Source organism: Humulus lupulus, chromosome 2, assembly GCF_963169125.1.
Source record: "Humulus lupulus chromosome 2, drHumLupu1.1, whole genome shotgun sequence".
NCBI lineage: Eukaryota > Viridiplantae > Streptophyta > Magnoliopsida > Rosales > Cannabaceae > Humulus > Humulus lupulus.
Window position 1 is genome coordinate 98,197,964 of NC_084794.1, and position 72,089 is coordinate 98,270,052.

Below are 72,089 nucleotides of genomic sequence, written 5' to 3' on the forward strand. Positions count from 1 at the left end.
TGAAATTGAAGATGAAACAAAAACCTTTGATTGCAATTACTTTATTGCGTGTACGTCTAGATCCAACAACTAATTCCTTCACGGAAATAATGAATGTCCTAGCACGCAAAAATTATTATAGTTTTAATTTAAACAATTAAGTTCCTACAATGTCTAGCTAAAAGAAAATTAAAGGTGCTTTTCAATGTAGTTTTAAATTCAGCCTAAAAAAATCTTGTTTCTTTTAGTTCCTTAATTACATAATAAATGATTACTTTGGAGCTAGCATCGAATATTATAAATAATACCTTAATCTTATAACGACTTGGCCTTTATTTCCAAAATTTTGGACAATTGTAATATTTATTTTTCATAAATAATATATATTTTTCTTCTATATAAAAAATTTGTAGATAACAGAAATTTTTTATTTTGACGGTTTGTTTTGTTAACATTAATGGGATATTCTAAATATTTAATCGAATATACATTTAAAAATAATTAAAAATAGATATCTATATTATACCCAGATTTCGAGCCATGAGAATTGTGATCTCGAAAGCTGGAGTCATAATGAATGAACTCGTAAAGTCTGGAATATGTGTGAAATCTAAACATCGAGCCTGCGAAACAGAGACGACTTCGAAGATGGTAGCCTCTAAATCCTCACAAGCTCGAAAGGTAGATCCCGAGGTGCATCTGTTCTCGAGGATGACCTCGGATCAGGGGCTCCGAGACTGATGCGCGTACGAGCTCGAAGTCATGTGGCCTCGGGATATGTTATAGCTCGAAAGTCAGTAAGAAACCTGGGAGAATATGGCCTTGGTGATATAGGATAATAACTTTGAATATCCTAATGAGTCATCTGTAAGAGACGCGGTTTACATTTATTACTGTAAATCCCCTACAATCAAGGGATATTATTTTATTAGTTATACGCCCCCTGGTCTTCAGGGGACGTTTCCTTTTATATCGGATTGCAGACATTTAATGCCATTTAATTTATTTGCAAATATAGAGTAACTACCCGAAATATGTGGGATAGTATTCTGAAATCTTCTCTATAAATAGAGAGGTCATGCACTATTGTAAATGACCGAATTTTTGTGATCTTGAGAGAAAACTCTGAAGAATTCATCCTTGAAGAATTTTCAGAGATCATCTTGAATTTAATAACAAAGACTCGTGGACTAGGCAGATTTTAACTGCTGAACCACGTAAAAAATCGTGTTTGTATTATCATATTTTTATTGGCCATTACTGATTATTGTTTACGTGCTCTTCTTTCACTGTTGACGAAAAACGACGTCAACAGATTGGTGCTTTCATTGAGAGCCTTAAGCATTCATTCCTGAAAAAGTCATGGCCACTAATAATCAGAATACGCCTGAAGAGAATTACCCAAGACGTCCTGGGAAACAGCCGATGGAAAACCCAGATGTCGAAGAAAGGAGTGGATCCTCTGATTCTAGGGGACCACCTCCTCCACCAAGAGATGAGGATATGTACTACAATCCTGAGCGATATGTTCCTATTGTGGAACTCGAGAACCGGCAACTGAAACAACAGTTGGCAGAGGCCAACAAGCAGAAGGAGGAGCTAGCTAGGATAGCCGCGGAGGCGCAGGTGGCTCAGCCCCCGCCTCCGCGTGAAAACCAAGCTCCTCCTCCTAGGGATGTGCATGTTCCTCCCCGTAGGCCCCGTGGGTGTCCACGGAAAAATGCTGCCCCAAGAAATGCTCGGGCTAGGGCCCCGGCACAACCGCCGGCACCAGCAGAGCCATCCGCTCCTCCTAGGCCCCAGAGAAGTACTCGGGCTAGGGGTCCTGTTAATCAACCTGTGGAAGCACCTGGGGGAATTTTGAAAACAACCGAGCCCCTGCAGAGGCTCGGACTCAAGCCCTTGGGAATGCACCACACGCTACCAACCCATCTCGGGCAAACTCCGGACCGTCTAGGCCGCGAAATGGGTGGCAGCCACCGTCGGCCATACGGTTCCCTCCATCACCAATAAGATATCCTTCGCCCCCTCGTAGGAATGCTCAACCAGTTCGAGATCAGGGAGAAATGCGTGCGGGAGAGAGACAAGGAAACGGGGAAGCTTTCGAGGAACGGAGAGGCGCCCCATCAGAAAGAAGTCAAACATCCCGGTCTCGCACGGCGGAGACGAGGCGGCATGGAAGAAATCCATCTCGAAATAACTATGCGACGAGTTTTACCAGCGACGATTCTGGAGACACCATGTCGGTCAGCAAGCATGACTGAGGTCGTAAGAATACTGGAAGCCGAAGAAATCGCCCCGACCTGCGAGAACACCTGAATCAGAGTCAGGGTAATGTTGACCCGATAAATTCGGACCTGAGGGATCGCTTGAATAGGCGTAAAGATCCTTTACGGAGACGCGAGCCTGGAATTGTGATCGACGACAACCAATTCCAAACTTTGCCTCTCGCAGACCCAGTCCAAGAGAGAATCGATCAGCTGGAAAAGGCATTCAGGCTTTTGAAAAATGAGCAAGATCATGATCGATATGAAGATTCTGATGAGGAGCTTGAACCGTTTGCTCCCCATATTTCCAACACTCTGTTTCCACAAGGGTTTCGGATCCCTCACGTCCCGACGTTCGAGGGAAAGACCGACCCATATAGTCATCTGAGTACGTTCAACACCATAATGAGAGCCAATAACGTGGGTTACGAGCTCAGATGCATGTTATTTCCAGTATCATTGACAGGACCAGCTAAAAGCTGGTTCGAAAAATATAAGAGACATTCAATAACTTCTTGGGAGCAGCTGTCTAAAGACTTCAAAAAGCAGTTCAAAGCCATGATGGGGGTTCGACCTGAGGCGTCAACCCTAACTAATGTTCGGCAACAACCAGGCGAAACATTAAAAAGTTACCTTACAAGGTTTAACTTGGAAGTTGCCCGAGCTCAGAATGTGGACGACAGTGGACACTTAATGGCTATCCAGGTCGGAGTAATGCCAGGAAGCGCCCTCTGGGACGATATGCAAAGAAAACTGGTGAGGTCCCTAGCCGAGTTTAATAGACGAGCGCAGAGGTTTGTCAATGTAGAGGAAGCGAGGTCGACACTTAATGTGACTTCCCAGCCCGAGACTACAACGATTAACGTAAACTCTGCCTTAACCTCGGCGGACCCAGTAGCTTCAAAGCCTGCTGTGGAAAACCCTTCCAAGAGAAAAAAGAACGAAGGAAGTAACCCTAAGGCCGAAGGAGGAAAGAAAAAGAAGGGGGGGAGATATTTCTCCGTGTATAGAGTGTACACCGAGCTCAACGAGTCTTAGGAGAACATATACCTGGCTAATGAAAACCAGGTCCCCTTTAGGCGTCTGGACCCGATGAGAAATCAAAAGTCCAAGAGGGATTCAAGCAAGTATTGCCGATTTCACAGAGACACCGGGCATACTACCGATGAATGTCGACAGCTGAAAGACGAGATCGAAGGATTGATCTCGAGAGGTTACTTTAGACAATATGTCAAGAACCAGAGTACTAATCAGGCGACCGCGAACCAAAGAGTTGCCGCATCGTAGCCCGCACCAAACAATAATTCCCGAACTCGGGAAGAGGATAGGCCCCCGCCGATTGATGGAGAGGATGTGATAACCATCTCGGGAGGGCCTCACCCCGCAGGAACGGGGAGAAATGTCCAAAAGAGATATGTTAATGAGCTGAAGATCGGGGACGAGTCTCCCTACGAACCCGAACCTAGAGCTCCAAAAAGTCAGAGGATTGAATCCCAACCAATTACTTTTACTGAGGAAGACGCGTCCCATGTTCAGTTTCCTCACCATGATCCGCTGGTCATCACTCTCCAGCTGGCAAATAAGAGGGTCCACCGAGTTCTTATAGACAATGGGAGCTCAGTTAACATCCTCTATAAAGCAACCCTCGAGAAGATGGGACTCTCCCTTCGTGACCTGAAAGCATGTGCAACTACTTTATACGGCTTTTCAGGAGAAGGAACTGCCTGCATGGGCTCCACCGAGCTCCCCGTAACCTTAGGAGACTATCCAGTCTCGACAACTAAGATGATGGAATTCATGGTAGTGGATCTACCTTCAGCCTACAATGTTCTGCTCGGGAGACCCGCCCTGGTTGGGCTGGGGGCAGTCTCATCAGTAAGGCATCTGGCCCTTAAGTTCCCGACCCCAAGCGGCGTTGGAACATTGAAGGGAGATCAATTGGATGGGAGGGAATGCTACAGCATTTCCTTGAGAGGAAAGAAACAGACGAGCGCACAAACACTCGTCATTATTCAAAATAAAGAAGGGACAGTCTTAGAAATTGATGAAGAGATCGATCCAAGGGTTGAGGAGAAAGCTGACCTCGAACCCTTAGAAGAGCTCGAAGAAATTCAGCTTGAGGAAACCGATCCCTCGAAAAAGGTGAAGGTTGGAAAATACCTCCAAGATGAGACAAAATAGCAACTAATTTGCTTTTTGAAGAAGAACCAGGATGTCTTCGCGTGGTCACACTCGGACATGGTGGGAATAAGTCCGAATATAGCTAGCCACGTGCTGAATATAGACAAAAGCTTCCCTCCGAAGCAACAAAAGCGAAGACAGCTAGACGAAGATAGAAAGAAGGCACTAAAGGAGGAGGTTGATAGGTTAAAGGCAAAGTGATTCATTAGGGATGCCTTTTACCCTGACTGGGTAGCCAATCCGGTGTTGGTCCCAAAACCCAATGGGACGTGGCGGACCTGTATTGACTATTCAGACCTCAACAAAGCTTGCCTGAAAGACTGCTTCCCATTACCAAGGATTGACCAGCTCGTGGATGCCACGGCGGTGCATGGCCTGATGTCCTTCATGGATGCCTATTCTGGATATAACCAGATACCCATGCATGCCCCCGACCAAGAACATACGAGCTTCATAACGGATAAGGGGCTATACTGTTACAATGTCATGCCATTCGGGCTCAAAAATGCTGGGGCCACATACTAGCGGCTCATGAACATGATGTTTTCAGATCAGATAGGCAACAACATGGAGGTTTATGTTGATGACATGCTTGTCAAATCTCAACTTAAAGATAACCATGTTGATGACCTCGAAGAGTGCTTTGGCGTGCTCCGAAAGTATAACATGAAACTGAATCCTCAAAAGTGCACTTTCGGGGTATCATCAGGAAAATTCTTGGGCTTTATCGTAAACGCTCGTGGAATAGAAGCTAACCCTGACAAGATCAAGGCCCTGATTGACATGCCCTCACCTCGAAGACACAAGGATGTCCAAAGTTTGACCGGCAGGATGGCAGCCCTAAGTAGGTTTATTTCGAAATCTACAGACAGTTGTCTCCCGTTTTTTAACCTTTTGAGAGGTGGAAAGAAATTTGAATGGATAGAGGAGTGCGAGCTGGCATTCCAGGAACTTAAAAAAGCACCTCGTCGAACCCCCTATCTTATCAAAACCTGAAACGGGAGAAATACTGTACCTATACCTTTCCACCACCGAATACGCAATAAGCGCAGTACTCGTTCGAGAAGAAGATAAGGTACAAAGACCCGTTTACTGCATCAGTAAAAGATTACTGGGGGCAGAGTCGAGATACCCCCTGATGGAGAAGCTAGCGCTTAGTCTAATTCATTCATCTCGTAAACTTCGCCCTTACTTCCAAGCACATCCCATCCACGTGTTGACTGATCAACCACTTAGGCAAGTCTTGTCTAAACCAGAAGCTTCAGGTCGACTTCTTAAATGGGCTGTTGAGCTCGGACAGTTCGAGATCACCTACCACCCGAGGACGACCATTAAGGCGCAGGCGTTGGCGGACTTTATAGGGGAATGTACTGGTATGACCAACGACGAAGTCATAACCCCGGCCCACGAGCTGTGGAAACTATACGTCGATGGCTCATCCAATGAAAATGGATCGGGGGCAGGAATCATTTTGATTACCCCCGCAGGAAGCAGATTTCATTCTGCCTTGAGATTCAACTTCAAGGCATCGAATAATGAAGCCGAATACGAGGCTTTGCTGGCGGTGCTTCGTATAGCTAAGGAGCTCAAAGCTAAAGCAATACATTTCCATAGAGATTCCCAGCTCATTGTTAACCAAATCCTAGGAGAATACCAGGCTCGTGGCACGAGAATGGCGGCTTATTTGGAGAAGGAAAAATCCGCATTGGAGTGTTTCGAATTTTATACAATCGAATAGGTTCCCCGAGAACGGAACTCAAATGCAGATGCTTTAGCTCGGCTCGCTACCTCCGCTGAGAATGATGAACTGAACGTTGTCCCCATAGAACACCTCTCGGCACCTAGCATTAACGAGCCGGAGGAGGAAGACGTATGTATGATTGAGTCCGAGCCAACATGGATGACCCCGATAGCAGAATATCTCGAGACCGGCGACCTTCCAAAAGACCGGAACCAGGCTCGAAAGTTAATGTATCAGCTTCCCCGATACACCATGATGGACGGAAAGCTATATAGAAAGGGGTATTCCATGCCATTACTACGGTGCGTAACCCCACCCGAATCCAAGAGGATCATCGAAGAAATTCATGAAGGGTTCTGTGGAGACCATGAAGGGTACGTAATAGTGAAGTAAGACATGAATATACATATTTTTATTTTTCATTTAATTTTTTAATGAGAAATTTTTCATTTTAATTGCTCTAACAATCAATTAAATAATATATATTTATATATAATTTTTTGTTGGATTTAAATTTTTTAAATTTAAATAATAAAAGTTGATCAAATAAACTTCTTAAATTCATAGTTTTAATTAAGAATTTTACAATATTTTATTATATTGAAATTCGTAGATATTTTTTCTAAAATAAATTAGAAAAAAAAGTATTTATTTTTAAAACTAGAATGCATCATATGTTTATATATAAAAAGTATGTATATAATTTGATTTAATTGGTATCAGAGTCATACTCAATCCTATCCTATCGGTGAATCTTTACTTCTGATCATGGCAAACGAAACCTCATCTACAAGTTCTACAAGCTCTAGTGCTCTTATAATATCGCCATTGTCACTTACTCCTTCTCCATATTTTCAAAAGTCCACAGCCAACAAACTTGATTTTTTTTATGAACTATCATATGTTCCTGAAGAAAATAAGATTACCAATAACAACCTTCCTCTCATTAACCCATACTAGATTTTCCCAAATTACTCCTTTTACCCAGTCCATTAAAGCACTCATCAAACCTTCCTAGAATGCCCCAAAAGAATATATCCAAGCTTCTAAATTTAGTGAGTGTCATTTGAGACCTACTCCTGAGGTCCAAATCGTTACTTTACAAATCCCTCCTGAATTTATTCCCCAGTGGATTGTGCAAGGATTCACCCATATTCATTTTGGTGCCATACGCTTAGCTATTTCCCTTCATGGCAAAAAGAGCCTTCTGATTGGCTGCCGAATGGGTTTCCTAGACACCCGAATGCGAAAATACTAGCATACAAGCATTGCAACCATAGAGACTACATTAAATGCAGGAACAATAATAACTACACTGTGTCCCTAACTTTAATATGTCTTTCAAAGATAATCGCTTGACTGATGCTTTCAAAGTTGAAGTCCAATTGGCTGGAATCGACGAAGATCTTACTTCCATTGGAGCTACTCTTCACTACCAGATGGCATACAAACTCCAAAATCACACTCTGGATCTTTCTTTGCCAACAGCTAAAGAAGCATTATTGGTCTCGATAGACTCTACCCAAGTTCCAACATGCACTCATATTCCAAGGCAAATCTCTACAAATGATGTTATGAAGATTTTGCCTAGTTCATGGATAACAAATTATGAGATGCTCCACCAACCTCAAAAAGTTGTCCATTCTCTTATTGAAACATCTTATCACAAGAAAGAAGATTTCTATGTCGAAATAGTCTTTGACAGAACTCAAACAAAGACTCCCAGTTGTTTTACCACCCAGTACATGATGACTTCTTCCACACTAACTGATGTTGAAATCTAATCCTTTGAAAGGCAACCCTATTTATGCTTTTGAATCTTCGGATGAGCATAAGTATTGGGATGTTTGCAACAACAAAAGCTACCTAAAAACAGAATAAGACCTCCCAAAGCGATGTCCTAGCTCAGGAAAACGGCTTAAGCAATAGCTAGATTAAGAGGGAAAAGGAATAGGGTTGCTAGGCCAACCCTCTGAAAAGTTTGACTACATTGTCAAATATTCTGCTACCAAAGACTTACTGACTATACTCCAGAACCTACTTGATGGGACATTGAGCTTCCTCCAACAAACTCCCGGGAGCCTCCACTTCCAGCTCCTCAACAGAACATTTTGCCATGCTACAAAAAAGCAAAAGAAAATGGATGCGACATCACGGAGAAGCCTTTCCTACTCAAAATTCGTTCCAACAAATTCCACATGTATGATGACTTCTACTGATTATGAGTCAGATTTTTCTCCTCTAAAAAAATTTGATAGGCAGGACGGCCAAGGTACAATTTCTCACCAACCAAAGGTTCAAAACCCCACAACTAGGAACACAGATGAGTCTCTTAAAAAAGTGTCTCCATTCGAAGAAGTTCTCAACTGGCAATTAGAAAATGTGATTGCCCAAAACAAGGTCTTAAAGCAAGTCAAGTTACAAAATACCTGAATAGAGACAGCAGTAAAACAATCTCGGACTAATGTCATCGATAAACTCACTGCAAAAATCAAACAGACTCATGAAGAACTTCTAATCATCATTAAAGCAAACTCAGTCCCAATGCTAGTATTCATAGCAAAAGAAGCCGAGATGAAGAGCCTAAAAACTCAATATGAATCCCTCAAGAACCAGTTTTTCCCACAAGAATCGACAAAGCCTCCTTTAACTAGCCATTTGGGAACTTCGTCCCCATTCGGGATAACTACGACGCCGGTTCCTTAGTAGTTTACTACAATACCAAATACCTCCCAGCCTTTTCCTATAACTGGATTTGTGCAAGAGGACTATGTTATATGACTAAGATGCATGCTTGATGAAATTCAACAAAAAAAGACAAAAAAGGGGAAGAAGAAATAATCACCAAGCCAACCGACAGATTAACTTAAGTAACTTATGGTTCACCTAGCCACAAATCCTCTATCACAAATGATTTGACATACAAGCACTCTCCACATCGAAGAAAAAGAAATGGACTCAGACGCTCAAAGCTCTTCAGCTAGTTCAAACAATTCTTCAGATGTCTGGTCTGAAGAAATGAGTTCAACTTCTAATGATACTATACCTAGTGATCTCGAAAGCTTATCCATCGATGATGATGGAGCATTTCCACACTTGATGGTTCAACCTACTGAATCAAACTCACAGAACGAACCATTATCACAAGTGAAGATGAAAGTGGAAATGAATCAACAACACCACATGTTCCCCAAAGACGAAAGAGTAAAAGTTCAAACGTTCAAACTTTTACTTTAGATGACCTCCCTCCATCAAAATGTCGTGAAAGGTTCCAAGAGTTTTAGGCTTGGATCAGCCTGGAATCACAAAGACCAGAAGCACAAACATGAACAGTTCTCCTCAAATTTTTCTCTCGATTTATAGGTACCCTACAAGATTGGTGGACGAGTCTGGACGATTATAGACAGATGACGTTTTTACAACTTCCATCTGTCACCAATGCAAACGAAAGCATCTTCTGTACAGAGCTCATCAGTAAACCAATTAAATTATAGTTCTTCCCAGGATGCTTTATCATTCATAGAGTAATTGGCTCAAACTTACCAGGGAAATATCTAATTATCGGTTTTGATGTCTACACCAAGAAAAAGGGTTTATGAATCCTTCCTGGTGGGCTTGGCTACAAACAACATTTTGCTCCATGGGAATCCATGCCAAACTATTTCCTAATGCTTCTTGATCCATTCTCCAAGGTCAAACAAAGGTTCATAGAAAATTCCTATGCCACAAGTCATGCTGTGTTCCTCCAAAAATGTGAACGTCCTTGTAATGACCCACTAATCTAGACTCTTGGACCATTATCGAACTATACATACAAAGTCTTACTAAAACATACATTTGCGAAAATACCATAATTTATGATAAACTTGTAGAAACAAAGGTTACTTTCATAAAATTTAGTAGGATATGGGTACCCATTGTCTTTAAAACAAAAATAACTTAAGTGAAAAGAGTTACATAGAAAATGCGGAAAATACATTTAAAACCATAAAAACATAAACAAGACTACATCCTCGAATCGAATAACGCTCGGCTCCTTGACTCCATTCACCATCGATACACATCCTCTAAGCGTCACGAATCTTTCCGCCTCTAAAGCTTATTTCCTGCACATAAACAGAAAGGAATGAGCCTAATGCCCAACAAGGAAAAATCTAACACATAGTCATACACATCAATTTCATAATAACGTAAAGACATATCATAACACATAATACACTTATTATAATGGCCATTATTACTTGGGGTCCCATAGACTAAACAAGCTTATGCCCATGAGATTAGTGAGGTCCTACCAGCTATATAGGCATATGCCCACAATCTTTTTGGGGTCTTGTTAGTCAAAAAGGGCATAAGCCCAAGCCTACAAACATACACATTCATAACATATTCATAACATAACATAACATAACACATAAGATAACATAAACATAAACATATAGATTCTAGCCTATTTTCCTTACCAAAGTTACCGGGATATGATGGACTGAGTTGGGACTTTTGGAACACTCCACAACTTATGTGCTTAAGAACTTGGATTCCCTCAAAGTTTTGCAAGACCAATCTAACCACAACCGAAATACTAAAGAACCTCACTTCCCAAAGTGTTTGATAAGCTTATGATGTTTAAGCTTATGATTTCCCAAACCCAGGTGTTTAACTCTCACACTCTCCTAACACTTGCAGCTTCTGAACTTAGAGTAAAAGGTGAATAATGGCTGGGTACTAGGTCCTATTTATAGAGTTTGTGAATGAAAGTATCTTGATTTTACTTGAATAAAAATAATGGCTTTTTAGGTGAAAATCATTTGAATAATCGTTCAGCAGAGGCTGAAGACTCGTTCAAAAGATGCTGGACTGTTGAAGGAGTTTGAATGACTGTAAGGAAATGAATTCAAAAACGTTTGAAAACATACTGGAGGAGGCGATATATCGCCTGGGCCAGTATGCCCGAGGCGACCGTGCATCGTCTCGTGTTTTCCGTATCTACGTGCTGCGATATATCGCCCCCTATAGCTGCGATATATCGGCACACGCTGAATATTTAAACACGAAATTACACATTTTTAGCTAAGTTTGAATGGAGTAAACAGCCTTGACTAAGCCTTCAACGTATTCAAAGCTGCTGACTGACCCTATAACATTCAAACTTTACCCTTATTTAATTTAATCCTAAAAAATACTTAATCCTTAATCACCATTCATAACATGTGCTTAAAATCCTATTGGTTGATGTCTAAACCTTATGATATAATAAATATAATCCTTAATATCAGTCACATTAATCAAACCTTAGGTTATACTTAATATTCTTAAACTATAGATTAAACTTAGAAAATCTATAAGTACTACTATGAGTGTCCAAATAATTCCCGGTCTGAACCAAAAATCCATAGTTACAAAGATAATGCTATAAATACTATCATACTATTATCTATCTTAGCTAAGTAAAGTTCTTGGACTCTACAGTCCTCTATGGAAAAATAAACAATTTTTCATCAGTTTACCATTCAAGCTCAATGAAGAAATTAACCCTACCAAGGAAAGTCACCCAAGCATGAACCCAGAGCATCAACAAAAGGCAACAGAAGAATGCAAAGAACTAAAACAAGAAGGATTGATTGGACCAACCACCTCTTCATGGGCATGCCATGCTCTCTACATCAATAAGAGATTAGAACAAGCTTGGGGTAAACAAAGATTGGTCATTAATTACAAGCCCTTAAACGAATTTTTGGCAGATTATAAATTCCCCCTGCCAAACAAGAATTCCTTATTTCCAAGCTTGTCAAAGGCTCAAATATTTTCGAAATTCCATCTAAAGATGGGATTTTGACAATTGGGTATCAAACAAGAAGATAGGCCCAAAATGACCTTCTGCATTCCAAATCACCACTATCAGTGGGTTGTCCTTCCTTTTTGTCTCAAAACAACCCCATCATTATTCCAAAATGCCATGACCAAAATATACGACCCCATTCTAGATAAGTCCATGATCTACATTGATGATATATTGCTCTTCTCACAAGATGAACAGACCCATCACAATCTTCTAGCCCAATTCATCTCTCTCACAGAAGCCCACGGGTCATCTTATTTGAAAAGAAGATGCTCATTAGACCAGCCCAAATTGAGTTTTTGGGAATGAAGTTTTTTAAAGGCCAATATGAGGCCAAACCTCACATAACCCAAGAATTACTGAAGTTTCCAGAAAAGGACCTCACAAAGGTCCAAATCCAACAACTCTTAGGAATTGTAAATTATTTATGGGATTTTGTCCCTCAGCTATCGAAGATGACAAGACCACTACGTGACATGATTAAAAAGCAAACTCCACCATGGTCACAAGAGAAAACTGTAGCAGTCAAAAAACTAAAGGAGATGATGCAGACATTACCACCTTTACTGATTCCTTCTAATGGAAAAAGAATCTTGCAGACAGACGCTAGTGATCGGTATGGGGGAGCTGTCCTACTTAAACAGGACAATACAGGGAAAAGAAAAATATGTGGATACAAGAGTGGCCACTTCAAAGATTCTCAGCTCCACTATCATTCTACCCTAAAAGAATTATTGGCGATAAAGATGGATATTACAAAATTCGAATCCTATCTGATAGAGCATCATTTCTTGGTAGAAATGGACTTTGACGTGTCAAAAGGAATGATCGATCTGAAGATATTTTTTCAAAAACAACATATGATATTTGTTTTAAAAATTTATAATTGGTTAATTTTTTTAAAAATATCACGTGTTTTAAACCAACAATAAAATATTTTTAATAAATGAGATTTAAATTAACTGTGGTTAAATGTTGATAAATCCTATTTAAATTAAATTAATATTTTTGAAAATGACCTAAACCAAGTCAATTGTTGATAAATGAAATTTAAATTAAATTTTGTTAATTGTTGATAAATTTCATTTAAATTGACTTATTTATTTTTGAAAAAATTTAACTAATTCAAATTTTGGATAGATTCTAGAAAATTAATTGTGTTATTTTTGCAAATGAAATATATTGTGTTATTTTTGCATAGATTCATAGACTTGCTCATTTATGGGATTTTGTCCCTCAGCTATCGAAGATGACAAGACCAATACGTGACATGATTAAAAAGCAAACTCCACCATGGTCACAAGAGAAAACTGTAGCAGTCAAAAAACTAAAGGAGATGATGCAGACATTATCATCTTTACTGATTCCTTCTGATGGAAAAAGAATCTTGCAGACAGACGCTAGTGATCGGTATGGGGGAGTTGTCCTACTTGAACAGGACAATACAGGAAAAAGAAAAATATGTGGATACAAGAGTTGCCACTTCAAAGATTCTCAGCTCCACTATCATTCTACCCTAAAAGAATTATTGGCGATAAAGATGGACATTACAAAATTCGAATTCCATCTGATAGAGCATCATTTCTTGGTAGAAATGGACTTTGACGTGTCAAAAGGAATGATCGATCTGAAGATATTTTTTCAAAAACAACAGATGATATTTGTTTTAAAAATTTATAATTGGTTAATTTTTTTAAAATATCACGTGTTTTAAACCAACAATAAAATATTTTTAATAAATGAGATTTAAATTAACTGTGGTTAAATGTTGATAAATCCTATTTAAATTAAATTAATATTTTTGAAAATGACCTAAACCAAGTCAATTGTTGATAAATTAAATTTAAATTAAATTTTGTTAATTGTTGATAAATTTCATTTAAATTGACTTATTTATTTTTGAAAAAATTTAACTAATTCAAATTTTGGATAGATTCTAGAAAATTAATTGTGTTATTTTTGCAAATGAAATAAATTGTGTTATTTTTGCATAGATTCATAGACTTGCTCATATAGTAACATGATTAGGTCCATCCAATTATAACATGTATGTTTGGACTATATGTGGTATTTTTGCAATCGGGCTTAGATACGTATAGTAAAACATTCATAAAATGATAGGTTTTATTTGGGCCCATTAGAAAATGTAAAGTTTAAATTCCTCTCTTGTGGGTGGTTCCACTTGTGAAGGCCCATTTGCATTGCATGACTATAGTGTGCCTAATCAATGAATAAAACGAAGGTTTAAATTTCTGTGTTTTGGACCTTGTATGGAAGTATGATGGTCTTAGTACTGAGAACGACATAGTGGACCCATCCCTCCTCCATACAAGCTCAATTGTTAAGGCTCATTTGCCTGAGTTTGACTTAATTGTATAGGTTCATTATAATAATTAAACCTACATATTGATTAGCAACAAATTAATTCTAATTTAATTGAATTTGTTTCAATGTGACTTTAGAATTAATAAAAAATTATAAGACTTTGATTTTAAAATTTTAATTTTTTGGAGAACCATAGTCATTAATTTTTGAAAAATAAATAATAAAAATATTATTTTTAACTTAATAATGAGCTTATTTTAAAAATTATATTTGATCTCCACCTCGAGACGCTTTGATTCGCCCCCCTATGGAAGATGTTCATTAGTTATTTTGACAATGTTAGATTTCGAAAGATATATAATTATATGTCAAATTCTACTAGACTCACCCCTACGGTGACTACCAGGACTAAATCTATTGATTATCGAAACCGTGAGTCTAGCTCATAAAATAAGAGATTTTGTTTTCTTATTTTGATCGAATAGTTGGTTGTTAATAATGATGTCAATTATTAAATGAGTTTACAACTCTATTTAACTAATGATATTGTTTTGACTCTCGCCAACCGAGACAACAATATCATAAAATAGTTAAAAACCTAGAGAAATAGAGATATGCTTATTTTGGTATTTTTTTTTCATATCTTACATATTTATGGTATATGTTGTGCTATTTCTTGAAATAAGAGTGAATAGAAGTTTTATTGAGCAAATGTGATTGATTTATATTTTATTGATAGTATGTAGTTTTAAGTATGGTTGTGTCTACTCCCATCCTTTCTCAACTTTCGATGGAGAAATTCACTAGAGAAAACTTCCTTAAGTGGAAGCAAAATATCAATATAGTGTTAATTTGTGACAACTCCAAGTTCGTCATGACTGAGGAATCCCCATAAGTTCTAGCTGAAGGAGCTACCAAGTCTGTAAGAGACAAATATGAGCGTTGGTAGGTGGCTAATAACAATGCTCAATACTACATGTTGGCTAGTATGGTCGACACTCTCAAGACAAAGATGGAGAATGTCGAGATGACGTATGAAATCATGGATCAGTTCCAAGACATGTTCGGTGCAAAGTCTGTGCATACTCATTTTGAGGCCACCAAGAAATATGCCAATGCTCGGATGGCACCGTCTCAGCACGTTTGTGATCATCTGATCAAGATGACCAACTACTTTTAGGAAGATGAACTGAATGGAGCAATTATAGATGAGGAGACTCAAGTCATCTTAATCCTCAACAGTCTCTCTCCAGCTTACCTGTCGTTCACCACAAACTATGTGATGAAAACACTCAACAATGGTTTGACGCACCTCATGAACGAGCTTCAAACTTTTGAGTCTATCATGGGTGGACGTAGTAAGGGAGGAGAAAGGAAGACTATTGATGTTGTTGATCCAGATAAGGCTGAAGCTAACCAAGCTTCGTCTTCGACAGCTGGAAACAAGAAGAAAGATGGACAAAACAACAACCCCAGGCTTGCTAAGGCTGCAAAGACGAGTGCATAGACGCCTAAGGGGAAGAAAAAGAAAAACATGAAAGGTAAAAGTAAATGCTTTCATTGTAAAGAGAAGGGGCATTGGAAACAGGATTGCCCAAGTTTCTAGCAGCGAAAAACGAAGGTAATGGTTATAGTTCATATATCTTAGAAACATGTGTTTTTAGAGAATGATAAATTCGTTTGGATTATTGATTATGGATTTACTAACCGTCTTTGTAACTCTTTATAGCTTCTTGAATCGTGGGAGGAAGTGGATGAAGACAACTTAAAACTTAGAGTTGGGAATGGAGCGTCTGTTACGGTCCAAGATAGAGAAAGAGCTCGCCTGCAGTTCCGAAATAAATATTTAATTTTGAAAGATGTATTTTTTATTCTGGATTTTAATAGAAATTTAATTTTAGTTTCCATGTTGCAATTAGAACAATTTGTTATGACTTTCACAAGTTCTAATATATCTATTTCTTTCAATGGATCACAATTGTGTATTGCATGTTTGGAAAATAGGCTTTATATTCTGCGACCTAATGAACCCCTCGCTCTTAAGAATGATCTATTCAAAGTAGCTAAACCTAGGACCAATAAACATCAAAAGACCAATAACGATAACATGACATATTTATGGCATTTGAGACTAGGTCACATTGGCCATGATAGAATTCAAAGACTTAGAAAGGTGGGCCTTTGAGGGAACTCACCTTAGGTGAATTACCTGTCTGTGAATCTTGACTAGAAGGCGAACTGAGCAAGCGTCCATTCTCTGTAAAGGGTGATAGGGCCAAGGAACCACTCCGACTTGTTCATTCAGATGTTTGTGGACCTTTGAATGTACAAGACATGGGTGGTTTTGAGTATTTCGTTACTTTCATTGTCGATTACTCTAGATACTCATGTCTTTACCTAATGCATAGGAAATCATAAACATTTTCAAAGCTTCAGGAATTCCTAGCTATTGCTCAGAACCAATTAGGTAAAACGTTAAAGATCTTGCGATCTGATAGGGGTGGAGAATATTTGGATATGCAGTTCCAAGATCATTTAACTGAGCTTGGGATTTTATCACAACTTACTGCCCCGACTACTCCGCAACAAAATGGTGTAGTGGAATTCTGGAACAGAACTTTATTAAAAATGGTTAAATGCATGCTTAGTTACTCAACTCTGCCAACTTCATTTTGGGGACATGCAATTGAAATTGCGAACGACATTCTAAATTTTGTACCGTCGAAATCAATCCCCACAACACCTTTAGAATGCTAGGTGAACCTAGCTTACGTCATTTTAGAATCTGGGGGTGTCCCGCCAACTTCCTGAGGAAAAATGAAGGAAAGCTAGAACCGCAAACTGAAGTTTGCTTGTTTGGTTGCTATCCTAAAGGCACTTGGGGTAGAATTTTCTAAAGACATTCAGAAAAGAAAGTGTTTACTTCTACGAATGCTACTTTTCTGGAAAATTACTATGGCCAAGATTTCAAACTGCGCAACAAAGTAGTTTTAGAGGAGATGGTTAAAGAATAGACTACAACCAAGGTTCCATCATCATCAACGCAAGTTGATGATGAAATTACCACTCTTCATGTCCAACCGACGCTATTCGATTTAAATGATGAAAGTACCACTGTTCCTAAGCAAATAATCACGGAGCCTCGTCGTTCTGGGAGGGTTTCTAGGAACCCAGTTCGCTATGGTTTGGATGGTGAAACCAATATGGTTGTTGGTGACACTGGTGATGATGATCCGTTGTATTTCAAATAGGCAATGACTAGCCTTGAAAATGAACTATGGCTCAAAGCCATGAAACAGGAAATGGAGTCCATGTACTCAAATTCTGTTTGGGATCTTGTGAAAGCACCTAGTGACTTTAGGGCTATTGGGTGCAAGTGGATCTACAAGAAGAAACGAGAAGCTTGATTAGTGGCAAAGGGTTATACCCAAATAGAAGGAGTGGACTATGAGGAAACTTTTAGTCTGGTAGCCATGCTCATGTCCATTCGCATCCTCCTATCCATAGCAACCGCTCTCGACTATGAGATCTGGAAAATGCACGTCAAGACAACTTTTCTTAATGGGAAGCTGGACGAAGTAATTTATATGGATCAACCAAAAGGATTTAAAGTAGCTAGACAAGAAGAAAAAGTTTGCAAGTTGAATAGGTCCATTTATGGACTTAAGCAAGCTTCTCATTCCTGGAATCTTAGGTTTGATGAAATAATAATAACTTATGGCTTTGAAAAAAATATTGATGAGCCTTGTGTTTACCAACTGAAGGCAGATAAGATAGTGGTATTCCTGGTTTTTTATGTAGATGATATCTTACTCATTGGAAACAATATTAAGAAATTGTTAGATGTGAAGTATTGGTTGAACACTCAATTCTAGATGAAGGATTTGAGTGAAGCAAGTTATGTTCTAGGTATTCAGATCATTAGGGATAAAAAGAACAAACTCTTAGCTCTATCTCAAGCATCTTACAACGATAAAGTGCTTGAACGTTTCTCAATGAAAAATTCCAAGAAAGGATGTCTACCACCTCACCATGGAATTCATCTTTCAATGAAGCAGTTTCCCCAGACTCCTGAAGAGGAAGATGCAATGAGAAAAGTGTCTTACGCATCTGCAGGTGGAAGTCTGATGTATGCTATGTTATGTACCAGACCATATAACTGTTATGCAGTGGGAGTAGTGAGAAAGTATCAGTTATACCAAGGACCAGAACATTGGATAACAGTTAAGGATATTCTGAAGTATTTAAGGCAGATTAGGGAGTATATGTTAGTCTACAAGGGTGGTGTTTTGAACCTTGTAGGCTACACTGATTAAGATTTTCAGACTGATGTCGATGACAGGAAGTCTATTTCTGGAATCGTGTTTACTCTTGGGATGGAGCTGTGATATGGAGAAGCGTAAATCAGTCTGCGATCTTAGATTCCACCATGGAGGCTGAGTACATATTTGCATCTGAAGCAGCTAAGGAAATAGTCTGGCTAAAGAAGTTCTATTCAGATCTTGGTGTTATTCCAGATATGGATAAACCGCTTGTGTTGTTTTGTGACAATATAGGAGTGATAGCCAACTCAAAATAACCTCGAAGTCACAAGAGGAGTAAGCATATAGAAATGACGTATCACATAATTTGATAATATGTTGCCAGGGGAGATGTGAAGGTCATGATGATTGCATCTAAAGACAGTCTTGCAGATCCGTTTACAAAGACACTACCAAAAGCTACATTTGATAAGCATATCAAGGAAATTGGATTAGTAGAATTAAGGCATTAGTTTCAATTAGTGCAAGTGGAAGTTTGTTGGGGTTTTATGCCCTAATTAAAACCCAATTTCTTTGTAATCTCATTTATTATCAATAAAAGAATAAAAATCAATTTTTTACTTGGTCAATCACTTTGCTCACATGTTTTATTTTCATGATTATTTGTTTAATATAAACTTCTATTAAATCCCGAGGATATAGCTAATCGTATTTATAGTAACGTAATCACAGTGGAATATAAATATGATTATATGTTCAAACATAAGTTAGTTCTAAGATTAGTCAGCGCACAAGAATTACACTGACTTCCCAATCGAAGATATGATCTACTTACACATTGTAGTGTTATGTTCTTTCCAGAACATTAGCAAAGTAGATAAGATCGGATGTATTTGTTACATCGAACTGGACCGATATTGACAGTAGATAGGATAAGTAAACATACCGTTATTATCTATTGTAGTCATATCATATAGTTGACCATAGGTCAATTCAATCTCAATTCTGAGTGGTTAGTATTCTAACTAATTGTATTATTTGAGTTCATTGACTTGTTCGTTACCAACTTACCCTACGGACTAGCTCATACTTACATCTTGGGAACTCGGTAGTATAATTGAGTGGGAGTGTTAATCATAGATATGAACATTTATAGCTTCTAATGAAGAAGTAAAACGATGGTTTCCTTTTAGTTTGGTTCAAGGTGCTAAATGATAGAAATCTCATTTCAGTAATTAATCTTAGTTTACTGAAATATCATTTACAAGGAACTAAGTGTTTTAAGGATAAAATACAATGAGGGGTAAAAATGTGTTTTAGTCCCATCTCATTGTAGAGCGTCTATAGAGGATTGAGTGACAATTATAGTTGTAACAATGGATAATTTATAATGTATCTATATTTGTTATAGAACATTCTATGAATTCAAGGCACAATTCTGAGTCTTTAGTGGAGTCACGAGGAATTAATATGATAGTAAATTTATAATAATTTATTGGAGCTTGATTTTATAGGCCCATGGTCCTCACTGTACCTTGGATAAAATCATCTAGAAAGTCCCAATTATTTGATTTAATCATCAATTAGAATTATCAAAGTTGATCAGGTCAATTTTGGATAGTATCACAGAGTTATACAATTTAGAGAAGAAAAGAGATTTTAGGGAAGATTTATTAATTAAGACAAATTAGTGTCTAAATTAATAAATGAGTTTAAATCAAGGTTCAAATTATAAATAATTAATTTGATAAAGTACTTAAATAATTATTTAATTAATTAAATCAATAGAAAATAGTTCAGGCCTTGATTTTAAGTCCAATGGGCTTGTAATTAAATGAGAAATTTCACGAGCCTAAAGCCGGTGGCAATTTCGACCATTTGGATGATATTATCTATTATTTTATTGATTTTTAAATTATAATAAATGACTTAATTGAGCCTATAAAAGGAATGCTAAGTGAGAGTTGAAATAAGATTTTTGAACCACATGATTGAGAAGATTAGAAGATCTATTCTTGATGCTCTAGGTTTTATATTCTCTCTACAGCATACGTCATTTTCTAAGCCTCAATATTCTATTCTATTCTTCTTCTCTTTGTATCTTTCTCATATGTTGAGAATTGACCACTCTAGTCTAGGTGATTATAAGGGTACTTTGGAAGACTGTGAAGAAATTTGAAGATCGGTTCAGTTTCTTGGTGATACCTTGCGACAGAAAGGATACAAAGGTTAGAGAAACTGAAGGAAGGACTTATTCATTCTGCTGCGTATAATGTAAGTGTTCTTATCATTATCTATTTTTAAATTCAATTGTAGAAACATGTTCTAGGTTGTCTTATATTAATGTGTTTAATATATGATTTACATGAAAATAATTAAGATCATGTATAAGTTTTCCCAACAAACACATCCAAGGCAAAGACAATACTGTGGCTGATTTCTTATCAAAATCACCCCTTACTATAAACCTAGCCTCGGGATACTCACCAATAACCATCCCAATTGTCTTCCAAATATCATCACATACCATCCCATTCATATTCATGATGGTTTCTTCCTCTTCTGTCAAACACAATCATTCTTTTCCCTGGGATGCAAAAAATATCCTTTCAAAGAAATCCCCCAAATCATCCAAAGAAAGAGAAACTCACAGAGTAATCTTTCTTCAGGATTTTATGATTTCCAAACTCAGACCTTCTATACAAAATGTCTTTGGAATCCATCCAAAGTATCCATTTGCTGAAATTCTACCTCTTCGAGACGTTATCTTCACACCAAAACCAGTAGCTCACTTTTTCTGGTAGTTGGGCAGTGTTTTTACAATAGCGATTGATGTACAAACTATGGCCTTACACACATCCATAAAATTATTCCTAGACCGAGAATGGTTCAAACTGGCTTACCAAGTCCAAATGGACATCCTGTTCTAATTCGCTCCATTGGGAGAATGGAAAAAGATCTTATTGGCTTAATGGAAAAAAGTCCATAATGACAGGCCCACTTTTATGTACCCACCAGGCCCAAATGTTGTCAACCTAATGAACTGTTATACTGTTCTCTTTCTTGGTATTAATGCCAAACTTGATGCAAAATAGAATATAGTTATCAATCCAAAATTCAAAGTCTGCAGGTCAAAAGAAGAGCCACTATGTGGTCTTGTGGGCAAAAAATACATGGACATCTAAAACAGTCTGTTTGAGAAAAATCAGACTATACCTCCTGAGTTATGGCCCAAGCTAGAAGAAGAAGCTCCTTGGGAAAAGTATCCTTTTGACTATACTTGAAAGATAACAAGGGCCCTTGAAGCCTTTTACATTGCAGAAAATTAAACAAATCAGGCAACTAAACTCAAAGAAACTTTAGAGCAAAAATATCCATCACTATACAAATTGACTAACACTGAATGGGTAATTTTGAGAAAAAACTAATTTCTTTGAAGATTCTCAAGACTCACATGCCGACACTCAAGATATGCTAAATCCTTATCTCTTCCAGTACACAGGAAAAGAATGGGATATGACATATACAGACTACGACGCCTATCCTCCAGCTGCTAGTGATCAGGATGAAGAAGAACCGACATGATGGAACCCACTTCACGATGATCCAACATATGATTCTAACTACGAGGCCCGCCATGAAACAATTTTTAATAAATATTAAGTCTTTTAGCTTCTTTTTAGTCAAGGAATCTTTATCCCTTATCTTGTATGCTTTACTTTATTCTTTTGTCGTTTAGCCTTTTGCTTTGGTGAGGGAATCTTATCCCTTATCTTGTCTACTTTACTTTATGCTTTGGTCAGGGAATATTATCCCTTATCTTATCATTTATCTGGTCCCAACTATGGTTGGTTTTGACTATGGTGGGTTAAGTTTGTATGCTTGAGTGCATGGCTATATAAGGCCTTCATCTCTCTTTGTGTAAGACAGAGAATTACGAAGCAATAAAATATCAGAGTGTTTATTATCAAAAATGTTCTTCTAAATAATTCCTTTAGAAATTTTTGAAGTAGAGATAGTATGCATTATGGATTGTATTTGAAGGCAACTACTTCGAGTTAATTGATCTGACAATCTATTCTTTATGATCGTAAGTCACACAATTTGGAGTGTAAGTCGTGCTGATTCGTGTGAGAAATTGCTGGGTTTATGAATTCGTTAGTTTTTCTAACTAACTTATAGTAGGAACACCTAATTGTTTAATATGTTTATATATTCTTTTATAATATGCACTATTATTTATTTATTTCAAATTTATACGACAACGAAAGAAACATAATAAAAATAAATTAATAATTTTTTTAAATGAAACTAAGCAAACGTGTCTTACACGTTGCTTGTATCTAGTATATATATATATATTTTTTATTTATAGAATTTATTAATTATTTTTATTAAATTTGTATCATTGTTATATAAATTTCAAATAAATAAATAATATTATATATAAAAGAATGACATAAACATATTAAATGAAAAATTAAACCAAAACATTGTTTATGATTTTATATATATATATATAGGGGAATTCTCCTATAGGGGCTTTACTTTAAGTCCTACTGGTGGGGATCTCAGTGTTCTCAACCAGTGAACAATTTTTGGCGCAATTTTTTTTTATGACCGTGTATATTGTAGCTATTTAGAGCATCCTACAAATTTTCAGAAAATTCAAAATAGTTTATAGTACCGAAAACTAAGTTCAAACATGTTGTTGCATGCGTGACTGATTATTTTATGCTAGTGGAAAGCAACATGTTTGAACCTAGTTTTCGGTACTGTAAACTATTCGAAATTTTATGAAAATTTGCAGGATACTCTAAATAGCTACAATATACACGATCATAAAAAAATCGCGCCAAAAACTGTTCACGAGTCGAGAACACTGAAAGCCCCACCGGTAGGGCTTAAAGTGAAGCTCCTATAGAAGAATTGTCATATATATATAATATGATAACTTTTTAAAATATAAATGATTATTTTTTTAATAAAAATTAAGATTATGTATTATATATTATTATTATAATAATATTTTATAATATTTAAATTTATATTAATATAAGTATTAATATCTAGTATTATATTAAATATTATTCTAATAGGAGTTTATACATTTTTAGACCCTGTGTTTTGCCTCATTACCTGTTTGGACCCTGGGTTTTGACAAATTACTTTTTGAACCTTATGTTTTGTAAAATGGTTCAAATAGGCCCCTAAACCTGATTTTGATGAACAAAAAAGTGAATATAATAACACAGTTATTAGGCAGAATAACTGTATTTTTGTTTTGAGTTGTTAGTTTGATGAGTTATTTGTGATTTTAGTTAAAAAAAAACTTTGATCGAAATCGAGTTTAGGGGTCTATTTAAACTATTTTAGAAAACATAGAGTCCAAAAAGTAATTTGTTAAAACACAGGGTCCAAACAGATAATGAGGCAAAACACAAAATCTAAAAAGGCCTAAACCCTTCTAATAATAAAATATTATAATATTTGAATTTATATTAATATAATTAGTAAAAAAATTAAGATTATATATTAATATTATAATAATATTTTATAACATAAAAATTTATATTAATATAATTATTAAATATGTAGTTTTGTAGTATATATTATTATAATAAATATATCTAAATTTAAATTTGAATTTAAATTTATATTAATATAATTTTTATATATATAGTTTTATATTAAATATTATTATGATAATAATATTTTATAATATTTGAATTTATATTAATATAATTAATAAATATCTATTTTTAATAAATTTTAAAAATATATTTTATTAAATATTTAGAATATTACATTAAAGTTCAAAACTAAAAAATTTCATTATTTATATATATATATATATATTTTGTTTTATATAAATGAGATATCCAATTTTGATATATGACTAGTTTGACTTTGTTATTGCTTGTAAAAATGGACACGAATACGTAAGCAATACGTAGGATGTAGCATTGAGTAGATTCCGTGATTGATAATAATTAGCATGTAATTTTTTTTTTGTCGGAACATGTGTAAAATAAAAAAATGAGAATAAATGTATGTTTATCCACATTAAATGTTAGAATCCAATTATAATTGATTTACAAATTTAAGTGGAGGAAGGCTTTTGTTAACTTTGTTATATAATTAACGCAAGTAAAAATAAAGACACAAGGAAATGTTTTGAGTACTTGAGTCTTTTCTTTTGAAGAAGGTTTATATCCATTAATTTGTATTTGCATTCTTTGTTGGATTTTCGTTCAAATAACTCACGTTTATCACCTTTTAAGATTTTTTTTGGATAAATTGTAGGTGTCGTGATGGGAATTATTCAGTGTTGGAACGCCTGAAGTTGTTCTTTAAGATTTTTTTTTATCAGATCTTAAGTGTTGTGATGCTAGTCTATTAGCGTCTTGACGCCAAGGCATATTTCAAGAAAAGGGGGCCATGTTAAGTGAAGTCGGTTAGAAATTGGGGTTTGTAAGTGCCAAGTTATAGCTAATGTAACGCCCTGGATAACCAAGACCGTTACACTATGTGTTTGAAATAGTGCAAGACTTGCTAATCAAGTTATTTAAATAAAAATGTGAATCTAGAGACATAAACATGTTAGGTTTAACAGATTTTGGCTATAAACGAATAATTTTCAATAAAATAAATATTTGGTACATGGGATCCCAAATCAGGGTTTAAATAACATGATTACAGAATTTTCAAATCTTATAGGTAATCAAGCCACCCTAATGACAAAATACACGTTTTAGGTTTCTGTCCCTGTACAAACCCTCGACCGTGGCAGCCGAGCAGCTGACAATGTACCCCTCGCCCCTAGAGCTCTCCAACCCATGGTCGATTCATCTTACCCTTGCCTTTACCTACACCACGCAGCACCCGTGAGCTGAGGCCTAGCAAGAAAACATAATATCATCGCACAATCAATATCAATAACCAAGTAGTTCACAGAGCATAGCCAAATGATTTACAAGACAATAATCAATAACCCAGCAAGCCATAGCATTCATTCAATCTTGGACATCAGTCAATAGCCAATGATCTAGTTTCTAGATATTCAACATATCATATACATCAAATTAACAACAGTATACATGTTAAGCAACAACTAGGGTTGACACTCGTAGGCCACACCCTCTATTTAATCCACTGTCTTTGGCTCACGTAGGCCAAGCCCAGTGTTCAACCCACTCACTCCAGTTCGCTTAAACCGAGCTCAATGATTATTAAGCTGTCCTCAGCTACCAATGGCTGAGCTGCGCCCTGTGTGCAAGTATTGATTTCGGCACCCTTAGGTCGTTTATCACATGTCCCCATGGCATAATACCACCTCATGACATTCATACAGTTATAGGGAGCTCTTAGTCCCAATATACCCACATGGTTTATCACAATCATATAACAATGCATACAAATATAGGGAACACTTAGTCCCATCCTATCCACATAAACGGGTGCAGTTTTCTTACCTTTAATTCCAAGTGCTCTGATTAAGAAAGAGGACCCCCGAGCACGATCCTCCCCGAGCTCAAGCGTACACCTAGTCACAACCATACATAGAACTCTCATTACTAACCAATTCATAATCATCTCTCGGAACCAATCCTGTGCTCTCGGGACCTCCCGTTTCCCCACGCAAGGTAGCAGAAGCGTCCCCCGAGCCTCCTGAGCCAAACCCTAAAACTAAATTTTCCCCTTTCCTGAAATTAGCCTAGCGCCGCGGCACAACCCTATACGATCGCGATGCCCATAATGGTTCCCTCCTTCTGATTCAACCTAGCGCCGCGGCATGGAAGAACAGGGCCGCGAGGCTCATACACGAACCCAGAAAACTGGGTTTTTCCCAGCATTTTTCCCGAGCCAAAACTCTTCCAAATCAATACCAAGGTACACCCAAGTCCCAATTTAACCTAAAACCCCAAAAAAACACTATGGAAACTCAGAAATAACAACAACAAGCCCAAACATACAATCAAACCCAAGAGTCACCTAGTGGCTCAAAAATCACAAAACTTAAAACCACCCTTCAAAATATTTAAACCACACCAGAAAATAAGCATCAGAGGTATATGAAATTCTTACCTCAAATAGGGACTCGACCTTGAGCCACCTCCAAATTAAATTCCAAGCTCAATTCCCTTGATTCCCAAGCTGAACCTCACAATCACCAAGCCACACATCCAATTTTCAACACACAACCCAAGTTCTCTAAAACATGCAAAGAGACTCAAAGAGAAGATGAAGCCTTACCTCTGAATTATTCTTGGCCTATGCTTGACTCTAGCTGCCCCCAATCTTAGCCCTGAAGTCCATCCTTGATCTCAAGGATAACTAGCTCCTCCTCTCCTTCTAGCTTCTTGGTTCTCTAAACTTCCAGCAAAACTTGAATAAGCCTAAGTGTAGGAAAAAAAACGTAAATGACTTCCTCTCAACCAAGGTTATCCTCTCCTAAAGCCAAATTACATATTTGCCCTTTCCCTTAATAAAACCCTTATACAACCTCAAGGGAAATTCCGTCATTTCACCCAAATCCCGCTAAGTCCTCAAGTATTCTTATAAATCCACATTTAATCCCGACATACCAAATTATTAACAAGCTACAAACCATTACTCAATAATTCCCGAACACATTATAATATTCCCAAAATACCCCTAAGCTCCTCCCGAGCCGGGTATTTGACCCTGTTGTGATTTTCTAGCTAAACGGCTCCCTAAGACCGTCTCGGGTCGTATGATGCGAATATAAATATATCCAAAAAATGATGTGGTCTCAACAGTTTATCACATTTATGCCCTAACGGGCCAAAATTACAATTATGCCCTTACAGACTAGACAGGACCCGCATGCTTATCCAATACTCATAAACATGCATTTCACATATCCATATAATCATAGGATCATGCATACCACATAATCATGCATTCTCACCATTAATTCACATAACTTCCAATTATGCCCTCCCGACACACTAATCAAGGCCCTTAAGCCTTATTAGTAATTTTGGTTTATTACAACCATCACCTCCTTATAACAATTTCGTCCTCAAAATTTACTCAAACACATCAGATAGTAAACCTCGTACCTCTGACTATAATTCCCAAGGTCCAACGCCTTTACTTTTACTCCTCAATAACACTCTTACGAGAGTAACAATCTTGTTCCACAAGATCTTGTCTGATAACTATACTTTCGTTAACTTCCGCTTGCACCACAAACCTGCTGAACCTTCAGGGTCTATTTAGTTCACAACGATCGCTTCATTACCTTATCATCGATACCAGAAATATCTATGAGTCATCACCCCTACCAGGGTGAGATCAAGTTATAGGCCCCCGGCCTAACCCTTGGTACAACCTTAGAATTCATATCGAATCAGGAGCCAGAACTTCCCTTTCTTTTCCAGAATTTCGTACTTTCCTTGTCTGCCCTTACTTGGAGAGATACAAATCTCTCATCCTGGAACTTTGTATCCAAAGTTAACAATTTACAAGCTCTTATGTCCTTTCAAATAGGCAAACACTCCTGCCTTAAGAATTCCAACAACCTCTTTGGTTTTCCCTTAAACCCATACTGAACTGTGGTATTCACTACCTTTCACTTATTTACTTAGCATAGTACTCCTTGTTTTTTATCTTATCAAGTCCTGTGCCGTGTCACCTTAGTTGTACTATAGCATCCATCGCTGTGACTATTCCATCAAAGGATTATACTTTCCTGGATATCTCGAATATCCGCACATTCCATGCACACTCTCTTAATTAACCGTTAAGTCTTTAGATTGCCATTCCATCTGCAATTAACCACTAACTCCAGGTTTCCACTCTATTCTCTTTGTTCTCTAGTTTCTTTCCAAAACTTGGAAAACTATAGGGTTTCAACTTAGCATTACCAATGCTCTATCCCATTACTAGTTCACCTGAATCAAGTTACATTAACTCATTCAGCTGAGTTATAACTTTCCTTGTCCAATCATCTTACTTATAGTATAATGTGGTCCATTCCTATGATCCACCACCATATCACTTTATTTTCCAATATTCGAGCAAACTAAATTTTGTCACCCGCTTAAACCTCCCGATACAACATACCCTAGTAGGTGGAACGACACCCAGTTAGAATTCTCATCACCACGCCAAAATCCCATCAGACCACTCATCTGATCCTTGTACCTTAACTCACATTGCACCAATAGGGTCCTTCCCCGTCTCCACAAGATCATCACTCTGGATTCCATTGTCCAAAGGAATATATATATGTTCATCACCACTCACTGATGCTATACAAATCTCAGTCGTTTCCTTGTCCATTCCATTGTATGTCGTGGCGTTCCGTTTAACTGATACACACCTCCCACGTAAGAGATCCGCCTCCAATTAAATCCCCTCCTCGTGCAATCGAGGATTTCTAACATCAACCATCCATCTATTACGTTTCACTAAATCTTGGTCTTAAGGTTATCTTTCTTACAAATGACCAAACAATCAAATACCTTACGCTATGCATACACAACCAACTTAACATTCCATATATGTTGGCCACGTTCCCATTCTTTCACCTCCCACGAGGCTCGAACCATTCTCTCGCCAGTCTGTGCCTGGCGCGTCTCAGCCTGTGATGTACCACTCACAGTTTCACATCCTATCAAAATTGAGTCCCTCTTGTCATCCCTCTGTATTCCTCCATAACACGCATATTCCTACATCACCAAGTGCTAATCAATTCTCACTCTATCTTCTGAATTTCTAATATGATACTATCGATTCAGTCTAACTTCAAGTTTTACTGTTCTTCTAATCTCTGGTGTAGCTGCATGCGAAGATACTTACGTAGTAGATGACGCGGTTACCGGCCCCATTGTGCTCCCTGTCCTTCAGACGTTCTTCAGTAGTTTCTCTAAGGCTTCAGATCAAATCTCTTCATACATGTCCCCTTCTCTTCTTGTATCATTGTCTTGAACACCCCTGACATGATCAACTGACACTTCATGGAGCTTTACCTGTGTTGCTGAAGCATGAATCAATTAAGAATCTTTGTTACCAATTCATCACACCCTACTTGGTACAAGTAGTAATTCCTGAAATGTCTCTTTCCTTGATCCTCAACTGGTAATAACCAGATCGTGGATCAATTCCTGAAGACATTGTCCTATCTTGTAACCGAGCATTTAAACTCTTCATCCCTAACAGACGATGCCAACAATTCCCACAATATGATGCTCTGTCTGATCCACCTCGAGGTCAAACTTCTTCAACTGCTTCAGCAATTCTTTCTGTCAAACCATTACCATCTTCCATAATGTCCCTGATACCAAACCTACTTGTAGCCTGATCCTGAAGCGTACCCAATCTTTCATTGTATACCCATCTGAATTCCTACTGATTAGCTTAATTTCCATTCATTCCAGTTAACATTCCCAAGTGATATCCCCTACAATCCATGGTTATCTTTTAACAAATTGACTCTCACTTTGACTCATATTAAGGTTCCCATATGACGAGCTCTATTGTTCTCACTACGAACCTCTTTATTACTTGTATTCCAATTCCTCTTCCAGAAGTTTTTAATTCCTCCTCAACAAATACTAATACCCTCAACTCCTCACACAGTACCCTTGAGGCATCTTCTCTTTGTCTGAATCTTTCTTGAGACATTCTCAACACTGAACTCTTCCAGCTCATTATATAACCAAAAACGTAAACTATCCAGTCAACTGGTCGTCTCCGAGGAACTAGCCTCGGGTTTCGAACATAACAAGGCATTCCAGTCTTCCATTCCCTGATCATGGGAAATCCATCTTAACATATCAAATCATTCCATGTACAAGTCATGCCCTCACCCGACATCTTCCCAGGTGGCATCCCCTGCCTCTGATGCATACTAAATAACCTTACTAGTTCCCATCACTGTCCTGACGACTATCTTACAAATCAGACCCCCTTCTTGTCAAAACCAGGAGCCATAGCACTGTCCGAGTTCTTCTACTTCAATTACCGAGAATCTGTCCTTACTAAATTCCACCAATGAAAATACTGTCATTTACATCCCTTGCCCTACAACATTCACACCCTATACTTCATTCCATATATCTCAAATAACATGGTCCTCTCTGCTACCTAAATACAGATGAAGATCTCATACATTGGGGCAGCCCTGACGCCCTAGACCATTCCAGAGTTTAAGCCTTAAATGGATCATCATTTCCAGCTACATCCGCCTGTATCAATTTCCCAAAATGAATTACCCAACTCACAAAACTCATTGACATGCACTGTTGTTACCTTATCATTCCAAATCAAGCTTATAAGCCTATTAGTCTCCGCAGCTCAAACTATGTCTTTATAACCTCTTTTATCAAATCACCATCTGAGTTCTTTCGAACTCATCATGCCAATATCTCAGTCTGAGTACCATTTCCATGCATTCTTCTGCCACAAATACCTAGCACAACCCCTTAGTCTTTACCTCTCATCTTCATATAACCAAGGATGGAATTAGTTTTGCCTATCCACTGACCAATTTTTAGGCAAACCCGAACTTCCCTCAAAACCAGAGGATAACGCCTTTTAGGCCTTCCTTATAGTACTCTCATCTGTCTGTATCCTCATATTAAACCAACATTGGTAATCTCACTGTCAAAGTATACAAAGCAGCTCCTTCCCCAGAAGAGTTTGCTATCCTTCCATCTAGTCTCAGCTATTAAACCCCACAACTTACTCACATACTAGCAAACACCTGCTGCGACTTTTAGGGGCAGATGGAGGTTTCCAACCCCGACTATCATCTACAACCCCATGTAATACAATGCCAAGTCCACTTAACTATTCCAGACACAAACAATTTGAATTCATCCGCCACTGCTGACTAAACTCCTCAGCCCTTAGGTTCACACTCCGAACCAATCCACAAACATGTCCAAATAACCACAATAATCATGCACATATAAAGCATAATAAACACTAATATACAATACTATGCATTTAGCTACCAAATTTTATTACAACCAAGTATACTCACACTCTATCATGCTTCTTACAAGCCAATAAACAGGTACAACATATAAATTCAATTCAGGCAGTTAACCACATACAATCAATATGCAAACCATTATCCAAATATTCATCCCACAAGCAATAACAATGCTAATCAACACGCCTCAATCTCATCACCCAATAGTCAAGGGCTAGGCCCTATCAGTTTCTCATGCTCCCTATAGTCATACAACATAATACATTCATATTTCAATCAAGAACTAATCTCATATATTCAATTACAGAACCCTGAGTCAAGCTTGTCTTTAGGGGCGAGTGTACATGTCCAGCCAATCTTGAGGAACCCTTAAACCTAGGACGCTCTGATACTATGTTGTAACGCCCTGGAATACCAAGACCGTTACATTGTGTGTTTGAAATAGTGCAAGACTGCTAATCAAGTTATTTAAATAAAAATGTGAATCTAGAGACATAAAGAGGTTAGGATTAACAGATTTTGGCTATAAATGAATAATTTTCAATAAAATAAATGTTTGGTACATGGGATCCCAAATCAGGGTTTAAATAACATGATTATAGAATTTTCAAATCTTATAGGCAATTGTTTACCCAAAATTGATTCCTGATGACGTGGTAAGAATTTATTACATGTGGTTGGCATGTGGCAGCGTTAAAGCGAAGGGATGTTGTTCGCCTATCGACAAGATGTCTATTGCCTCATCAAATCTCGCGATTAGATGCGACCAGCCTGGTCGCATGCTTCAGTTTATTTCCTTTAAAGATATGTAATTTTGTAATAACAACATTTATGATCTTTTTTCTTTATTGCCTTGATACGCTGATATTAAGGATAATTAAGGCCCATTGGCCCATGTAAACCCCTTGAGCCTATAAATATGCATGAGAGGGCTCAAGGAAGGGACCTTTTGACTTTTGAACCTTGAACCTGAATACTTAGAGAGAGAACATAGTGTGATTATCCACCAAAAAGTTGTAATTCTCCTAAGGCTGGTGAAACTCAAGAACCCTAGTTCTTTGATCACGACATTAGGATTCAACATCAATAAGAACACTAAGTGGACATAGGTTATTACCACACAGTTGGGGCCGAACCACTATAAATTTTTTGTGTCACCTTCTTCCCGTTTGATTTATTTCTTAATTTCTTTCTTGTTTCTTTGTCGTTATTTTGACTTCGTGTCGTTGGCCAAATCGAGGGTCAACATTCTGGTGCTTTCATTGAGAGATTAGTCAAGAAGCTTAAAAAAAACAAATGGCGAAGACATCCAAGAAAGTTGGACAGGTTGCTGGCACTGCATCGTCTTAACCTCCTCTTCCAAATGTGGCTAAAAATGAACCATGCTTGGATTTTGAAGAGGAGGAAATGGATTTCGAGACGCTGAGGGTAACACTAGGCGTGTTGCAGAATGAGTTGACCAGTTTGAGGGCCAATCAGGAAAATGTGGCAGAGACCTAGCCACGGCAACAAAGGGATATCGAGCGTCAATGCCAGGAGTTAAATGAGCGGTAGGCGGAAATGGAACATCGGCATAGAGATGCCACAGCCACTCTTGAAGCAGCCATTCAATTGGCTAGAGGGCATGTTGCATCAGCCTCTCAACCGGATCAGCCACCAAGTGTGCCACCACAACGAGCCCCAAATTTGAGTCCTCCGATCTAGCCAGCAATCCCACAAAGGCCAGAGCAACCACCTATTGCTTAGGATGATGTCCCAATTCAGGATCCTGAGCAACTACCACCTTCTCAGACTAGTCGTGGCAATCCCCAGTGCCAGAGGCAGAATAGGGCCGGGCAGCCGCCTCGTAGCCCTAGACACCCAGAGGACAATGAGCCAAATCCACTGAGCAGGGGTCAACGTCCTTCTACCAACAAAAGGCATAACGAGTCAAGCTCTACGGCCGGGGCTCCCACGGCATAATAATGCACGGGGACCCAACGACCAGTGCAGGCCTCCCCCTGACGCTCGGGAGATCCCAGCCAGAGGGGGAAACAGCGTGACCAGTCAGTCGCGCCATAGTCGGCCACAGTTTAGAGATGGCCATGACTACAATGAGGCCGAGTCCGGCAGGGGGAATGCTGGTCGAAGGCATGAGGAAAGAGGTGGAGATAGGAATTCCCCACCAAGAGATAATAGGCTTGTAAGCCATAACGTTGGGGGGCAAACTAGAAAGCATAACGTCTTTGATCAGCTAGGAGTTAGCGAGCAAAGGCGCAGGGATGATGACTTGAGGGACATACTTAACGACAGACACGAGAGGCACGATGAATATGCTCCTCCAGCACCAGTCGCCCCAGCAATCCCAGATGCGGTTCAGGCTTAAATTGACGCTCTGAACCAGGCAGTAAAGCAGCTGGTCGGGAGCCGGACATCCCACATAGAGTACGACCAAAGGAGAGACACTCTATTTGTGCAGAGGATTGCGGTATCAGAAACCCCCAGCAAGTTCAAAATGACAGTACTGCCGAACTTTGATGGGTACGGGGACCCAGTATCTCATGTCAACAAATTATAGATACAAATGGATATTCAGAAGGTGTCGGACGACATGCGTTGTAAGATCTTCCCTGCCACCTTATCTGACACCGCCCAAGAGTGGTTCTTTAAATTCCCTCCTACTAGTATAGTATCCTGGGAAATGTTCGTGAAAGAATTTTACGGACAATTCTATGCGGGTCGCGTACACCCCACTGAGGCCAACCAGCTGGTCGAGATATGCCAAAAGGAGGGAGAACCCTTAAAGGAGTATGTCCAGCGCTTTATGAGAGCAGCGGCTGGAGTCAAAATAGTGGGCGACGAGGGAAAGATGATGGCCCTAACTGTCGGGGTTAGACGCCATTCCCCCCTCTGGAGCAGCCTGAGAAAGAATAGGGTATTAAATACCCAAGAATTCTTGGATCGAGCTGATCAATACATCAAGCTCGAAGATGCGATTACCAATGAGGGGAAGTCGCCTACAAAAGACAAGGGACCAAAGGAAGATCCCGCCAAAGCCGCCAACGAGTCAGATAAACCCAATGGCAACGGGAATGGGAACGTCATAAATGGTGGAAAAAGGGCGGGCAACGAGTCGTCAACATCTGAAAATAAACGCCCCAAAGGCAATAGATATGAGCCTAGATTCACCTACTATACGACCCTTGTCGAGAGTAGAGCGGAGCCCTATCAAGCGACTAGCTATAATGTCCCTTATAAGCGACCAGTGCCAATAAGGAAGGATATCTCCAAGAGAGATACGACAAATTTCTGTCGTTTTCACAACGACTACGTACATGACACCAATGAGTGTAACCAGTTGAAGGATGAGATTGAATTCCTGATCAGGCAGGGACACCTAAGGAGATACGTACGAGCCAGAGGAGGATCTCAGCGAGAGGCTCCGGATGGCAACGAGGAGGCACCTGCACACTAACGCTCGCCACCTTTACAACCAGCTCCTGTGGCAGGAACATTACTCACCATCTGTGGCAGCCCATACACTGCAGGGGATAGTTGGAAAGCAAGGGAGCAATACGCTCGGACTTTACGCCACGACCAGGACATCGAGATGATGAGTGTGGAGGATCGAGCACCAAAGAAAGCTCGAATAGAGGAGGAGTTGATAACCTTCTTTGAAGACGATGCTCAACACGTCTGATTCCCACACTCCAATCCGCTGGTTGTTGACGTCCAAATTGCCAACGTGATAGTTAAAAGGGTGTTGGTTGATACAGGAAGCTCAGTTAACATCTTGTACAAGTCCTCACTAGAAAGGATGAAGTTGTCCATCAAGGACCTGAAGCCGTGCAACCAAACCATATACGGTTTTTCTGGCGAAGGGCTCGCCCCGACAGGGTCGATTAGACTCCCGGTTACAGCAAGAACCATGCCTGCAAACAGGACATTACTCACCACTTTCATAGTATTTGATTGTCCTTCAGCGTATAATGCTATAATTGGAAGGCCAATATTGGTCGACCTACGAGCTGTTACCTCGATATGGCACCTTGCCGTGAAATTCCCAACCGACGCAGGGATAGGATGTGTATTGGGAAACCAATGAGAAGTGAGGGAGTGCTATAATGCCTCAATATCAAAAGCGAGAAAATGCGCGTCGAGGGAAGCTGCCAGAAAGGAGTTGCAAACGACCAGTGATGTACAAGCCCAATCAGGTGATTGTGTCTCTAAATAGGGTGTTGCCCAAAGTGAGGATAGGGATTTGGATCCTCACTTTGGAGATTTTGATGAAGAGATAGGACCCATCGAGGACCTTGAAGAGGTCAAACTCGATGATGCAGATCCGACCAGGGTTGTGAAAGTCGGTAAAAACTTAGAGACAACAACGAAACAAGAACTAGTGAAATTTTTAAGGAAAAACCAGGAAGTCTTTGCCTAGTCACATAAAGACATGGTTGGAATAGACCCTGCAATTATTAGCCATGTCCTGAACATAGACAAGAGTTTTCCACCAGTACAACAGAAGATGAGGCTGCTCGACAAAGATAGATCAAAGGCTCTAAAGGGAGAGGTCGAGAAGCTAAAAGAGAATTAATTCATCAGGGTAGTGTTTTATCCATCATGGGTATCTAATCCCGTGCTTGTTCCCAAGTCGAATGGAAAGTGGCGAACGTGCATGGATTTCACAGACCTTAATAAAGCCTGCTCTAAAGATTGTTTCCCACTCCCTAGAATCGACCAGCTGGTCGATGCCACTGTAGGGCACGAGATTCTCTCATTCATGGATGCATACTCTGGATACAATCGGATTAGTATGCATCCCCTTAACGAGGATCACACTAGCTTTCAGACCGATACAGGGCTCTACTATTACAAGGTAATGCCTTTCGATTTGAAAAACGTTGGTGCGACTTACCAGCGACTAGTCAATCACATGTTCAAGGAGATGATCCGAAGAAACATGGAAGTATACGTCGACGACATGCTGGTTAAGTTGAAGAAGGCAGAAGGACACATAGGGGACTTGCAAGAGTACTTCAACGTCTTGAACAAATACCAGATGAAGCTGAATCCCCTCAAGTGTTCCTTCAGAGTTGGATCAGTGAAATTACTGGGATTTATAGTAAACTCACGAGGAATTGAAGCCGATCCCGAGAAGATCATAGCCCTGGTCGATATGAAATTTCCAACAAAAATCAAAGATGTTCAAAGCTTGACCGGAAGAATTGCTGCTCTCAGTAGATTTATTTCCAAATCGACAGACAAATGCACCCCATTTTTTAATCTACTCAGAGGCAACAAGAAATTCGAATGGACGGAGGAGTGCAAACAGGCTTTTCAAGCCTTAAAGACTCACATGTCGCAGCCACCTATTCTATCAAAGCCGGTTGATAAAAAAACTTTGTTCATCTACTTGGCGATCATATAATACACTGCTAGTGCTGTCCTAATAAGAGAGGAGGAAGGCATGCAAAAGGTTGTTTATTATGTAAGAAAAAGGCTAATAGGAGTGGAGATGCGATATCCACCTATTGAAAAATTAGCCTATTGCCTGATCTTAGCTTCTAGAAAATTGCGGCCATACTTCCAAGCTCACCAAATTACAATTCTGACCGACCAACCTTTACGACAAGTTCTGCAGAAACTAGAAGCCGCAGGCCGATTATTGAAGTGGGCGGTCGAACTTGGACAGTTTGATATCTCTTACTTGCCACGAGCTGCGATAAAAGGACAGGCTCTAGCCGATTTCGTCGTAGAACTCTCTGGGCTTCCAGACAACGAATAGCCAACAGGGCCTGAAGAGCCTGAGTCTCAAAGCCAAACTCCTTCTTGGAAGTTGTTTACAGATGGTTCTTCTAATGAGCACCACGCAGGAGCAGGAGTGATTTTGATAACGATTGAGGGGCATCGATTTCACTGCGCAGTCAGATTTGACTTCACTACTTCTAACAACGAAGTTGAGTATGAAGCACTGCTCGTAGGATTACGGTTAGCTAGAAGCATGCACATAAAGCCCCTTGATATCTACACTGACTCTCAGTTAGTGGTCAATCAAATCATTGGAGAATACCAGGCCCGAGGTTTAAAAATGGTCACTTACTTGAATAAAGCGAATGATCTATTGGCGCAGTTTGATAAGTACACTCTCCAGTAAGTACCTCGCAACCAAAATTCAAATGCTGAGGCTTTGGCCAAATTGGCAAGTGCCAAGGATGCTGACACCCTAAACATAGTGCAAGTTGAACGACTATCTACACCAAGCATCCAAATAGAAGGGGCCTCTCTGATAATTCAAGCGGTGGATACATGGATGACACCTTACATAAAGTACCTAACGAAGGGTGTGTTGCCAACGGATAGGAACAAAGCCAGAACCCTTCAGCGGCAGGCTACGAGGTATATCCTGATCGATGGAATCTTGTACCGAATGGGATACTCAATGCCACTCCTCAGGTGTATTTCAAAGGAGAAGGCCAAAGAATTGATGAGGGAGGTCCACGAAGGCTTTTGTGGGGATCATGTTGGGAGGCAGAGTTTATCAAAAAAGATCCTAAGGCAAGGATAGTTTTGGCCAACAATGAATGAAGACTCGATGGAATTTGTGCGGAGGTGTGAAAAATGCCAGAGGTTCTCCAAAATTCCACGAGTAGCCCCTAATGAGCTAAAACAGATGCAAAGTCCGTGGCCGTTCGTAGTCTGGGATATAGATCTAATCGGATCTCTGCCCACAGGAAAGGGTGGCGTCAAATACGCCATAGTGGTAGTCGATTACTTCACTAAATGGGCTGAAGCTGAACCACGTGCAACCATAACGACCAAGAAAGTGCTGGATTTCATAGTAAAAAACATCGTGTGTCGCTATGGATTGCCAAGAAAAATTGTCTCAGACAATGGCACCCAGTTTGATAGTGATCTGTTCACAGATTTTTGCGAACGACATGGAATTATCAAGAGCTTTTCTTCAGTTGCTCACCCTCAAGCAAATGGACAAGTCGAAGCAGTCAATAAAACGCTAAAGGATACTCTAAAGAAAAGGCTTGAAGAAGCGAATGGGGCATGACCAGAGCAATTGCCTGAAGTCCTTTGGTCATACAGAACTTCCCATCGAACAGCAACAGGCCATACTCCATTTTCCTTGGCTTATGGATATGAGGCTATGTTGCCTGTTGAGTTAGATCTGCCATTGCATCGAAGAATAACGTACGATCAAGGCTCTAATAGCCAGCTATTGATGGAATCTCTAGATTTGGTCGATGAAAAGCGAGAGCAAGCCCAACTCCGAGTAGCAGCTTACCAGCAAAAGGTCGCCCGGTATTTCAATTCTAAAGTGCGCGAAAGGAAGTACAATGTCAAAGATCTAGTACTTCGAAGGGTTTTCCTCAACACCCGTGACTAGGCTGCTGGAGTACTCGAGCCTAATTGGGAAGGACCGTACCAAATTGAAGAAGCCCTCCATCCAGGCACTTACAAACTTGCTCGCTTAAATGGAGATCTCATTCCTCGCTATTGGAATGGAGAACACCTGCACAAGTACTATCAATAAACAATTCTTCTTAAAGAATTGGCTTGTATTAATTTTACTCCTTACAAGTTATGAAAAAGGGTTGGTCATTTTATGTGACTGGTCGCATATAAGTGTAAGATCATTTTGTTGATCACTCGTACAGACATGTTTTGTCCATTTATTATGAGAAATAAAAGAGACTATGCGCAGCCAGTCATTCTTGCCACCTATTGAATTTATTACAAGTATTTGCTCATTACGTGTGTTATTTTGTTGTCTTATCATTTTTACAAGTCTTTATTACGAGCAGAAATGTTCGAACAGGTTTCGTTCAAGGCAAGTGACCGAGGACCTAAAGCTCCTTCCTCACTTGGGGGCATATACGGTACCTAGTAAGCAAAGCATATCAACAAGTATGAAAACACACGAGCAAAATAAGTGAAAGCATGCTATGGTACTTAGAGTATTTTTCAAAATTTTGTATTTTGTTAAATCAAACCAAAGTACTATGCTAAGTTTGGTCATGCGAACAGATGTTATAATAAAATTCAAGTATTATAATATCAAAAAGGAAACCTTTTACACCACGAGCAGTTACTGCTCGGATGTAACTGTCTGTTAAAAGTTAAAGCTGCCCATGCAGCAATAAATATAATTGTCTTGAAATACAAATAATAAAAAAACAAATATATATATATATAATCATGGGGCAGGAGGGTCTTGTGGATTTTCTTGGTCGACTACAGCTTCGGCTTCGTTCTCTACGCCTTCAACGCCAGTGGCTAAGGAGATCTCGGGCGAGGCTGGGGTTTTCTCTTTCTCTTCTTCTTCCAAGCGAGCAATGCACTAGGTTATTTCTATTTGCCTCATGCACTCAGTGTGATAGCTAAAATTGGCCCCTTGGTTGTGCTTCCAGAAATCATAGAAGCACTTGGACGTGGTGCCCTTGTACCTCTCCAGATTACTAGCGTTGGCTTTTTCGAGATCCTTGATGCAAGCCTCCAACTTATTAGCCTCTTGCCTGCTCTCGATCAGGTTCGCCTCGAGTCTTTTGGCTTCGCAAAAATTGATGAGGTGGGACTCTTTTTACTTCTCCTTTGTCTCAAGGGCTTTGTTCAGAGTAGCCTGCTTTTGCTCCATCTCCTCAACCAGTTTATTTTTCTCCTCGAGCAATGCTGCATTTGCCTTCTGAGTCGCCTCAAGCTGCTCTTTATATTTCGCTTCAACGGCCTTAATCTCCTCAGCGTGTCATTGCTCGGACGCCTTGGATTGCTCAGTAATGACCCCCGAGTGGAGCTGGCTGGCAATCACGGTCTGCATTGCCTGCGATCAGAACAAAAGTTAAAATGATTATAATAGATAAAAAGTTTGATTCTCAACAGGAAGAGACAACTTACACTAGCAAGCTCATTTAGTGCACGGTTCAAGATCTGGTCGACATCCATCGACTCTGTCCCAGCCATGGCTTCTCGGCTGCGCTCGTGCCTCAAATCCTTGTCATCCTGTCCTTGGATGACCTTAAAGAGTGGGTCAATAAGTCATCCCTTGTTTGAGCAGGGGCAGCTAGCTGTGTCTGATCGACATGAGCCGGTGGAGGAGGGGTCGACCCGACCGGTGCAGGCGGAGATTGCTACTTGAGGGGAGATGGAGGTGGTGTTGTATCTTTCGAAGGACCAGCTACTGGAGGGTCCTCAGTGCGGGTTTTCTTGTCCAGAGGCTCTTTGCTGCACTCCCTGCGATGCCACCTGCTCGCCTTTTTCTTGCTCGCTGGAGCATTAGGCGCACTGTAGAGATCGAACATGTCTTTAGATGGCATGTCTGCAAGAAGGCAAGTTCATGAATAGTTAGATAGTATAAATATACGAGTGTGCTATGTCGAAAAAGGAAACAAAGGAAATTATAAGTAAAATACCTGAGCTAAAATTACTGGTCGCTACATTATATACTTTACTAGTGTTACACTCACTCTTTGGCATGAAGAAGTCTGAATCTAAAGTGGGAGTGGACTTAAAGTTGTCGTCCCGTCAAATAAGTGACAGGGAATATGCAAACTATCTAAAAGCGAGTGATCAGTACCATTTTCATTTGAAGACTCGTCGATGGGTACAGAGGGTTTGGAAGCCTTCTTCTTGCCCTTCCCTAAAGGGGCCTGAGGAGCATCTGCTCGCGGGGTGCTGGAGGGTTCCCTGATTGTCACTCCAGTTGTCCTCCTTGGTGGTTGGGACACATCTGGGTGTTGCTCGAAAACTCCTTCATTAGTGGCACTCCCCGCAGTGGTTTCTCTCACATTCTGGTGAGGTGCCAAAAGCCGGACCAGTCTTAAGTTGGCTTCAGTGACCAGCTGTTTGACGGTTTTTTCCACGTCAGTCATGCTGGGCAGTAGTGCTGCTCGAAGCTCCATATCTGAAGTAGGAGCTAGTCACAGCCATGGACCTGAAGAGAGCTAATTTTCTAAGGAAAACGTAGATAAAATAAAAGAAAATAAACGACCATGAGAACAAAGAGGTTACCTCCTTGGGTGAAGGCTACATTGTTGGCAACCAGGTCAGTGGTTAAAAAGTACTCCTGGTGGTACTTTCCTACATTAGACTTGTAGGTAGTCTCACACAGGAAGGTGCGGTTCATTTCCTGGTGGTAGAGATGAAAGAACCCCGTGTTGTCCTGGTTGGGGTTAGATTTGAGATCGAACAGGTAGTTGATCTCGTGAGGAGAAGGGACATACAATTTTTTATGGCTGTAAAGGATATAGAGTGCGGGAAGCATTCTATACCCGTTTGGAGTTATCTAGAAGGGAGAGACCCCGAAATAATTGGCCACTCCCTGGAAGTAAGGATGAAGAGGTAGGATCGCTCCTGCCTCAATGTGGTACCTCGACCAGGCGCTGAAGGCACCGCCAGGCAGGTTTGCCCGTTGGTCGATGGTAGGAAGTAATAAAGTAACCCCAGAAAGTCCATACTTTCTTAGGAAATTACTTATCATCCTAGCAGTGATCGTGCTAGGGGGAGCAAGGTACCATTCGACGTCTGGTCGAATGGCATTGTAGAGACGGGCCTGTGTTTGGATTTCGGGATCAGTGGTTTTGGCTCTACCACTAGTCGAAGGAATCTCAGCCCGAAAAGCAGGCCGATTTTCAAAAGGTTTTGGTGTTTTCTTTTTCTAGGCAGCGGATTTTACTTTACCCATTTTGGATGGACTAGAAAGAGGTATGTTTGTGGGAATTCGAGCAAAAGGGATTTCTGGAACTAGCAGCGATGGTTGCTCTTTGTCCTTGAGCAGTTGAGCTAGCAGATCGTTGTCGATTGGCCTCTCACTTCCCCACAGATCTTGCATGAAAATCTGTGAACAGAAAATGGGAGATGAGAATCTAATGGCCAAAGGGATCAAGGTGTTTAAAAGTTGGAATAACGTTGCTCGTGTATAGAAGTTAAACTTTTATATGACCAGCAACATTCTGACAAAAAACACTACATCTTAAGCGAACAGTTTTGGAAAATGGATTAAAAAGCAGAAGTGATAAGTTTTTTCTTCGACTCTGAAAGGGCGGGAAAAACCCAGTTTTTTCTACAAGCTTAGAAATCTAATTTTTACTTTGATTTCACGCCCTAAAGTTATAATCATAACTACCCAACTAATTCATCATCCCAGCAAAGTGTTATTTTCCTACCATACTTAGCACAAATTAATATACCCATTTACCCTAAAACCATTTTGCAAGAACTGACAGGAATATTCAAGAACTCATAAATAAAAAATAAAGTGGAAAACAGGCACAGAACAGCATAACAGAAAAAAAAAAATCGATTAGAAGACTTACTTGGATGAAGGATCGATAAGATTTCAGAAAATCGGGCAGGTTCACCGTGGATCAACGAACTTTTCTGGGTTTAGTTTTTCTTTGTTCTTCAAAGTTCTTGAAGGCAAAAGGAACGGTAAAAGGTAAAAAAAACGAGAAGGATAGGTTATTTATATTGATCGTGGCATTGTAAAAGAGGTAATAATGGGAATTACTTTTTCAAGACATGGGGAAACGCAATAGCTGCCAGACAACTTTTTGGAAACTGAAAAGATATGATTGGTTGCCTTTTTCGAGAAGGCATGGGCGGCTCAGACAAATTTGGTGGGGGTATGTGAAGGATCAATCTCATAAGTTTACTTTATGCTGGTCGTAGTAAAATAAACTTGGGGGGCAAATGTTTACCCAAAAATGATTCCTGATGACGTGGCAAGAATTTATTACATGTGGTTGGCACGTGGCAGCGTTAAAGTGAAGGGATGTTGTTCGCCTATCGACCAGATGTCTATTGCCTCATCAAATCTCGTGATTAGATGCGACCAGCCTGGTCGCATGCTTTACTTTATTTCCTTTAAAGATATGTAATTTTGTAATAACTACATTTATGATAATTTTTCTTTATTTCATTGGTACGCCGATATTAAGGATAATTAAGGCCCATTGGCCCATGTAACCCCCTTGAGCCTATAAATATGCATGAGAGGGCTCAAGGAAGGGACCTTTTGACTTTTGAACCTTGAACCTGAATACTCAGAGAGAGAACATAGTGTGATTATCCACCAAAAAGTTGTATTTCTCCTAAGGCTGGTGAAACTCAAGAACCCTAGTTCTTTGATCACGACATTAGGACTCAACAACAATAAGAACACTAAGTGGACGTAGGTTATCACCACACAGTTGGGGCCAAACCAATATAAATTTTTTGTGTCACCTTCTTCCCGTTTGATTTATTTCTTAATTTCCTTCTTGTTTCTTTGTCGTTATTTTGACTTCGTGTCGTTGGCCAAATCGAGGGTCAATAGTAATCAAGCCACTCTAAAGGAAAAATACACATTTTAGGTTTCCGTCCTTGTACAAACTCTCGACCGTGGCGGTCGAGCAGCTGACAATGCACCCCTTGCCCCTATAGCTCTCCAACCAATGGTCGATTCATCTTACCCTTGCCTTTACTTGCACCACGCAGCACCCGTGAGCCGAGGTCCAACAAGAAAACATAATATCACAGCACAATCAATATCAATAACCAAGTAGTTCACAGAGCATAGCCAAATGATTTACAAGACATTAATCAATAACCTAGCAAGACATAGCATCATTCAATCCAGGACATCAGTCAATAGCCAATGATTTAGTTTCCAGATATTCAACATATCATATACATAAAATTAACAACAGTATACATGTTAAGCAACAACTAGGGTTGACGCTCGTAGGCCGCACCCTCTATTTAATCCACTGTCTTTGGCCTACTTAGGCCAAGCCTAGTGTTCACCCCACTGACTCCAGCCTGCTGAAACTGAGCTCAATGATTATTAAGCTGTCCTTAGCTACCAGTGGCTGAGCCGCGCTGTAACGCCCTGGCTACCCCAGAATAGTTACGGTGAATAGTGAACCAGAAATTTGACCCGCTACCCGAGTCCTTTGGTTAAAAACGTGATCTAAGTGTTATTATCAGGTTAAGGTGGAAAACCAGTAAAAAAGAAAGGATGCATTTCATTAAGTAAACAAACTGCTCATGAGCCTTTCAAAATGTTTACAAACTATTCATAATACAAAAGGGTCGCTACTATTTCAAATATACAATCCCTGCCAGCCTAAGCGACAAAAATAGGGTAAACCCCTAGTCCCTCTGAGAACTCCTTGACCGTGGTGGTCAAGCGGCTCAGTATGTACACCACATCGCCCAAGCTCTCCACTCAGGGTTGGTCAAGCTTCTCTTTCCCTTTACCTGCACCACAAAGCACCCATGAGCCAAGGCCCAGCAATAAAACATAATAAAGTATGATATAATATCAACAACGATCATAATAACCATTCAGGACTATCAGTCCAACAAACAGGTGACAATAGCCAAAAGTCACAATAACAAGCACAGCTCCCTCTAGCCATGTGATGATAGGTTCACCAGGGCTTACCTGATAAGTGGTTCTTTCATAAGTTTGATCAGGATAGGTGCATGGTGATTGGTCACCAACATAACCTTCCTCTCGACTCTAGAGTCGAAGCTGTGGACAACGTCCCCTAGCCATGTGACAAACGGTCACCGGGGTCATATACCTTGGCTATAAACATCTGGTCATAGACCAGGCAAGCACTTATAAGTTCTTCGACCTTAGGGTCAGTCCCGCATTAATGCCATAGAGCCATTCAATGCGTGATCATCGACTTTAGAGTCGGTCCCTGACTAGTCAGTATCATAAACAGGTAATCAGCGTTCATTAGCATTTAATATGCAATCCACGTCCACATATATCAACAAACATGCTTCAATATCAAACCATGCAAGTCATATACCTATACAAGGTGCAACTGTATTCATACACTGTTTTCTCACCTTAGGTCCGAGCGAGAAGTATGCTAAGGACGACCCCTGAGAACGATCGATCTTTTAGTTCCTCAGCGGTTACCTAATCACAACCACTTATAACCTCCATTATTGAGAATCCATAATAATAGGGTCTTAACCTAAGCACCACCCTCGGGACCTCGAAACATGCCCACACGGTGAGTAGATTCGATCCCGGGCCTTAAGGATTGAAACCCCAAGTCAAAAATCCTTAAAAACACTCAAAACGGGACTTAGAAGGAACAGGGTAGCGCTATAGCGCTCAACCCCTAGCGCCCCAGCGCTACACTCAGAACCACCCAAGTGCCAGAAAGCCTCCTGAGGAGCGCTGTAGCGCCCTAAGGTGGGCGCTATAGCGCTACCTCCAGACCCAATCTCCCCTGAACCGACCTTCTTCAACTCCTTCAATTCTAACTCAATTTCCAAGCTTCCAAATCCTATTCTTGATGCCAAATGATCCCAAAAAATCCATTCTAACACACCCCAAACATCACAAGCATGGGAACCCTAGCCAAAACTCCCAAAAAAACCATGAATTCACCCTAGAAATCTCAGCTGCAAAATAAAACCAGAACAGGGCAAACTAGAGAAAACCACGGTTAGAAACTTACCCAAAGCTCGGCTTATGATGGTCTTCAATGGTGGAACACACTCCCAAACTCCCAAGGCTTGCTTCCCAAGCTTGAATCCTCAAAATTGGTTCAAAAACCACAAAGAAAGGTGAAGAGAAGGAGGTACGGGAGAACTCTTTTGCATACTCTGTTTTTCCACTTTCTTCTTCAGCTGTCAAAGGTTATATCTATCCTAGGGGTGAAATGTCCATTTTACCCCTAGGTCAATTAATAGTTTCTAAAGACTCCCAAGGGCATATTTGGTACTTTCCTCCTATCTCGTTAATCATAATTAACGCTCTCCAATTCTCGCTATCCTCAATAATCTCAAACACCAATAATTCACAACCCGTTACCCTTTATCTCCCGGTAACGTTCTAATCATCAAAATCAACCCGAGACTCAACCCAAGTCCCGGAACTTAAACCTATTGTGACTAAACTGCTAATCAATATTCTAAGATCGTCTCATGTCGAATAGCTCGAACAAACCCACATCATAATGTGGTCTCAACACATATCATCGACATGCATACAATTTACATTATATTATAATATCATTCTCATAAACATGCATAAACACATTTAATGGCATAATTAAACAATTATGGCCCTCCCGGCCTACTAATCCTGCCATTAAACCACATTAGGGAATCCGGGGCATTACAACTATCCCCTCCTTACAGAAATTTTGTCCTCGAAATTTACCTGAACAGCTCGGGATACTGACTCCGCATATCTGACTCCTGCTCCCAGGTCGCCTCCTCGACCTTGCTGTTCCTCCACAACACCTTAACCAAAGGTATTTTCTTGTTCCTGAGGACTTTATCTTTCTTGTCAAGTATCTGAACAGGCTGCTCCTCAAAGGAGAGATCTGGCTCAAGCTCCAGACCCTCATAACTCAAACACATGACTCTCATCAGATACATACCTTCGAATAGCGGAAACATGAAATACATTATGCACGGCCGATAATGCCGGAGGCAAAGCTAGGCTGTAAGCCACTTGACCAATCCTCTCGAGGATCTCAAATGGACCTACAAACCTGGGACTCAGCTTGCCTTTCTTCCCAAACCTTCTCACCCCTTTCCATGGCGAGACTCTAAGGAGGACATAGTCTCCTACCTGGAACTCCACGTTCCTGCGTTTGGGATCTGCATAGCTCTTCTGTCTACTCTGAGAAGTAAGCATCCGAGCTCTAATCTTGTCAATAGCCTCACTGGTCCTCTGAACTGCCTCAGGACCTAAGTATCTCCTTTCACCTGTCTCATCCCAATGAATGGGAGATCTACACTTCCTACCATATAGCATCTCATAAGGTGCAAAACCAATGGTAGATTGATAACTGTTATTATAAGAGAACTCTATCAAAGGCAGATACTTACTCCATGATCCACCAAAGTCCAGCACACATGCCCGCAGCATGTCCTCCAATATCTGGATCGTCCTCTCAGATTGTCCATCTGTCTGAGGATGATAAGCTGTACTGAACTTCAGTCGTGTACCCATGGCTATTTGTAAACTCTTCCAGAACTTGGAAGTGAATGTAGGGTCCCGATCTGACACAATCGACCTAGGAGCCCCATGGAGGCGCACGATCTTTCTCACATAGAGATCTGCATACTGGTCAACAGTATAAGTAGTCCTCACTGGTAGAAAGTGAGCTAACTTGGTGTAGCGATCCACTATCACCCAAATGGAATCATGCTGACCAACAGTCCTGGGCAAGCCCACCACAAAGTCCATTGTGATGTCTTCCCACTTCCATTCCGGGATATCCAGAGGCTGCAATAACCCTGCCGGCCTCTGATGCTCAGCCTTGACCTGTTGACATGTCAAGCACTTAGCCACATACTCTACTACATCTCTCTTCATCCTTGGGCACCAGTACAGTGATCTCACATCCTGATACATCTTCGTGGTGCCTGGATGCAAAGAGTAAGGTGTAGTATGAGATTCATCCAGAATCTCCCGCCTCAATGCAGTGTCTAACGGAACACATATCCGTCCCTTATATCTCAACAACCCCAAATCAGACACGGTATAATCTCTGGATGCTCCAGCCAAGACATCCTCTCTAATCTTGATCAGCTGTGGATCACTCAACTGACCCTCTTTAATCCTCTCTAGCAGCGTAGACTGTAGCATAATATTGGCCAATTGGCCCACCAGTAACTCTATACCAGCTCTGGTCATATCATCAGCTAACTCTCTGGCTATCAGCCTAATACCATGAATTTGTCCCGGACCCTTCCGGCTTAAAGCATCAGCTACCACGTTGGCTTTCCCTGGGTGATACAGAATCTCACAATCATAATCTTTTACTAATTCCAGCCAACGTCTTTGCCTCATGTTCAAGTCCTTCTGGGTGAAGAAGTACTTCAGGCTCTTGTGGTCTGTATAAATCTCACACTTCTCTCCGTAGAGATAGTGCCTCCATATCTTTAGAGCAAAGACCACAGCTGCTAACTCCAAATCATGGGTAGGATACCTCTTCTCGTACTCCTTCAGCTGACGAGAAGCATAAGCTATAACCTTCTCTGATTGCATCAAAACACAGCCCAAACCCTGATGAGAAGCATCGCAGTATATCACAAAATTCTCTTGATCTGTCGGAAGACTCAGAATCAGAGCTGTAATCAATCTCTATGTTTCAACTCCTGGAAGCTGTTCTCACATTTGTCTGACCACACAAACTTATGACCCTTGCGTGTCAACTCAGTCAACGAAGTAGTAATCTTTGAGAACCCCTCCACAAAACGCCTGTAATACCCTGCCAATCCAAGGAAACTTCTAACCTCAGAAGCATTCTTTGGCCTTGGCCAATCTCTGACCGCTTCAATCTTTGCTGGATCTACTTTAATCCCCTCCTTACTGACAGTGTGCCCAAGGAAGGACACATGAGACAACCAGAATTCACACTTCTTGAACTTTGCAAACAACCTGTGCTCTCTCAATCTCTACAGAACCAACCTTAGATGCTGCTCATGCTCTAACTCAGTCTGAGAATATACCAGAATATCATCGATGAAGACGATCACAAACTGGTCCAAATAATCCTTGAACACTCTGTTCATCATATCCATGAAAGCAGCAGGGGCATTAGTCAACCCAAATGACATAACTAGAAACTCATAATGCCCATACCTAGTGCAAAAAGCGGTCTTCGGTATGTCTCCCTCCTTAACCCTCAACTGATGATAACCAGAACGAAGGTCGATCTTAGAGAATACCGTCTTACCCTGCAATTGATCAAACAGATCGTCTATCCTTGGCAAAGGATACCGGTTCTTAATTGTCAACTTATTCAGTTCTCTGTAATCTATACACATCCTCAGAGAACCATCTTTCTTCTTCACAAACAGACCTGGCGCACCCCAAGGTGAAAAGCTAGGTCTGATAAAACCCAAATCCAACAGCTCTTGCAACTGTACCTTTAATTCTTTCAACTCAGCTGGGGCCATTCTGTATGGTGCTCTAGACACTGGCTCCATCCCTGGGGCCAGTTCTATAACGAACTCAATCTCTCTGTGTGGTGGCAACCCTGGTAAATCTTCCGGAAACACGTCCAGAAACTCACATACAAGTCTAGTATCCTCTGGTCTCACTGGCACGACCCGGGTGGTATCAACCACACTGGCTAAGAACCCAATGCAACCCCCTTGCAACAAATCCCTAGCCCTCAACGCAGAAATCATAGGAATACGGGGTCCATGCACAACACTGACAAATACAAAAGGATCCTCACCTTCAGGCTCAAAGGTGACCATCTTCCTTCTGCAGTCAATGGTTGCCCCATACTTGGCTAACCAGTCCATACCCAGTATCATATCGAAGTCAGTCATAACCAACTCTATAAGATCCACTGACAACTCTCTGCCCTCCACAATCACTGGCAAAGACCTAACCCACCTCCTGGACACAACCAATTCCCCAGTGGGTAACAGAGTACCAAACCCCACAGCGTAGAAATCACAAGGTCTACACAATCTATCAATAACACTACTAGCAATAAAGGAATGTGTAGCACCAGAGTCAATCAATACATTATAAGCAGTTCCTGCACTAAGAAGCTGACCTGTAACAACTGAGGGGGAAGCCTCAGCTTCTGCCTGAGTCAATGCAAACACTCGCATTGGGGCCGAGCTGTCTGCCTTCCTGGGTTCTTCCTTTCTTGCCTTAGGGAAATCCTTTTTGAGATGACCCACTGCTCCACAAGAGAAGCAGGCCCTTGCCTTACACTCTCCCAAGTGATGCCGCTTGCATCTAGGACACTCGGGATAAGACTTCCAGGCTTCATTACCACCTGGACGACCCACAGAAATACCACGGGGCTGTCTGTCAGGACCTGGAACTGGGAAGGTGTCAGGAACATTCCTCTTCTGATCACTGGGGCCAACACCCCTACCAGAACCCACAAATGGAGGACCTGGTCTCCTGAAATCCCTTCTGGCTGCATTGTCACGCCAGATCTTAGTCTCTGCAGTTTCAGCTGTAAGTGCCTTCTCCACCACCTGTGCATAAGTAGTCACTCCTGCCACAGTGGTGATGCGTACATCTCGGGCTAACCTAGGCTGTAACCCCTGTAAGAAACGCTCTCTCCTGGTCCCATCGGTGGGCACCAACTCCTTGGCAAACTTTGCCAAACGGTCAAACTTTCAGGCATACTCAGTTACTGATAAGCTTCCCTGAAGTAGCCTCATAAATTCATCAGCCTTCACTGCTCTAATGGCGTCATTATAGTACTTTTCATTAAACAAAGTCTGAAATTCGTCCCAGCTCAGGAGATTAACATTCTTGGTCTGGCTAACCACTTCCCACCAAATCCGGGCATCATCCCGAAACATATAGGCAGCACAGGCCACCCTCTCAGTACCAACTACCCTCATAAAGTCCAGAATAGTTGTAATCATGCTCATCCATTGTTCAGCTTTGGTAGGATCGGCACTGCCTTCAAACACAGGAGGTTGTTGTTTCCTGAACCGCTCATAGAGAGGTTCCAATCTATTTTCAACCCCAGGCAGTTGCCCAGTAACTGACACCGACACAGAAGGTGCCTCTGCAACATTGGCAACTACAGGCACTTGCTGCTGTCTTAGGAGACGAAGCTCCTCCCCCTGCTTTAACACTGTAGCCTGCAAATCATTAAACATCTGCTTCCAGTTTGCAGGTGCTGGCTGTGGAATCTGAGATTGGTCATTCTCTTGACCCTGACTGTTATTATTTTGGCCTGGATCACTCTGGCCAGCTGACATGTCTGTCTGTCCTGAGTTCATTCTGTCACTGATACCTTACTGAAACAATAATCAATACGGCCAGTCAGGTAGTAATAACTAAACCTCTTGCCGCCTCATGGTCCAAGAACAACAGACAACTATCACATTCCACAGTCATTCAATATTCACAGTCAGATACATGTTCATGGCACTCAGCACTCAGCATGTATCACATAAAACTTATAAACAACCATACCAATAAGCAGGCGCCAACAATCTCAGTACTAATTAGCACACATTTGCTGAAGATATAATATTTCAGGGCACAGGCCCAACATGGTATCTCATGCACACAGGTAAACAATATATATCACATTTAAACAATTATACATGTAACCACATAGATAGTTACCAAACCATGAGTCAAGCTTGACTTTGGTGATGTGTGTACATACCCAGCCAGTCTACAGGAACCCTAACCTTGGCATTGCTCTGATACGAAGTTGTAATGCCCTGGCTATCCCAGAACAGTTACAGTGAACAATGAACCGAAAATTTGACCCGCTACCCGAGTCCTTTGGTTAAAAACGTGATCTAAGTGTTATTATCAGGTTAAGGTGGAAAACCAGTAAAAAAGAAAGGATGCATTTCATTAAGTAAACAAAATGCTCATGAGCCTTTCAAAATGTTTACAAGCTATTCATAATACAAAAGGGTCGCTACTATTTCAAATATACAATCCCCGCCAGCCTAAGCGGCAAAAATAGGGTAAACCCCTAGTCCCTCTGAGAACTCCTTGACCGTGGTGGTCAAGCGGCTCAGTATGTACACCACATCGCCCAAGCTCTCCACTCAAGGTTGGTCAAGCTTCTCTTTCCCTTTACCTGCACCACAAAGCACCCATGAGCCAAGGCCCAACAAGAAAACATAATAAAGTATGATATAATATCAACAACGATCATAATAACCATTCAGGACTATCAGTCCAACAAACAGGTGACAATAGCCAAAAGTCACAATAACGAGCACAGCTCCCTCTAGCCATGTGACGATAGGGTCACCAGGGTTTAACTGATAAGTGGTTCTTTCATAAGTTTGATTAGGATAGGTGCATGGTGATTGGTCACTAACAAAACCTTCCTCTCGAATCTAGAGTCGAAGCTGTGGACAACGTCCCTTAGCCATGTGACAAACGATCACCGGGGTCATATACCTTGGCTATAAAAATCTGGTCATAGACCAGGCAAGCGCTTATAAGTTCTTCGACCTTAGGGTCAGTCCCGCATTAATGCCATAGAGCCATTCAATGCGTGATCATCGACTTTAGAGTCGGTCCCTGACTAGTCAGTGTCATAAACAGGTAATCAGCGTTCATTAGCATTTAATATGCAATCCACGTCCACATATATCAACCAACATGCTTCAATATCAAACCATGCATGTCATATACCTATACAAGGTGCAACTGTATTCATACACTGTTTTCTTACCTTAGGTCCGAGCGAGAAGTATGCTAAGGACGACCCCTGAGAACGATCGATCTTTTAGTTCCTCAGCGGTTACCTAATCACAACCAATTATAACCTCCATTATTGAGAATCCATAATAATAGGGTCTTAACCTAAGCACCACCCTCAGGACCTCGAAACATGCCCACACGGTGAGTAGATTCGATCCCGGGCCTTAAGGATTGAAACCCCAAGTCAAAAACCCTTAAAAACACTCAAAACGGGACTTAGAAGGAACAGGGTAGCGCTACAGCGCTCAACCCCTAGCGCCCCAGCGCTACACTCAGAACCACCCAAGTGCCAGAAAGCCTCCTAAGGAGCACTGTAGCACCCTAAGGTGGGCGCTATAGCGCTACCTCCAGACCCAATCTCCCCTGAACCGACCTTCTTCAACTCCTTCGATTCTAACTCGATTTCCAAGCTTCCAAATCCTATTCTTGATGCCAAATGATCCCAAAAACCATTCTAACACACCCCAAACATCACAAGCATGGGAATCCTAGCCAAAACTCCCAACAAAACCATGAATTCACCCTAGAAATCTCAGCTGCAAAATAAAACCAGAACAGGGCAAACCAGAGAAAACCACGGTTAGAAACTTACCCAAAGCTCGGCTTATGATGGTCTTCAATGGTGGAACACACTCCCAAACTCCCAAGGCTTGCTTCCCAAGCTTGAATCCTCAAAATTGGTTCAAAAACCACAAAGAAAGGTGAAGAGAAGGAGGTACGGGAGAACTCTTTTGCATACTCTGTTTTTCCACTTTCTTCTTCAGCTGTCAAAGGTTATATCTATCCTAGGGGTGAAATGTCCATTTTACCCCTAGGTCAATTAATAGTTTCTAAAGACTCCCAAGGGCATATTTGGTACTTTCCTCCTATCTCGTTAATCATAATTAACGCTCTCCAATTCTCGCTATCCTCAATAATCTTAAATACCAATAATTCACAACCCGTTACCCTTTATCTCCCGGTAACGTTCTAATCATCAAAATCACCCCGAGACTCAACCCAAGTCCCGACACTTAAACTTGTTGTGACTAAACCGCTAAGCAATATTCTAAGATCGTCTCATGTCGAATAGCTCGAACAAACCCACATCATAATGTGGTCTTAACACATATCATCGACATGCATACAATTTACATTATATTATAATATAATTCTCATAAACACATTTAATGGAATAATTAAACAATTATGGCCCTCCCGGCCTACTAATCCCGCCATTAAACCACATTAGGGAATCCGGGGCATTACACGTGCCCTGTGCGCAAGTATTGATTTCGGCACCCTTAGGTCTTTTATCACATGTCCCCATGGCATAATACCACCTCATGACATTCATACAGTTATAGGGAGCTCTTAGTCCCAATATACCCTCATGGTTTATCACAATCATATAACAATGCATACAAATATAGGGAACACTTAGTCCCATCCTATCCACATAAACGGGTGCAGTTTTCTTTCCTTTAATTCCAAGTGCTCTTATTAAGAAAGACGACCCCTGAGCACGATCCTACCCCGAGCCCAAGCGTACACCTAGTCACAACAATACATAGAACTCTCATTACTAACCAATTCATAATCATCTCCCAGAACCAATCACGTGCTCTCGGGACCTCCCGTTTTCCCACGCAAGGTAGCGGAAGCATCCACCGAGCCTCCTGAGCCAAAACCCTAAAAACTCAATTTTCCCCTTTCTTGAAATTAGCCTAGCGCTGCGACACAACCCTATAGTGTCGCGACGCCCATAATGGTTCCCTCCTTCTGATTCAACCTAGCGCCACGGCATGGACGAACAGGGCCACGACGCTCATACACGAACCCAGAAAACTAGGTTTTTCCCAGCATTTTTCCCGAGCCAAAACTCTTCCAAATCAATACCAAGGTACACCCAAGTCCCAATTTAACCTAAAACCCCACATAAACAGTATGGAAATAAAGAAATAACAACAACAAGCCCAAACATACAATCAAACCCAAGAATCTCCTAGTGGCTCAAAATTCACAAAACTTAAACCACCCTTCAGAATATTTAAACCACACCAGAAAATAAGCTTAAGATGTATATGAAATTCTTACCTCAAACAGGGATTCAACCTTGAGCCACCTCCAAATCAAATTCCAAGCTCAATTCCCTTGATTCCCAAGCTGAACCTCACAATCACCAAGCCACACATCCAATTTTCAGCACTCAACCCAAGTTCTCTAAAACATGCAAAGAGACTCAAAGAGAAGATGAAGCCTTACCACTGAATTATTCTTGGCCTATGCTTGACTCTAGCTGCCCCCAATCTTAGACTTGAAGTCCCTCCTTGATCTCAAGGATAACTAGCTCCTCCTCTCCTTCTAGCTTCTTGGTTCTCTAAACTTTTAGCAAAACTTGAATAAGCCTAAGTGTAAAAAAAATGGAAATGACTTCCTCTCAACCAAGGTTATCCTCTCCTAAAGCCAAATTACCTATTTGCCCTTTCCCTTAATAAAACCCATATACAACCTCAAGGGAAATTCTGTCATTTCACCCAAATCCCGCTAAATCCTTAAGTATTCCTATAAATCCACATTTAATCCAGACATACTAAATTATTAACAAGCTACAAACCATTACTCAATAATTCCCGAACACATTATAATATTCCCAAAATACCCCTAAGCTCCTCTCGAGCCTGGTATTTGACCTCGTTGTGAATTTCTAGCTAAACGGCTCCCTAGGACTATCTCGGGTTGAATGTTGCGAATATAAATATATCCACATAATAATGTGGTCTCAAAAGTTTATCACATTTATGTCCTGATAGGCCAAAATTACAATTATTCCCTTACAGACTAGACAGGGCCCATATGCTTATCCAATACTCATAAACATGCATTTCACATATCTATATAATCATAGGATCATGCTTACTACATAATCGTGCATTTTCACCATTAATTCACATAACTTCCAATTATGCCCTCCCGACACACTAATCAAGGCCCTTAAGCATTACTAGTAATTTTGGGTCGTTACAGCTAAGCTTTGTGTTGGAAAAATTATGATTCTTTAATCCATGTGGAAAGTTTTTATACGTGTATATTAGTATTGTTTGGTTTTGTATTTAGCACGTGGTTTGTGTAACTAATTTTCTATTGAGTTGTTTTACTCTATGTGTCAGGTTGTTAAAGTTGTTTTAAATGTTTAATCTCTATATATAATTTGTTGTGCTCTAGTGAAAATCTAACCCTTGTTCATACATAAAATATTTCTCTATCTTTTCTTTGTTTTTTTTTTTGGTTGTTCTTGGTTGTTTTTGCTTTGATTTTCAGGGGAAGAAAATTTGAGAGCTTGCATTGAAAAGCTGGGTGTTCTTGGCTGAAGGGATTTCAGTCACTTCAAGGGGATCTTGGAGTTTATACCGAAGGGATTTCAGCTCAAAGTTCTGAAGGGATTTCAGAAGGAAAAAATCAAGTGGGATGCAAAAGATTGTGTAACATGGATCCAATTATGCAAGTTTAATTACTATTGTATAGTTTTGATTGATAACTTGTACAAACTAATTACTCTTGATAGTGGATTACATTTCTGTATAGTACGTCCAAACGATTAGCCATTGAAAGATGGTGAACATTCTAAAAATCATCTTCTGTTATTTTACTTTCACTTGTTGAATTGAATTTTGAATATCATTGTTAGAATAACTTATTTTAGATAGTCACTAAGGTAGCAAAACCAAATTCATATTGGTATTAGAGCATGGTTCTTGATTTTGATCATTAGGTGTTTGTTGTTTTGTTGCTTTTATTTGCTTTTGTGATTCAGGTTCTTGATTTGAATATGTTTGATTTTAGTTTGTGTTGTGTGATACACCTCACTCTCTCTGAGATTCGCCTCTAGGAGTTTTCTATTTTGTGTTTGTCATGGATATGGTAGGTCTTGACCATTAAGTGAGACTATTCTCTCAAGGATTCTCCGTCTATGTCACACCAAGATAAGGAGGTTAAATATGTTTGCTTGATTGCTAATGTTGATGGAATGCATATTGTACACTAAATGTTTCAGGGCATGTATTTGGGAAGGTAAAAGGTGGACAAAGGTAGCCACAATTTTGACCATAGTGGTTGTAGAGAGGACCACAAGTGCCTCCTCATAGTATCTCCCCCATATACATGTGTAGAGCGCACATAGGTTTTCTGTATGATGATGCTATGTCTTGTTATGATATGAGACTATGGTTTGCTATATGAGGTTTGCTTTTATGTTGAATGTTTGGTTTGATTCTCCTTATTGGGTTTAGCTCACCCCCTTTTTCTTATCCACATGCAAAAATTGATTACATGATGACATGGCCGGTTGGGGACAATTCTAAGAAAGTGTATGTACTCTGTGAGGGGACCGCATGGACGACGACGATCCTAAGAACACCATAACACATTTACTATTTTCTTAAATACATTTTATGATATTTATGTTGGACATATTTGATTAAATTGCATGTTTTAGCATTTATGAAACTCGTATCCGAATTATTTATAAAGTTCACTTTCTTTAGCATTTGAAATGTTTATTCAAAGAAGATGTCCTAGTTAGAGGGTGTTGCATATTAGATACCACTTTATCTGGGAATTGGTGGAGTAAAAAACTATATTGTTATCACATGTTACAACTCATTCACATCTTGAAGATTTATTTAATAAAGCCTTGAATTCTCAAATTTATGCTCATCTTTGTAAATTTATTGGAGTGTGCTCTATTTGATTAATTAGTTATGGCATCTGATCATTTTCTTTTTTCAGTTTGTTCAGCTAAGTGTTGGTTGTTATCTTCTTACTTCACGAGACATTTCTTAATCAATCTTCATTTCTCCAGTTTTGTTGAGGAAGCTCTAACTAAGTGAATTTTCCAAGATTTATATTTTAAGCCTTTATTTTTCCCAGCTAAAACGACTACCGTTTCAGTTGCAATGGGAAGGGCTACCTCTTGTTACATTTATCTTTGAGTAGTTTTCTCCTTTTGCATTGGTATTTTTGACTTGAGGAGACGCTACATCTTTGAGAAAGAGTGAAAATCGTAGCTGGTTGTTTTTGCAATTGCACAATTAAATAAAAAACAGAAGGTCAAAAAAAAGACCAAAGAGGGAAAAACAAAAAAATTAAATAAAAAAATTGAGAGAGTGAGCCAATGTGCTCACATGAGGTCACTAGCACACACATAAGGAAAATTTTGGTTTAAAATCCTGTTGAAAACTCCCTGTTTATCATCTTCCTCTATGTGTGTGTGAATATGTTGATTGTATGCTTTTGTCTCTATTTTCTTTTGTTAAGTATAGCTCAATATGAAGTTGATTGAATTATTTTTTGTTCAAATGATCAATGCTCCACTTATTAATTGGAAAGTCACGCATTTTTGTTTTACAAGATGAGCATGAATCTTGAGAAATATCATATAGATTTACTTTGTTTGAAAAAAAAATATTTTTTTCTACATCAGTTATAATAGGGGGTGATTTGATAGATTTTGCTTTGTCGGCCTCTCTCATTTATTCAAATATGATATCCATATGTTGAGAGTCATGTTGTGTTAGATGTTTTGGCACAGTTTCACTTTTCTAACATTTTTCATGTTAGGGGAGTCCTAGGAAGTTTTAGCATTTTGTAGATGAGTCTCATTCCAAATTGGCCAAGACTTTTTTTCTTGTTTGTTTTCTTGTTGATTCTACGGGATATCAAACTAAGGGGGAGTTTCCTTCTCAAAATGAACAACATGTTGCAACAATTGCTCAGGGGAGTATTTAGTTGAAGTCTCACTTGCTCAAATCATTTGGCATCAATTATGATTGATGACGGGGAGATTTATATGTTTCTTTTTGATGTTTTTTTGTTTATGTTGAATACAAACTTTAGTATTTCATTGAGTGTAAATAGTATCCTTCAATTCTTATTACTTTGGTATTTTCATTGATTGTTTTTAGAGTCTTTTTATTTTTATTTGTCTTTCGGTCATTGCTCATAATTTTCAAAAGGGGGAGAATGTAGGTGCCAGGTTTTAACTAAACTTTTTGTTGGAAAAATTATGATTCTTTGTTCCATCAGGAAAGTTTTAAGACGTGTCTATTAGTACTGTTTGGTTTCATTTTTAGCATGTGGTTTACGTAACTAATTTTCTGTTGAGTTGTTTTACACTGTGTCAGGTTGAAAAAGTTGTTTTAGGTTCTTGATCTCTATATATAGTCTGTTGTGCTCTAGTGAAAATCCAACCCTTGTTCAGATACAAAATATTTCTCTATCTTTTGTTTATTTTTCTTGGTTGTTTTTGCTTTGATTCCCAATTGAAGAAAATTCAAGACCTTGCATTGAAGAACTGTGTATTCTTGGTTGAAGGGTTTTCAGTCATTTCAAGGGGATCATGGAGTTTATGTCGAAGGGATTTTAGCTTACAGTTCTGAAGGGATTTAAGAAGGAAAAAAATCAAGTGTGATGTTTGAGATTGTGTAATATAGATCTGATTATGCAAGTGTAATTACTATTGTAAAGTTTTGATTGATAACTTGTACAAACCGATTACTCTTGATGATTACATTTTTCTTGACTAGGTCCCAAGGATTATCCATTGAAAAATTATGAACCTTCTAAAAATCTTCTTTTTTTTTTTTACTTTCACTTGTTGAATTGAATCTTGAATATCATAGTTAGAATAACTTGTTTTAGATAGTAACTAAGGTTGCAAAACCAACTTCATATTGGTATTAGAGCATGATTCTTGATTTTGATCATTAGGTGTTTGTTGTTCTGTTTGTTTTATTTCCCTTTGTGATTCAGGTTCTTGATTTGAATGTGTTTGATTTTAGTTTGTGTTACGTGATACACCTCACTCTCTTTAAGATTCGACTCTAAGAGTTTTCTTCTTTGTGTTTGTCATAGATATGTTTAAGGAAGGTGGATTTACCACAAGACCCCCATGCTAGAAGGGGAAAATTATCCATATTGTAGAACTAAGATGAGAGCATTCTTGAAGGTTGTTGATGGACGAGCTTAGATGACTGTTGCTGATGGATGGAAACCAATAGCAATGAAAGACGGACATGTCGAGAAGGCTAAACCTATGGGTGAATGGAGCACAATAGAAATTAGTAAAGCTAACTTCAACTCAAAAGCATTGTATGCCATTTTCAATATCGTTTAAACAAACGAGATGAAGGTTATAGCGAACTGTGAGACTGTATAAGATGCTTAGGACAAGCTCAAGACCAAGAATGAACGGATTGATATAGTATACAAATTAAGGATGAGGTCTCTTTTGGTCAAATCTGAGGTCAAAATTTTGGTGCTTTCATTGAGAGTTGAGCTCAAGAACACCGTCAATCAGTTGCAAATCATGCTCTTAAGATGAATCAAGGCCAACAGTCAGGCCAGACGACCAAAGGCCCATAGGACCCTCCTTCGCCTCTTTCCTAGGAGTTACTGAAGAGGAACCTCAGGTTGAGTTAGAGGAAGAGAGCGAGGAGATGGACATTGAAACCCTGTGAGCAACATTGCGAATGTTGTAAGAAGTGTTAGCCACCCTGAAGGCTATCTAAGAGAATGGGGCTGAAAAAATGATCATCCAACAAATGTAGATTGAAAGGCAACAAAGAGATTTGAATGACAAACAGGTAGAAATGGATCGCCGACAGAGGGATGCTACCACTGCCCTTGAAGATGATATATAGCTGGCTCAGGGATATCGACCTGAGAAAAACCCCTAATGTCATGAGCAGCCTCAAAATCCTCTTTCACCTCATAACTCGCAACACCAAGAATAACCTCACAAGCTCGAGAAGAGGACTAGCCACAAAAAAATAGTAGACCTAATGAGCAGCGTCAACCCCAACGGTTTGGTCGACAGAGCGAGAAGCCACCAAGGCAAAACAGGGACAAGCAACATTCATGAAGCTCGAAATGCCTGGTCACTGATGAATATATTCTACCTAGAAGGGAACCTTAAAATTTTCCACCAGGGAATAGAAGGAAAACTGACATAGGTTTTGCGATTGGAGGCCCCCCCACTACATAGGAACGCCTCGAGACCTAGCGACCAACACAGGCCACAAAGGCCTCCGCCTGTTTATCGAGCAACCTTGGTCGCGAAGAAGGAGACAATAGTTATAGTCGACCAAGAAAAAACCAATCTCGATATAGAGATGGACATGAATATAATAAAGGAGATTCCAAATATTATTAGAATCAAAGGAGAGAATTTTGTTGACAGGATGAACAGAGGCAAGGCAGCAGGTGTCCCCTCCCATGAACAATCGACCCGAGAGTCAAAATGCAGGGGGTAGCCAAGAAGCGCAAATGTATTTGATCGCCTAGGACGAGAAGACCAAAGGTGCAGAGAAGAGGACTTTCAGAATGTATTGAATGATCGGAAGGAAAGACATGATGAACACATTCCAACAGTCACCTCTGCTCCCACAATTCCATCAGTAGTGCAGACATATATGGATACGTTAAATTAAGCTCTTCAACAAATAGCAAGGAATAAAACTTCTAATATGGAATACGATTGAAGGAATGGCTCTCCATTTATCATTTGAATTGCTCATGTAGAAGTCCCAGGCAGTTTAAAATTCAATCTTGTCCAGCTACACTGGAAATGAAGACCCTGTATCTCATGTTAATAAGTTTGAGACACAGACAGATATTAAAAAAGTATTTGAAGATGCTTGATGCATGATATTTCCTACAACCCAGTCTGATGTTGCCCAAGAGTGGTACTTTAAGTTTCAACCTACTACGATCATCTCCTGGGAAAGTTTGTCAAGGAATTTTACAGGAAGTTCTATGCTACTCCTATACACCCAACAGAGGCCAAACAATTTGTAGACATAAGACAAAAGGGTGATGATCATTTGAAAGAATACATACAAAGGTTCATGAGAGCAGCTTCTCGAGCCAAGTCTTTTTGTGATGAAGAGAAAATGATGGCCATTACAGTAGGAGTAAAATCACTTTTATGGAGTAGCCTGTGGAAATGGAGTCAAAACTACCCAAGAATTCTTGAATCGAGCAGATAAATACATTAAGTTAGAAGATGTCATCGTAAATGAAGGAAAGGAAAAAGGGGTGACAACAGACGAGGAAGATTAGACCAAGGCTAAAAGTAAGAGCAAGCCTAATAATGGTGGAAAAAATAATGTGAAAACAGGGGAAACAAGCAAACAATGACTCTGCTACCTCTGATATCAAACGCTCAAAACCAACCAAGTATGAGAAATGATTCACCAACTACACAACATTGGTCAAAAGTTGAGTAGATGTGTATTAGGCCAGTCATACTACTCTAAAATATAAGGGACCAACACCAATCCAAATGGATATATCAAGAAGGGATACAAAGAAATTCTATAACTTTGACAATGACTATTGCCATGATACGAATGAATGTAATCAGTTGAATGATGAGATCGAGTTCTTGATCCGACAAGAACATTTAAGGTGATATGTCCGAGCAGGGGTTGACCCACAACCAGCGGCCACTGGAGGTAACAAGCAGACTCTAGGATGTCAATGGTCACCCCTATTACAGCCTGTACCACTCATGGAACCCTCCTCACAATTTTTCAGGGACCACACTTGGCTGGCGATAGTGGCAAAGCACGAGAAAGATATGCTAGAACACTGTGTCATGAACAAGAAACTGAAATGCTAATATTCTAGGAGATAAATCCCAAGAAAGCTCGGGTAGAAGGAGATTTGATAACCATCTTCGAGAAGGACTCACAGCATGGCAGGTTCGCACATTCAGAATCCCTTGTTATGGATGTTCAAATTTCCAACATGATGGTAAAATGAGGAGTGGTCGATACCGAGAGCTCACTCTATATTCTATACAAGTCTTCTTTGGAGAGAGTGAAGTTATCGCTACGAGACTTGGAGCCATGTAATCAAACAATTTATGGCTTTACTGGAGAAAGGCTCACACCAACAAGGACGATCAAACTTTTGGTTACTACAGGAACAACACCAGCAAATAGGGCAATTTCAAAAACATTTATTTTAGTCAATTGTCCTTCGTCTCATAATGCAATGATTGGAAGACCCATCCGTGTAGATCTCCAAGCAGTCATGTTGATATGGCATCTCAGTATGAAATTCTCGATGGATTCAGGTATAGGGTGTGTGTTCGGGAATCAAAGGGAAGCTCAGGAGTGTTATAATTGTTGAAATTAGTTAAATATAATGGTTAATTTGTTTACAATATGAGGTTCAAAACACTTAACGATTTTTCACTTATGTTGAAGTGAAAACATGAGATTTGGTAGTAGGCATCTATAATTGACTTTTATGGGTCTAAAGTGATACAATGAGCTATCTAAAAATTCCCTAAAAGTTTAAAGGCATTTGGAGACATTTCGGGGTCATGCTCTGCATTTCGTCGCCTGTGGGAGTTGATGCAATGCCTAGATGTGTCTGGGAGACAAAACCCCTAGTTAGCGATGCATCACCTGCTGGAGGCGATGCATTGCCACCTAGCAGGCAATGCATGGCATGGGAGGTCCGTACGGAATCGTACAATTACGTGACTTATCTCCAAATGATGCGTTTAAAAGCTCTAATCATATTGGTTATACCTGATGACAATGCCTATCCTATATATAAGGGTTATTAGAATTGTAAAGCCTTGAAGGCACTTTTCAACTCTCTCTTTCTCTCTCTCTCTCTCAAGCTCTCAAAGAACATTCATTTTCCCCAAGAAACTCATCAAGCATCGCTTGACTTGTATGAGTTTCAAGGATTGTTTAATCCCACTTCTAATTCCACTATGGTGAAGCTTCAAGCAACAAGGGAAGACTTAGAATATAGATTTTGGACACAATATACTTATTGTGTATAAGCCTTAGATGTTCCCTAAGTTTGAAGATTCAAGTTGCTCAAAATAAAAGGTTGTATCTCTATAAACCCTAACTTTGTAATTGTGTTATTCTATTGTATTTACATTGTTATTATTGATGATTAACTATTTCTAAGTTCATATTAGAATCATTTAACCACTTAATTATTTATTATCAAGATTTGCATTCATACCATGAATATGGTTCTTTGATTATCAAGATTTGCATTCATACTTTAGATAAGGATTTTGATTATCATCTAGGATTTGCAATGGTGAACTATTCCTATTATTCATTTTTTATTAAGAAAGTGTAAAGCCATAAATTCGCAACAATCAAAATCTCTATTTCTGTTTACTTTCTTTTGTGTTTTGCATAATTAACAATGAGAGCAATTTGTTCATCTTCTGCAATCATCAAATCCTTGCTTCAAGATTTGGATATGCGCTACATGAATGTGGATATGGATTCAAAGTCTTCATTAATAAAGGAGGAGACAACTCAATGGGATTTCGTACGTAAGGAGAATGTTGTCAACAAATTCCGTGAGGAATGTATGATAATTCTAAAGGAAATCGACACAGTTTATGCCTATAGAGATAAGACTAATGCAACCTTAAGAGAAGGTAAACATGTCAATGTAATTGATGCTGGGATCATTGTAACATTGAGTGAAGTTAATGCAACCCAAGGAAAGGTGAAAGGTTGGAGAGGAAACTTCATATCAGAGGAGCACACAAGCATAGCTCAGGCTCCCCACCCCACACAATGGTACGAGGCCTCGAGATTTTAGGTGGAGCAAAACACGAGTAAGTTAAAACATCTTGATGCTTTGGAAAGTATCATAAAGCACTAAGGGATCAAGGACGAGTGTCTCATTGGTCTATGTTGGGAGATGGAGAGATCACACCATAGCGTTTGTGGTCTTGGATTTTGGAGTCAGTCACCCCTCTAGGCAGGCGTAACCTTACCCCTCCACCAATAATTCGTAAACTTTTTAAAGTATGTGGGGATTGCTTCGTTCCAACTATCCCTAAACAACTACACGGTACTCGCGGGCATGTATGTCCTTTACTAGAGGAGGACCTGGTCTAAACCTTCTCTGATTGAGATCTTGTATCTCTATAGCTTCCAGGCCTCCCCAAAGAAGAACTGGACTTACCTCGATGAGTTCTACACCCTGATGAATTATGCCAACATGACGTATAAGGCTCCTCACCTCAATGAGAGCCATGAACATGATTATAAGGATCACTTCTTCTGTACCAATGACTTCCCACTGCGGACCAACCCAACTCTCTTCCTTGAATTCTCTAGGGTTAGTAAGTTCCTTATTGCCTTCCGAGTATTAGTTCTCTGGGGCTTGGAGAAGTTTTGTATTACATAGCATGTTTCCTTTTGCTAGGTCCATTCTGTCGTACTCCCTATGTCAAGGAATCCCAAGATCACATGGATGCGATGAACACGTTCCCGGATGTGAAACTGGAGTTGAGCCAGCTAGTAATGGAGGAGAACCTGGTTTATGTGGGTCTTCTCAAGAGGGGACATCACATCAACAACTTGGACTTGACCAAGAACAGGAACTCCACTGTTAGAATATTAGCTATAAATTTGCTAGGAATTAGGGTCAATTGTAATTATTTTAATTCCTATTTTCTCTCCTACTTTCCTAATTTAGTTTCTCTAGTGTTGTATAAATATATGTTATTTACATGAATAAAATACATAATTTCATTCACCATTTTCTACATGGTATCAAAACATATTTTGGGTTTGGGATTCGAAATTCAAAATTAGGGTTAATCACAAATTAGGGTTTGAATTTCTTTCATTTTGTTTTAGGGTTTCTTTTTCGGAAACCCTATTTGGAGTGATTTTTTGTTCCCACCATCGGCATAGAAGGACTTCCAAGCCACCGACAACCCAATCGCCACTGTCCAAGGTCCAAAATCTCTGTGAGTGGAGCCCACGCGCTGCCACATCCCGCTGCACCATTCCCCATGCACTGGTGCGTGTGCGCACGCGTATCGTTATTCCGCCGTGCTTTAAACTCCGGTTCGACTCCCACGTCTTCCTCATCACTTTTCTGCTTTGTTTGTGTTCTTATCCGGCCATTTTCATCTCTATTTTTTGTTTAGATCTTGTGTTTAGGGAGTTTTCTTGGCTTTGTTTACTTGTATTGTTTTGGCTTTAAGATTATGGCAGAGACAAAATCAGATCCAAAAGTAGCTGTTTTATCTGATGTGGTTCCCATGATGTCTAAAATCACGGACCATAAATTGACTGGTTCAAATTATTTAGAATGGAGTAAGACAGTTTGGCTTTATCTAAGAAGTATTGAAAAAGATGATCATTTGAGTGATGATCCTCCAAACAAAAAAGATGATTCAAGAAAGATGTGGCTATGGGAGGATGCTCACTTGTTTCTCCAAATTCGGAATTCTATTGACAGTGAGGTAATTAGTTTGATTAATCACTGTGAATTGGTTAAATAACTAATGGATTACTTGGAGTTTTTGTATTCTGGAAAAGACAATCTGTCTCGGATGTATGATGTTTGCAAAGCCTTTTACCGTGCGGAGAAACAAGATCAATTTCTTATGAATTACTTTATGTCATTTAAGAAAAACTACGAAGAGCTTAATGTGTTGCTGCCATTTAGTCCTGATGTGAAGGTTCAACAATGCCAACGAGAGCAGATGGCTATTATGAGCTTTCTAGCAGGACTTTCATCTTATTTTGACTCTGCAAAGTCACAGGTTCTTTCTTGTTCTGATGTCTCCTCTTTACAGAATGTGTTTACCCGTGTTCTTCACACCTAAACTACCTCTTCAGTTCCTCTTAATAGCGCCTTGGTGAGCCGTAACAATTCTGCACCATGGAAAAACTCTACTCCAAGTGGATATAGAGGAGGTAATTCATAAGGACCTAACAATCGAACACCGGATTCCGGGAGCATTATGTGCAACTATTGTAAGAAACCAGGACACACCAAGTTTGAGTGTAGGAAGTTACAGTTCAAAAATCAGCAAAAATATTATGCTAATATTGCAAGCACTACTGATGCATCTGACAAATCGGTCCTTATTTCTACTGATGAATTTGCCAAGTTCTCGAGGTATCAGGCCTCACTTAAGTCTTCATCTCTTTTTGTCACTGCGATTGCTGATTCAGGTAAATCTAATGCATTCCTTCTTTCCACATCCTCAAAATGGGTCATTGATTCTGGTGCCGCAGATCACATGATAGGTAATTCCAGTCTCTTTTCCACTTTTCAGTCTCATAGTCCCACTTCTACTGTTACCTTAGCTAATGGATCACCATCTTCTGTTCTTGGATCTGGCATTGTTGCTCCTACACCTTTGCTCCCTTTGTCATCAGTCTTACATTTACCTAATTTATCCTTTAATTTGCTTTCTGTTAGTCAACTCACTCGTAATCTAAATTGTTGCATCTCATTCTTTCCCGATCATTGTTGCATCCTTTAACGTGCTAGTGTTCCTTTTGAATTAGTTCATTATGATGTTTGGGGTCCTTCTCCTATTTTGTCTAAACCTGGATTCAAGTATTTTGTTACTTTTATGGATGATTATTCTCGTGTAACTTGGTTATATTTAATGAAAAATCGTTCTGAGTTATTTTCTATATTTTGTGCTTTTTGTATTGAGATTCAAAATCAATTTAATGTTTATGTTCATACTTTGCGAAGTGATAATGCCAAAGAATATACATCTACTCAATTTCAATCTTATATGATCTCTCATGGCATGCTTCATGAAACTTCTTGTGTTGATACTGCATAATGGTGTAGCAGAACGTAAAAACAAACACCTTCTTGAAACTGCACGAGCCCTCTTGTTCCAAATGCAAGTTCCTAAACCTTTTTGGGCCGATGCCGTTTCCACAACATGTTTTCTTATCCATCACATGCCATCCTCTATACTTAATGGTGAGATCCCATATAAAATTCTTTTTCCTGGCGAGTCATTGTTTCCAGTTGCTCATCGGATATTTGGCAGTGTTTGTTTTGCTCGAGATGTTCGTCCACATGTCACCAAATTATATCCTAAGTCATTAAAGTGTGTCTTTCTTGGTTATTCTCATCTTCAGAAAGGGTATAGGTGTTATTGTCCTGATCTTAACAAATATCTTGTTTCTATTGATGTTACTTTTGTGGAAAATACACCTTATTTTTCGTCTTCACCTACTCCTACTCGTCAGGGGGAGGATGATGATTTGTTAGTATATTCTATCACATCTTCTGCGCCTAACACATGTTTTGACGAGTCTCTTGTTCCTCCACCTACCTCAGTCATAGCTCCTGACATGCCTACATCTCCTCCACCTCCTCCGCCTCCTACTAAAGTGTACTCCAGGCGTCCACCTCCTGTTTCATGTCCTGCACTGGCTTCTTCATCATCAAATCCAGACCCCAGTGATGATCTTCCCATTGCACTACGTAAAGGTAAACGCCAATGTACTTATCCTATTTCTTCTTTTGTTTCTTATCATCATTTGTCCTCTTCTTCTTGCTCCTTCATTGCTTCTCTTGATTCTATTTTTGATTCCTAAAACTGTCCATGAAGCCATATCTCATCATGGTTGGCATGATGCAATGATAGAAGAGATGCATGCTTTATATGCGAATGGTACTTGGGACTTGGTTGATTTACCTTCAGGAAAACAGGCTAACAGGTGCAAATGGGTATTCACGATTAAAGTTAATCCAGATGGCACGATTGCTCAATTAAAGGCCTGTCTTGTTGCTAAGGGTTATGCTCAAACCTATGGAGTAGACTATTGTGATACTTTTTCTCCCATTGCTAAACTGACATCTGTTCGGCTGTTCATTTCAATTGCAGCTACTTATCATTGGCCTTTGCATCAGCTCAATATCAAAAATACTTTTCTTCATGCAGATCTTCAGGAAGAGATGTATATGGAGCAACCTCCTGGGTTTGTTGCCCAGGGGGAGTCAGGGCGAGTCTGTCGTCTTCGCAAATCTTTATATGGTTTGAAACAATGTCCTCGCGCTTGGTTTGGTAAATTTAGTCAGGCTGTTGAGAAATTTGGTATGTTGAAAAGTTAGTCTGACAATTTTGTGTTCTATAAACGATCAATTGCCGGTATTATTTTGTTGGTTGTGTATGTGGATGACATTGTTATTACTGCAAATGATACTAAAGGCATTTCATCCCTTAAATTGTTCATTCATACCCAGTTTCACATGAACGATTTGGTGGCGCTCAAGTATTTCTTGGGAGTTGAAGTCACTCGGAGTAAACAAGGTATTTTTCTATCTCAAAGGAAGTATGAACTTGATTTGTTAACTGAGACAGGAAAATTGGGAGCAAAACCTTGTAGTACATCAATGAATCCTGTTGTGCACCTAATGAGTTATGGAGAACCATTTGAAGACCCTGAGAAGTATTGCAGATTAGTTGGAAAGTTGAATTATCTTACTGTGACTCGTCCAGACATTGCATTCTCAGTTAGTGTTGTCAGTCAGTTTATGTCATCTCCAACAATTCATCATTGGGCAACATTAGAGAAAATTTTGTGTTGCTTGAAAGGAGCACCTGGACGCGATATTGTTTACACGGATCACGAGCACACCCAGGTTGAGTGTTTCTCAGATGCATATTGGGCTGGTACCAAGGTGGATAGAAGATCCACTTTAGGTTATTGTGTCTTTGTTGGGGTGATTTGGTGTCTTGGAAGAGTAAGAAGAAAAATGTTTTGTCTAGATCCAGTGCATAATCAGAATATAGGGCTATCGCATAGTCTGTGTGTGAGATAATGTGGATATATCACCTTTTGACTGAAGTAGGATTTAAGACTTCAGTGCGAGCAAGATTGTGGTGTGATAGTCAAGCTGCTCTTCATATTGCCCCAAATCCTGTGTTCCATGAGTGAACTAAGCACATTGAGATTGATTGTCATTTTGTTTGTGAGAAAATTCAACAAGGCTTGATCTCCACAGAATATGTGAAGACTGGAGAACAATTAAGGGACATTTTCACAAAGGCTTTGAATGGGGTGCGGGTTGACTATCTTTGTAACAAGCTGGGCATGATTAACATCAATGCTCCAGCTTGAGGGGAAGTGTTAGAATATTAGCTGTAAATTAGCTAGAAATTAGGGTCAATTGTAATTATTTTATTTCCTATTTTCTTTCCTACCTTCCTAATTTAGTTTCTCTAGTGTTGTATAAATATATGTTATTTACATGAATAAAATACATAATTTCATTCACCATTTTCTACATCCACCATGCCCCGTGCAATGGATTCTGGCCACATCCACTAAATTGATGGACTAGCACACTCCCAGTATAGCCATCGGCTATTGGAGGAGCGGTTGGAGAACGCTCAGGCTGCCAGCGCAATCCAAGAAGCTTAGTTGGATCAAGAGCTCGAGGAGGAGCTCCAGGTGGGCATAGAATCCTCCTCCCATGACCAAGGTAAATCCCCCATTATCATTTATAATGCAAAGTATGTAGGAGATGAGGTAAGTTCTTAGCATGTATGGGCTTTTCCGTTACTTCTCCGGTGTGACCTCACCTTGGGTCGTCTCTAGACTCGGGAAGAGTACGAGATTACCAAGATATGATTGACCCTTATCTTCACCATCCAAATAGACAATTGCCTCCTTGTGGGTTTGTGCATTTGGACGTCGTGACAGCCTTCCATGCGTAATGGTTTTGCAAGTACGAGACTAACACCACTCAATAGATGGGGAGCCTTGTAAGGGTGTTCGCGCATTCGAAGCTTCACCCTAAGGAAACATCTAGTGGTGGGGCTTTCCAAGAATCCCATGTGCTCTTGACTCTACCATTATGTAGAGTTCTGAACTTTACTTAGCTAAGTTAGATAGTAGTATAATAGTAATAATAGTATTATCTTTATGACTGTGGATTTTTGGTTCAGATCGAGATTTATTTGGACACTCATAGTAGTACTTGTAGATTTTCTAAGTTTAACCTATAGTTTAGGAATATTAATTTTAACCTAAGGTTTGATTAATATGACTGATATTGAGGATAATATTTATTATACTATAAGGTTTAGATAAGAACCAATTAGATAATAGCACATGTTATGTATAGGTTTATTAATGTTTAAGTATTTTGAGGATTAAATTTATTAAGATTAAAATTTGAATACTCTAAGGTCAGTCAGCAGCTTTGAAAATGTTAGAGGGCTTAGTCAAGGCTGTTTACTCAATTCAAATTAAGCTAAAAATGTGCAATTTCGTGTTTAAATATTCAGCGTATGCCGATATATCGTAGCTATAGGGGGCGATATATCGCAGTACGAAGATACGGAAAACACGAAACATTGCACGATTGCCTCGGGCATAATGGCCCAGGCGATATATCGCCTCCTTCAGCATATTTTTGAAAGTTTTCAAAAACGTTCTCCATTCAAACCTTCAACCTCTTGATAAGTCCAACACCTTTCTGAACGAGTCTTCAGCCTCTGCTGAACGATAATTCAAATTATTTTCACTTAAAAGCCATTATTTTTATTCAAGTTAAATGAAGATCTTTTCATTCCTAAACTCTATAAATAGGACCTAGTACCCAGCCATTTATTCATCTATTACTCTAAGTTCAGAGGCTGCAAGTTGCTAGGTGAGTGTGAGAGTGTAAACACTTGGGTTGGGAATTATAAGCTTGATCATTATAAGCTTATCAAACACTTGGGGAAGTAAGGTTTATTCACATTTCGGTTCAAGGTTTAGATTGGTCATATGATTCTTCAAGGTATTTCCAAACTCTAGTCCATTTCTGTATTATGTTCTTTAAAAATTCTCAAAGTCTTCTACTCATTCTAACCTTATTCTTATTCTTGGTTAGGAAATCCAAGTTCTTAAGCACAAGGTTTTTGGTAAGTATATTTTGATAGCATAGTTCCTTTTTCACTTTCATCCCTTTTCTTCAATATACTCACCATATTATAAATGGTTTTTAGGAGTGTTCCAAGGTCCCAATTTAGTTCTCATATCCCGGTTATTTTGGTAAGGAAAATAGGATAGGATTTATGTGTTATATGCTTTTATATGTTATCTTATGATTTTATGTTATGTAATATGTTATGTTAAGTATGATTGTAGACTTGGGCATATGACCTATACAACTAACAAGCCCCAAATAGATTATGGGCATATGACTTGCTTAGCTAGCAAGACCCCACTAATCTAATGGGCATATGACTTGCTTAGTTTATGGGACCCCAAGTAATAATGGCCATTATAGTATATATGTGACATAAGTGTTATAGTATGTTTTTATGTTGCATTATGAATTTTTATGTATATGGCTATATGTTAGATTTTCCTTGCTGGGCATTAGGCTCATTCCTTTTATGTTTATATGTGCAGGAAAATAGCTATAGTGGCGGGAAAGGTTCGTGGATGCTTGGGGAATGTGTATTGAGGCGGAATGGATTCAAGGAATCGAGAGTTTCGATTTTCGATTTTCGAGGAT